Source organism: Amblyomma mixtum, chromosome 2 (genome assembly GCF_055824585.1).
Source record: "Amblyomma mixtum isolate Tamu chromosome 2, ASM5582458v1, whole genome shotgun sequence".
NCBI classification, from domain to species: Eukaryota; Metazoa; Arthropoda; class Arachnida; order Ixodida; family Ixodidae; genus Amblyomma; species Amblyomma mixtum.
The window spans coordinates 112,578,433-112,650,521 of NC_143013.1; the positions used below are offsets into that span (position 1 = coordinate 112,578,433).

Genomic DNA, 72,089 nt, shown 5'->3' on the forward strand with positions numbered 1-72,089 from the left:
GGGTGCTAGTATCGGACTTCTCGGTCGGGACTGGTTCAAGTCCTTGGGAATAAGTCTGAGTGGTGTTCACAGTGTGTACGAGCCGAGTCGAACTGGCAGTAGGGGAACAACAGCCTTGCTCAAGAAGTATTCTTCAGTCTTTGAGCCTGGACTTGGGACAAGTAAAGGGCCTCCTGTACGCGTAGAGGTGAACCCGGCAGCTCCGCCGCGATTTCTGAAGCCACGACAAGTACCGTTTGCATTGAGACCGAAGGTCGACGAAGCACTGGACAAGCTGTTGAGCCAAGGTATTTTCCAGCCTGTGCGGCACTCGAAGTGGGCAACACCTGTCGTTCCAGTTGTCAAAAAAGATGGATTAATAAGGATCTGCGGGGACTACAAGAGCACAGTCAATCGTGTAGTGCAGTGGGAAACGTATCCCCTGCCGACACCAGAGCAGCTGTGTGCCAGGCTGCCAGGTTGCTCGAAGTTTTCAAGGCTAGACCTCGGACAGGCGTTTCAACAGAAGACTGTTGATGAAGAAACAGCTGACTTGTTGACGGTTACAACACATTGGGGACTGTTCCGCGTAACCCGTCTTCAATTTGGCGTGGCAGTGGCTATTTTTCAGAGGTACATGGAAGAACTGTTGCATGGAATTGATGGTGTACTTGGATGACATCTTGATCGGTGGAAAGGATGAGGCGCAGCACAATGCTCGTTTACAAGAAGTGCTCAAAAGAATTCATGAAGACTGTCTGCGACTAAAGTTTGACAAATGTCAATTTTGTGTTGAGGAAGTGTGTTACTTGGGATTCCGTGTGCACTCTGCAGGTGTGCAGCTGACAGAAGACAAGGTGCGTGCTATTCACAAGGCCCCAGAGCCGACATGCAAAAAGGAACTTCAAGCCTTTTTAGGAGCTCTGAACTTTTACAACAAGTTTCTTAAAGGAGCAGCTCATGCTTTGGAGCCACTGTACCGGCTGTTGGACAAGGGTCGCGAGTGGCGTTGGATGGAAGCTTATGCAGAAGCATTTTGCCGGGCGAAAGATCTGCTGCAGTCATCACATGTTCTGTTGCACTATGATGTCAACAAGCCCCTAGTGCTGGCCTGTGACACATCCCCGTACGGACTGGGTGCTGTGTTGAGTCATGTGTGCGAAGATGGCAGCGAGAGACCGGTTGCTTATGCGTCGAGAACTATGAATGCGGCAGAACGGAATTATGCCCAGACAGACCGAGAAGCGCTCGCCATCGGCTTTGGCATAAAGAAGTATCATCAGTTTCTATATGGGAGACATTTCAAAATTGTGACAGACCACAAACCTCTCTTAGGACTGTTGCACCATGCCAAGCCCATTCCCCAGGTGCTATCACCACGGATGCTGCGTTGGACTCTCATGTTATCGGCTTATGACTATAAAATTGAGTATCGACCAGCGGAGAAGCTTTCCAATGCTGATGCATTCAGTCGTTTACCACTGAGAGCCAGTAGGGCAGAGGAAGAGGAGCAGCGTCTTTGAGGAGTAGGGATGCTGGAAATGGCGCCGGAAGTAGCATGGAACTCTAGGAAGGTGGCAAGATTCACGTCAAGGGATAAGCTGTTGGCTAGAGTCTGCAATTGGGTGCAGCATGGGTGGCCAGAGGGCAAGCTGCCAGAAGAGTTTGCAGCGTTTGTGAGCCGCAAGCATGAACTGTCGGTGTACCAAGGTTGTTTGCTGTGGGGCAGTCGTGTGGTCATTCCAGAGCCAGCTCGACCGTATGTCATGGACATTCTTCACACAGCTCATCCAGGGATTGTCAAGATGAAGGGGCTTGCCAGAGGAGCCGTGTGGTGGCCAGGAATCGACAGAGATGTTGAGCAGAAGGTGAGAGACTGTGCACGTTGTCAGGAATCCAGGTCTGCGCCAGCAGCTGCAAAGATTCACCCTTGGGAATTCATCAAGCGTCCTTGGACAAGACTACACATCGATTTTGCTGGGCCCTTCCAAGGCAAAGTCTTCCTCATTGTGGTGGACTGGCACTGAACTGGCAGCGGCCTGCGTTTCTGCCGAACGCGATGCACAACACAGTGTTTCATCCTCTTTGACTTCGCTAGAACTGGCACTGGCCTGCGTTTCTGCCGAACGCGATGCACAACACAGTGTTTCATCCTCTTTGACTTCGCTAGAACTGGCAGTGGCCTGCGTTTCTGCCGAACCCGATGCACAACACAGTGTTTCATCCTCTTTGACTTCGCTAGAACTGGCACTGGCCTGCGTTTCTGCCGAACGCGATGCACAACACAGTGTTTCATCCTCTTTGACTTCGCTAGAACTGGCAGTGGCCTGCGTTTCTGCCGAACCCGATGCACAACACAGTGTTTCATCCTCTTTGACTTCGCTAGAACTGGCACTGGCCTGCGTTTCTGCCGAACGCGATGCACAACACAGTGTTTCATCCTCTTTGACTTCGCTAGAACTGGCACTGGCCTGCGTTTCTGCCGAACGCGATGCACAACACAGTGTTTCATCCTCTTTGACTTCGCTAGAACTGGCACTGGCCTTTTCATTAATGTCCAGCCGAACATCCTCTCTGCCATTCCCTACAACTCCTGCTTTTGACACGCTAGGAGATCCAATTTCCTCCAACTCTGCTCCACTCTCAATGGGCAAGACGTCTGTAACTGCGTCGTCCGGTTGCGTCATCCGGTTTCAGCATTTCCCTGAGCTACATGTGTAGCTCGCTGCGTTGTTCTTAACTTAAGCTGAACCCTCTTTGTTAGCCTCCACGGTTCTGCCCCATAGGTGAGTACCGGTAGGATACAGCTGTTGTATACTTTTCTCTTCAGGGATATTGGTAAGCTACCATTCATGATCTGAGAGAACCTCCCATATGCGCTCCACCCCATTCTTATTCTTCTAGTTATTTCCCTCTCATGATCCGGATCTGCGGTCACTACCTGCCCTAAGTAGACATATTCTCTTACTACTTCCAGCACCTCGCTACCAATTGCGAACTGCTGTTCCCTTGCTAGGCTGTTGAACATTACTTTGGTTTTCTGCATGTTAATTCTTAGCCCCACCGTTCTGCTCTGCCTGTCTAACTGGTTGATCATGCTTTGCAGTTCTTGTCCTGAGTGGCTTAGCAAGGCAATGTCATCAGCGAATCGCAAATTACTCAGGTATTCTCCATTAACTCTTATCCCTAACTGTTCCCATTCCAATCCCCGGAATACCTCCTGTAAGCAGGCAGTGAAGAACAACGCAGCGAGCTATGGAAAGGAAAATGATAGGTGTAACGTTAAGAGATCGGAAGAGGGCGGAGTGGGTGAGGGAACAAACGCGGGTTAATGACATCTTAGTTGAAATCAAGAAGAAGAAATGGGCTTGGGCAGGGCATGTAATGCGAAGGCAAGATAACCGCTGGTCCTTAAGGGTAACGGAGTGGATTCCAAGAGAAAGCAAACGTAGCAGGGGACGGCAGAAAGTTAGGTGGGCGGATGAGATTAAGAAGTTTGCGGGGATACAGTGGCGGCAACTGACAAAGGACAGTATTAATTGGAGAGACATGGGAGAGGCCTTTGCCCTGCAGTGGGTGTAGTCAGGCTGATGATGATGATGACATGTGTAGCACCGAAATTACTGGGCCAGTTTCCAGAAGTATTCGGCAAGTGCAGCCCTGACATCTTGGCCTTCACCAATGCAAGTATCAGTGTTGTGCGAAGGCTGCTCGTACAAAGCATTGTAGTTGTGCACGTCCTGCACCCACTGCTCCTCCACATTATCTCTAAAGGCTTCACATATGTTGTGCAGAGTGCAGGACGCCCTAATAGCCTGCTTTGCGTTTAGCAGTTTACATTCCAACCGCTTCATGATGAATCTGAAGCGGGCCTTCACACGACCGAACCCATTCTCCACAATTCGCCTTGACCTTGACAGGTTATAGTTGAATATTGCCTGCTTGGTACCGCTCGGGGCATTAGGATACGGCTTGAGCAAATGCGGCGTCAGTGGGAATGCCTGGTCGCAGAGTATGAGTCGTGCCACTGGAGTGCCTTCAATCACTGACACAGGTGACTTGAAGCGGTCACTCTCCACAAAATTCTTCAGCCGTGACCGGCCGTAGACATGGGCGTCGTGGCACCTGCCCGGGCTCCCCACGTTCAGGTAGAGGAAACGGTAGCGGTGGTCGACGATTGCCAGCAGTATGATGCTGTACCTGCATGTAAGAAGAGGTTACCAGCACGACGAAGACACTGTCTGAAGTGAAATAAAAAATTGAAGCATTCTGTGAACATTGAGCTTAAAAATACGAACGGATTATATACAGAAATATTTCCACTTATACAGGATTCATAGGTCATGTTGTTGCCTAAAAAAAAAACACTGGTTAATGATGCTTTTTAAGTTGACTCTTTTGTGAGCATAATTTTAAACTGACACTTAAAATTGGGCACATAAGAAAATACCTACTGCACTAGTGTGCAGGAAGAAATATTAGGCACGGATGCTAGAACTTGCATGCTGTTCACTGTGCAAGAAAAGTTCTCGTGTGCCACTTAGCATGCACAGAGAAAACTAAACGCCCGCACTTGCCAATGAAAGTGCCGATACAACACCGTGCATTTTAGTGGCCAAGCTACATATGCCTCAATATCCCAAATCGCCACTTTTTTTGGATAAAGATTAATTCTGTTGCACCTGCTTTCATTAAGTCCTAGTTAATGATTTGTGCATAAAAGAATAACGCGCAGTTTTCGGTCATCTGCTGTTTTGTCATTGCCCTGCACTGCTACTCACAAATTTAAAAGCAACATAAAAGACCTACCATCCCTTGTAGTTGTAGTAGTCAGCTGCGTCTTTCTTGGGCGGTGAGATGGCGAAGTGGCAGCCGTCCAGTGCGCCGATGGCCTGCGGGAAACCAGTGACGGCGTAGAACGCGCGCATGTGCTCGGCCATCTCCGCCTCCCTCGGCATGTGTACCCAGGCGCCTTCGAGAACGTCGACGATCGCTCGGCAAAACTCCCGGTACACAATGTTCACAGTCGAGCGGCCGATGCCAAAAAGATGCGCTATTGTCCGGTCCTCGGCGCTGGAACACAGGCGATATAATCCAACGGCTACACGTTTTTCTAGGGAAATCGGCTTCCTCATGTTGGTCACCTGACGCTGCAAAACGCACTGCAGAGATTCTACAAGGTACCTGAACGTGGCAGGACTCACGCGGAACGCCTGCTTGAAATGGGATTCCCCGAGGTTAGGCAACGTGTCTTCGAACCAATTCTCCTTTCTTGGGAAGGCCCACCGCTCGCGGATAATACCTGACGAAGTGGACGCCCAAACAGCGGCCGACGTGAACGTATTCGCCAGCAGACGCAGCTCTAAATCTCTCGTCGTCTTGGCACGTTCTTGAATTGCAAGCTTCAGCCGCTGCAGCCGCTTCCGGCGCTTCATCCTTAATAGTTGCAGAAGGATTAATGCTCGCTTACATTGTTGCTCATTAGCGACTGTAAAAAATTCGGCACTGATGTCGCAGCCCTCCATAATGCCGACCATGAAGGAATGCCGGGCGGGAGGGACGATCGTGAGCGGCTTTGAGCCTGTCTTGCTTTGGATATTTCAGTGGATTGCTTGTTGACTATTGCTGTCGCATGGCGTTGCAACGAATTTTTAAACAGTCTATTCATGTTTAACAGTGTGCTACTAACAATAAACAGAACATATATATATGAAAACCATGACTTATAACGTTTTGTTGTCATAGCAGTTCTCCGATGGACATCGCCATCAATAGCAAATGCCATTTTGTGTACCCGTGTAGAACGGGAACGCCAGTTCTCAATGACATTCGGTGTGAATGTCATTTCCTGCGAATGACATGCAACGTCCCGTGTGACAGGGGTATAAGACGCTGCTACCATAAGTGAGCCCGAAGAACACACGGTGAGCTATCCCAGAAGGGACATCTGCTTTATGCAGGTGTTAGTGAGTTTCGACGCCACGATATTCCCGCGCATCCGCAGGGACATCCCCGCAGGTGGATCATGGTGAGCAGTGCATCACCACAGACCCGAGCACCCGCGCTTAGCCGTGCGTGGCATCGCCGTGCCCGGGGAAAACGGGATCCTGGTTGCTGAGCCCATGCCGAGTGTTTGGACCTTTAACGCTCCTTGGCGAGGGCAACACACCACTTTGGCCCCAGCTTCCTGTGTACGGCACCTCCGGCCTGACCCGACCGGGGAAAACCGGCAGTCGCTTTTTACTGTCCTCCTCTACAACTTTCAGTTTCCGATCTTCTTTCTCACAACACCCCTATCTCCTATTCATTTCTTGGTTTTTCGTTTTTTTCGGTTTTTCGTTCAGCGGAACATTTTTCTTTGATTTCTAGTTCAGCGCATTACCCAGAGTCATTTTTAAAGTACAAAAACACGGGTAAAAACAGACTTTAAACAAGTGGCAGTTGAATTGAGCTATCTAACAACTTAATTGCACTCGAATAAATCTACGCAGTACCGTCATCCTGTAAGAAGACAGCATCCGGCTCTGCTGAAATATATTGCCACGCGCCTAACGCTGAATCGAAGACGACGACGAAGCGGCGGTGGACTCTCGCGGCGCGCTTGTTCTGTTTGGTGTCGTGGAAGCTGGTTCTATAATTAAAAGAAGGCTTCCAGTCTTGGGTTCTTCCCGACGCCTACCTTCACGGCTCCTCTGGTCGTGACACTGGTGGAGGTGCGCGGTGTCGACCCCCGTACCTCTCGCCTTCTTCCCAGTCTTCGCCATCTTCAAACAGGTCACCGTGAAAAGGCTTAGGCGTGCGTGGAGTCTGAAGGGTGAGACAGGTGGGGCTGGCTGCAGGGACAGTCGTAGGCAGGGCGGGCAGTGGCGTCGCCATGAGTGGAATGGTAGTTGAAGGCGCGCTGACAACAGGGAGGGCCTCGGCGGACAGGCCTCGGATCCTCCGGCTGGCACGATGGACATGGGTGGTCACAAGAGGCGGGCGCGTCGAGTCGTCCTCAGGAGTAGGGAGCATCGGTCGCACCTCCACCAGTGTCAGCATTCTCGCTAGAGTTACCTGCGACGAGCCAAATAGGGGACTCCGGTTTGTCGAGCCTAATGTCTCCCTCGTACTCACTAAGGGGGTTGCGGTGGCACGGGGCCTTGGATCCCTTCATGACGGTTGTACAGAGGTTCTGGTCACCAACTTCTGCAATGAGCATCGACATCTGTTCCGTAGCACAGCCATCGCTTACGTCGACCATGTTCAGGAAGTGGCCGAATGCTTTGCTTGTGCGGAGGACACACCTGAAGCTGACGGCGAAGTGGTCACCAACGTAGACATATATCCAGGCCTTCCACCCACTGAAAAGAGGCAACTCCAGGACCTATTGCTGGAGTTTGGTGCGTGTTTCACGTCGTGGTCTAAAGTGCGCCAAACGTCGATAGTTAAACATCGCATTATCACGTATGAAGGAGCCCGACCTATCCATCAGCAGCCCTATCGTGTGTCCCCTCGTGAGCGAGATACTATTCAAACACAGGTCGAAGAGATGCTCACAGACGGCGTCATCCAACCGTCAAGCAGTCCGTGATCGTCTCCTGTCGTCCTCGTGAAAAAGAAAGACGGGACACTACGGTTCTGCGTCGACTACAGGAAGCTGAACAGTGTGACCAAGAAAGACGTGTACCCGCTCCCGCGTATCGACGACTCCCTCGACCAACTTCGTCAAGCCAAGTACTTCTCTTCGGTCGACCTCAGAAGTGGTTATTGGCAGATAGAAGTTGATGAGAGGGACCGTGAGAAAACCGCCTTCATCACACCGGACGGGCTGTATGAATTTCGTGTCCTCCCATTCGGGCTCTGCTGTGCTCCTGCCACGTTCCCAAGACTGATGGACACCGTTCTCACCGGTTTGAAATGGCAGACCTGTCTTGTTTATCTTGATGATGTCATCATTTTTTCCGCAACGTTCACGGAACATCTGCACCGCCTCAGGACTGTCCTCGAAGCCGTTCGATCCGCCAACCTCTCCCTCAAACCAGAAAAATGCCACTTTGGGTTCACCGAATTGAAGTTCCTCGGGCACGTCATTAGTGCTGACGGAATCCGCGCCGACCCAGAGAAGCTTGCTGCCGTTGCTGCCTTTCCGGTTCCCGCCCACAAAAAAACAGTCCGACGCTTCCTGGGCCTGTGCTCCTACTACCGCCGCTTCATTAGAAACTTCGCCCAGCTCGCCAGCCCCCTGACACTCCTAACCCGTGATGACACTTCATTTTCCTGGGGCAACGAACAGCAGACTGCCTTCGACGAGTTACGACGCCGACTCCAATCGCCGCCCATCTTGGCACATTTCGACGAAGGTGCTGACACGTAGGTGCACACGGATGCGAGCAACGTCGGTCTTGGCGCCGTTGTAGTACAGCGGCAAAATGGTGTCGACAAAGTAATTGCCTACGCCAGCCGCGCACTGTCGCGCGCTGAGTTGAACTACTCTACTACGGAAAAAAAATGTTTGGCGGCAGTCTGGGCCGCCGCTAAGTTCCGCCCATACCTGTATGGTAGACCGTTTTGTATCGTCACCGACCACCACTCGCTGTGCTGGTTGAAAAATTTTAAGGACCCTTGCGGCCGCCTAGCACGTTGGGCATTACGCCTGCAGGAATTCGATTGCACCGTCACCTACAAGTCAAGCCGGAAACACACCGACGCTGACAGCTTGTCACGCGCTCCCGTAGAACCTCCTCCAGAAGGCACCACCGATGATGATAGCTTTCTTGGAGCGGTCAGCACGTCTGAGCTCGTTTCCAGACAGCGTGCCGACGCCGAGCTGGGTCTGCTCATCGAACATCTCGAAGGCGGGCGCCCTGAAATACCACGATACCAAGCTCGTGGACTATCATCGTTCTGCCTGCGGAGAGGGGTGCTTTATAAAAAGAACTCTACTTCAAGTCCGACAACTTACCTGCTCGTCATACCGTCCGATCTCCGGGATGATGTCCTGCTTGCCTGCCATGATGAACCGACTTCCGGCCACCTTGGAGTAACACGCACCTTATCCCGAATCCGGAAGGAATATTACTGGCCCAACCTAACTTCAAGTGTCAAGCATTATGTCCGAACGTGCCGGCAATGCCAGCGGCGGAAAAAATCCGCGGTCAAGCCTCCTGGACTGCTTCAGTGCATCGAGCCACCACTAATACCATTCGACAAAGTCGGCATGGACCTTCTGGGGCCATTTTCTCTCTCGTCGTCCGGCCACAAGTGGATTGTAGTCGCCACAGACTACTTGACCCGCTACGCTGAAACAAAGGCCCTTGCTCGAGGTACTGACGCCGAAGTTGCCCACTGTTTTATGCACGACATCGTGCTTAGACACGGCGCCCCATCGGCCATCATTACTGACCGAGGCAAGGCGTTTACAGCCCGACTCCTACGAGACGTCTTAACGCTTAGCCATACTGCGCATCGACCAACAACAGCGTATCATCCCCAAACCAATGGTCTAACGGAACGGCTCAACAAAACATTGGCGGACATGATCTCGATGTACGTCGACGTTGAACACAAAACCTGGGATGAGGTCTTGCCGTACGTCACCTTCGCATATAATACCGCGACGCAGGAAACCACCCAGTTCACCCCGTTCCGTCTCGTGTATGGCAGAGGTCCGCATTGTTGGGACTGGGGCATCCCACCGTTGTCACCACTGTTGGGACTGGGTGTCCGAGCCAGGAAAGGGTCGAGGCGACGGTGAGTCAAATGAACTTTATGTACAGTATGTACAAGGGCTTTTACATGATACAAGGGCCAAGAGCACCACGGGCTAGCACAAAGAAGAAGGGCGGCCCCGGCGGCGAGCGTAGCTCCGGCGTGATGGCTCTTCTGCTGCCCGTCTGCTGCTCGGGTTCAGAGCGGCTCCGTTTTTATAGCCGCTGGTAACGGTTACGGCAGCCAGCCGTTCAAATCCTCCAATCACTGGTCACCGTTCAAACTAGACCAATGGTCGAGAGCCGGCGAGCGTCGAAGGAGTTCGCACCGACGGAGAGGAGGAGAGGAGGAAGGGTCCGTGTCGGCGCCGCGGCGGCGGGGTGAGTCGCGACTTGTCCGAGAGTCTGGGCTTGCTTTGAGCGCCGGCGGGCGCGCAGCGCTTGTTTTCAGAGAAGCTAGCCAGCGAAATGGGAGCTCCGGCACTACAGCACCACCGCCGCCAGACAATGCGCCACGAAGACGAGCTACTTCCGTGTGGCTCGGATGCGGGGCGCGCTCGTACGCCAGGCTCCTCCAAGTTTTCGTCCGGTGTTCAGACGCAGGAAGCTCCAGGCTCCTTTCCGAGAACGGGTCCCGCTCGTCAGGACAGGATCACTGCTCCGCAGCCTTGTCGCCCAGGTGACTGGATCAGCTTCGCTCGGTCCTTCGGAAGAGCTTGCTTCTCAGCATCGGTCGTTGATCGTTCTGCATGTTGCCAAGAACCGACCGACAACAGGCAACACCCAACACGAGCAAGTGCCCTCCGTCACCCGTCAAAACACCAGACTTCAAAGTAAAAAAACTCTGCTGGCTATATTTATGTCCCTTTTTGTTCCCTCTTCTACAAGAGACACATGTGGGATACAAGAACTCCAAATTAACTCAAACAAAGTGTCAAACACATGTAACACACGGAATAAAATGAATGCAAAGCAAATTCGCTCTCTTGAGATCACCCGGCCAGAAAACACTCAGCTGAGGCCACAAATGAGGATATCAATTTTTCCCCCGATCTGCGAGCGAATTTAACAGCTGTTCGCGAAGAGACAAAACGTAGGTCACGAGGAGGCGAAGCCAGCCTTGCTTAGAACACACGGCTTAGTGCGTCTACGTTCGCGTTTTCCTCGCTTCTAACGGACGGTAAACGACACCCGCTACAGCGGAAACTAGTGACTCTGCCTCTTTCGCTGTGCTGCGCTTTTCTCTCTCTCTCTCTACTACCGTGGTAGCTAACGTCTCTGCCTCTTTCGCGGTAGACGCGCTTTTCTTTCTCTCTCTACTACCGCGGTAGCTAATGTCTCTGCCTCTTTCGCGGTATACGCGCTTTTTTTTCTCTCTGTACTTGTCTTTCCAGTTTCTACGGGAGCTACAGTACGAGAGCGATTCGCTTTCATAGACTGGCAACTTGTCCCTTTCTTTGCGCTTCGCGCGCCAGTCGCGACGTCCCATAGCGAGTGCGCAACGCTTCCGATGGGACCGTTCTTTCTTTCTCACTGTTCGTGGGGGCAAGTCAGACCTTGCACGAGTCTTGACTTTCTCGCGCATCCGTTTGCCTTTCCGCTCGGTGTGTAGTTCGCCTCTACACGGCCTTTTGATTTTACGCCTACTAAGTGGCGTCATTTCGAATCGCGGCTTTCTATCGCGATAACTGTGCTTGGCTGAGCGCTTAGACGGTTTCTTCTTGGCAATTTTCTTGCCCCTGTCACTGCGGCCTCGTACAATCTTTCGTTCTTTGAGCCGTACACGCGCTTTCCTTCCTCGCGCGTGCCGCTCTCTGTGGGAGCGCGGTTTCTCCCGTGAATGCAGCGGAAAGCGAGAGCCCGCATGAGAGCACGTGCCTTTGCGCGTCTCGCTCTCTCTGTGCTGGCGGCAAGATTCACACTTGTCCCGCTCCTTAATTTTTCGCCTCCCGGGCAGCGCTCTCTTGTATCTCGGTTTCCCCCCAAGATACTCTTTCCCGCACAAATACTTGTGCGATTTCTTTTTGCAGTTTATTCGACTGCTCAGATCTATGTGCCTCGACACACTGATGCGTTTTGCTTTGCGCGATAGTAATGCCTCGCACATTTCTTTAGCTCTGGTTCTTCATTAACACTTCTTTTTGGGCAAGTTGGTTCATATTTGAAAACTTTAAAAGGGCGCAAACACAAACGACCACAAAGTACAAGAGACGAGACACAAGCTTGTGTCTCGTCTCTTGTACTTTGTGGTCGTTTGTGTTTGCGCCCTTTTAAAGTTTTCAGCTCTGGTTCTGACGCTAGTTTCAGGGCTGACAACGTGACTGACTTTACTGAAGCCATTTTGCCGGCGACGCTGGCGCTTCCGATGGTGGAAACCCGTTTTCGCGCGTTTGCCCTTTCTCTCTTTTCGGCGGCGCCTGTCTTTCTTATGCCTGCCTTTCATCTTTCGGCGCCACCACTCTTTCTTTTGCCTGCCTTCCATCGTCTTTCGGTGACAGCTCTCTCTCTTGAGCTTGCCTTTCCTCTCCTTTCGACGGCAGCACTGTTTCTCTTGTTTCGCTATCACCTTGTGGCGATAGCTCACATTCCTGAACTGGCGGTGCCTTTCCTTCCGGTTGCAGCTTTTTATCGTGAGCTTTCCTTTCACTTTCGCCTGTGAAAGCACATTCTGCTTCCGTCGCCTAAGTTTCTGCTCTCTGACAACGTCGCTTTGATTGTCAGCTGATTCATATGTGCTACCTAGATCAGGCCTGTCTTTGGCGCCTTCACCAAGTTCCTCAAAGCTGCGCTGTTCCTGCTCAGCGTCTCTGAGTGCGCATTCGGCCTCATCTTTCTCGGACGGGCTGACGTCTACCGCCCCTATGTCGTCTGGAACGTTCTGTTCTCCACTGTCGTCCAGCACCTTAGTTTCTTCAGGCGCAGACGAACCAGTGTTTTCTACTGACATTACTGCTGACACGCAGCTCTCGTCATGCTCCTGACGCGTTTCAGCCAATTTCGGTTGAGGGTCGGCTGTGCACTCAGTTGCGGTGTTCCCGCTACTGCAGCTGCTTTCTGGAAAGTCGCAAAGCTCAGAGCAGTGCGAAAGCACAGGACTCGTTTCGCATCGCTCGCTGCAAACACTAGCGCACAACTCAGCGTCCGCAAACTCAGCGTCCGCAAACTCTGTATGCGTCCGCATCCGTTGATCGGAAGTCTCAGGTTTCTGCATTTCTGTTGAATGCGATGCACAACACGGTGTGCCGTCCTCGTTTACTTCGCTTGCGTCGGCGCAGGCGTTTTCATTAATGTCCAGACGGACGTCCTCTCTGCCCTGTTCGGCAACTTCTCCTGCTTTTGACACGCTAGGAGGTCCGCTTTCCGGTAGCTCCGCGACAATCTCAATGGGCGAGACCTCCGTAACTGCATCGTCCGATGCTGTGACTACCTTATCCGATGGTATAGAGGTTTTCTCGGTTGGCGAATGCGGGGCAATTCCCACTGTTACAGCAGCAGTTACATCTGCCACGTACGGACTACGTTCCTCTGTGCCGCACTGGCAGGGCTGCTCTACAGTGACGTATTCTACCTCTGTGTCACGATCATCCGACCCTTCAGCATTTTCGAGCCACTCTAAAATGTCGGCTTTAAACTGGTACGGAAAATCGTTAAAGGATGGGGTGCTATTCTCTCGCAGGTACCTTTGGCGAAGGTCCAGCGGTGACACGTTATATCTCGCCAGTAAGAAGCTTTTCAGCTCATCGTAGTCTGCCAAGCCATCGTCCAACAGGCGCTTTACAACGTCATACGCTTCGCTAGAAAGCAGGGCTACCAACTTCTGTGCCCAACCATTCCGCTCAACGCGCTTTCCCTCGCAGACGCGCTCGAATTCCGCCAGATATTTCGCCATATCTTCGGCGATCACGAATGGCTTCGGCCTGTCTCTCAGCTGCTGACCGTTGGTCTCACGCAGAGCGAACAATGTCCTATCTCTCTCATAAAAGATCTCGTGTGCTTCAAACTCCAGGTCCATCAGTTTCTTTGCGCGAGCACGCCGTTTTTCTGCCTCTTCGCGCTCACGGCGTCTTTTGGCCTCCTCGCGTTCACGGCGTTCTTTGATCTCATCCAAGGCCTCATTGGCTTCCTCAGCCGTTACTTCTTCTGCCCGCATGATCTCAAGAATCGCATGCTTTCGTTTTGCGGGGCCCAAATCAATGCCCAACTCTTCACAAATTTCGATGAGTTCCTTCACTTTGAAGTTCTCCATCGCTCACAATAGCCTCTTGTAGCTTGCCCTTTAAGAATTCCCTTGCGGTTCACTACTATAGCGCTACTAGCATGACACGCGCAAGTAATTCTTTCCTAAACGCCTCGTTAACTCCCTCTGCACCAGCTTTCGTTTCAAAGCGCTCCGACTTGGCTCGAAACAGCAAAGCTCTCTCCAGTGCAACACACAGCCCTACTCTAAACTACAATCACGTGTGCCAGAGCAGTCTGGCGAATTGAGGGGAAAACATCAGGCACTCACCGCGCCGAGGTAGCTGACGCCGGTCGATCCCGCAGCTGCCATCCACTGTTGGGACTGGGGCATCCCACCGCTGCCACCACTGTTGGGACTGGGGCATCCCACCGTTGTCACCACTGTTGGGACTGGGTGTCCGAGCCAGGAAACGGTCGAGGCGACGGTGAGTCAAATGAACTTTATGTACAGTATGTACAAGGGCTTTTACATGATACAAGGGCCAAGAGCACCACGGGCTAGCACAAAGAAGAAGGGCGGCCCCGGCGGCGAGCGTAGCTCCGGCGTGATGGCTCTTCTGCTGCCCGTCTGCTGCTCGGGTTCAGCGCGGCTCCGTTTTTATAGCCGCTGGTAACGGTTACGGCAGCCAGCCGTTCAAATCCTCCAATCACTGGTCACCGTTCAAACTAGACCAATGGTCGAGAGCCGGCGAGCGTCGAAGGAGTTCGCACCGACGGAGAGGAGGAGAGGAGGAAGGGTCCGTGTCGGCGCCGCGGCGGCGGGGTGAGTCGCGACTTGTCCGAGAGTCTGGGCCTGCTTTGAGCGCCGGCGGGCGCGCAGCGCTTGTTTTCAGAGAAGCTAGCCAGCGAAATGGGAGCTCCGGCACTACAGCATGATGCTAGACGCCATGCTGCCGTATGGCGACGCAGAGCTCCTCCCTGAAGCAGGCCACTTCGTGGAACAAGCAGAGCAGGCCCGTCAGCTGGCCCGCTTGCACATCAAGGACCAGCAATCCGCCGATGCCCGACACTATAACCTTCGGCACAGGGACGTGCACTACGAGCCCGGCGACCACGTTTGGGTGTGGACACCCGTGCGCCGCAAGGGATTGTGCGAAAAGTTTATAAATAGGTATTTTGGCCCGTACAGAGTCCTGCGCCGCCTGAACAGCGTCAACTACGATGTTGTTCCCCATGGAACTGTGATCGTCGGCCCTCAGCGTCAACGGCCTGAAATTGTGCATGTAGTGCGCTTAAAGCCGTACTTTTCGCGTGACTGAGCGCTGTGTTTCTTACCTTTTTCCCCTTACCCCACGTGTGACCTTGACTCTCGCCACATCTCATCTAGCGCACATTGTATAGTTCACCTCACCCCTATTCTTGTTTTTGCTCCTCCTCCTCTCACTCTACATACCCCATTCCACATCGAGACGATGTTTGTTTTTGCGGGGGGGAATAATGCCAGCAGTGATAACGGTCGGAAGAATAGAGTCTGCCCCAATCACACTAGGAAGTAAAGGAACGCCACAGGGCTCCGTCCTGTCCCCTTTCCTTTTTAACCTCTCCCTCATCAAAATTCCCCTCAAACTGGCACAAATACCAGACCTACATCACACGTTCTATGCAGATGACATCACACTTTGGGTAACCAAAGGATGCGAAGGCTACACAGAAGACACACTCCAAGCAGCAGTGGACATCATTGAGGCATGCGCATGGGAATCCGGCCTCACTTGTTCTGAGCAAAAATCTGAACTCTTCGTGATCCGTCGTAAACAAAGAGGTAGGCGTACCACGACATCCCCCCCGCAAATAAACGTCTATGTTAATGGACGATCTGTCAAAGAGGTACAGACCATGAGAATACTGGGGTTGTATTTACAAACAAATGGAAAGAATACTGACACACTTACTAAGCTAAAACGCACGGTAGAAGCGACGGCGCGATTAATCCGCCGCATAGCTAACCGCAGACAAGGGGTGAGGGAAAGAGATTTATGCCGCCTAGTGCAGGCCTTTGCGCTAAGCAGGATACTCTATGCCACCCCTTATCTCAAATTTTCGAAAGCAGAAAAGGACAAATTGGATAGCATGATACGGCAGGCCTATAAGGCTGCGTTAGGACTCCCACTAAATGCCTCAACTGAAAGGCTTATGAGGTTAGGAATACATAACACCTACAATGAACTGAAAGAAGCCCATTTAATGGCTCAAACAGCGCGATTAGCCAATTCCAGAACTGGCAGGAGTATTCTTACCAGGCTCGGAATTAACTTTCAACCTACGAATAACGATGCTAAAGTAGACTTACCCCGCGACTATAGGATGGCCCTACTAATCAAACCACTCCCCAAAAACATGCACCCCTTACACCATGAGGATAGAAGACGAGCACGAGCCAAAGCCTTACATAAGAAATACAGACAGTGCGCTGCAACACTTTATGTAGATGCGGCAGAATACAAAAATACCAATGCCTTTGCAATTGTGGTTGTGAGCGAGAATGGTGACCACATCGTCGCGGCGACAATCAAAACGAAATCCTCTGAAACTGCAGAAGAGGCGGCTATAGCCCTCGCCCTAGCACATACCCAAGGGAGCATCATCCTCAGCGATTCCAAAATGGGTATCAATAATTTCGCTAAAGGGCGAATTATCAACACCTCCCTTAGAATTCTTAACGCAACCAAATTCTCACCAAATTATTCCGAATTGATATGGGTCCCAGCCCATTCGGGGAATCCGGGGAACGAGGCAGCCCACAATAAAGCCCGAGGTTTCGTCGACCGGGCAGTGGATGAGTCTGGCTCCCTGAATTTTACGAAGGACTCAATGATCACATATCATGATCTCACCAATCATTTTAAATTAGAGAGGAGAATTTTCCCCCCTCCAGACAAAAGACTTACTAAAGAACAAGAGGTTACGTGGCGTCGTCTACAGACGAGATCGATACGCACCCCATCACTCCTCGCGCACATTTATCCAGATCTTTACAACCCAAACTGCAAACACTGTGGCCAACGTGCTACCTTAGATCACATCCTGTAGGACTGCAAAATAGAGCCACCTTCGGGTGATCTAGTTACAGCTCCTTCTCTCGAGCGGTGGGAGACCGTGCTGGCTAGCTCTGACCCCAGAACGCAAGTTTTGGCGGTGGAGTGGGCTGACAAAGTCGTCGAGGGCTATGTACTCTCGACCACTTAACGCGACCTCTTGCCAAGCTCTTCCCGGCGAATAAAATGTTTTACAATCAATCACGCGCCTAACGCGCCGCGCGGCCTCCGCGCTGAATCGCAGACGACGACGAAGCGGCGGTGGACTCTCGCGGCGCGCTTGTTCTGTTTGGTGTCGTGGAAGCTGGTTCTATAATTAAAAGAAGGCTCCCAGTCTTGGGTTCTTCCCGACGCCTACCTTCACGGCTCCTCTGGTCGTGACAATATTACGAAATGCTGCCGCACCTTTCCAAAGCTTCAGTGGAAGCACTTTTACAATTCTTCAACAAAATATGGAAACTGAGGAAAATACCAGACGCTTGGAAAAAAGCAGTTCTTGTTCCATTCCTCAAACATGGAAAGCGCCCAACCTCTGTTCGTAGCTAAAGACCCATAGCCCTCCCAAGTTGCCTTGTAAAATCTTACGAAACTGTGTTGAATATAAGGTTGATGTTTATTCTCGAATATTGTGAACGTCTTGATGCCCACCAATGTGGCTTTAAAAAAGGAAGTTCAACAACTGACCGTGTCGTCCGTCTTGAAAATACAGTACGCGAAGCATTCATACATGAACTAGACTGTCTGGCAGTCTTCTTTGACATGGAAAGGCTTACGGCACTAAATGGAGGTTCGGGATTATCCGCGACCTAGCAGATCTCGGTATCCGTGGAAGGATGCTAAACTGCTTGAAAGATTTCCTGTCTAACCTTTCATGTCAAGTACGTCTAGGTTCAGAACCTTCCAAAAATTTCGTTCAAGAGAATGGGGTATTACAGGGAAGTACCTTAAGTTCTACGCGTTTTGTAGCAAACATGAGTTTTATAGCACAAATAAATCCAAAGACCGTGATGTACTCAGTACATGTAGAGGACCCTCAAATTGCATGCATATCATCGTTGACAACCTTTGAGCCACTGATTTAACTCTCATTAAACAAAACAGCAACTTTGCCAGACAGAAATGGGTTTTGAGTTCTCCCCACAAAAAAACAGTAGCAGCTCCTTTTTAGCTCAGAAGAGGCTTGTAGAATGACCCAATACTACACCTGAATGCAACACTGACACCAATAAAAGAAGAACATAAATTTTTAGGTGTAACATTCGATAAAAAACTCACATTCCTGCCCTGCATTAACAACCTGAAAAAGAAAGCGTCCCAATCTCTACACATACTCAAGGTTCTCTCTGTGAAGCATTGGGGCTCTGATTGAACATGTCTGTTGCACATCTATCGCTCTTTGGTACGCTCCTCATTAGATTATGGGTCCATTGTGTAAGGTCCAGCAGGACCATCATACCTTAAAAAATTAGACCCACTACACAACTCAGGCCTACGCCTCTCATGTGGCGCATACAGGACATCTCCCATAGCAAGCCTCCCTTTAAGGATTGCGTGAACTTAATACAGCGTAAATTAAGAGAAAAATGGCAGTCACCTTGGAACAATGAGGCAAATAACAAACTACCCCTGTTAAAGCCAGTTTTAGGAAAGCGGAAGTCATATGGGCACCAGGAACGTTTCAGAGAGGTGTGTGTAGCCGTCTCCGAATAGGCTACACACGCCTAACGCACAACTTCCTGCTAACCAAACAAGACAAACCTGTTTGCGAAAAATGCGAACATGAATTAACGATTAACCACCCCTTCCTTTCTTTCGTGAAACTTGAAAAACTAAGAAAAAGTACTTACTTAAATTTTATAACGAACATATTCTATTTCTCGAACACTGCTTTTAGGGTATAATGCGATCGTTGACATCCAACACTGCTTTTAGGGGATAATGCAATCGTTGACATGTCTTGAGTTTTTAGCTTTTTAAAAGAAGCAGGATTTCTGGAAAATCTCTAAATTATGACGAGCTGATTTGCTGGTATTTTGCTAGACCACAGCCACTTACTCATTCTTGAGAAGGTTGAGCTCTTTATTTGGACCGACAGCTTTGCGCAGCCAGGGAAAGCTGGTGAAGTTACCCAATCCTCTTTTAAGCTTTTACTAGTAGCCATTTAAAACATTTCTATTTTATGTGAGAACTAGGTAGTACCAACGTTATAGGCCCTCTACATCGCCGATGATTTTTCACATCTTTATATAATTCAGCACAGAAATTTTTCAACATACCTTGTGCTAGGCGCATGATGGCCTCAGTCGCCTATGTGCCATAAACACAACACACAACACATCGTGAGCTAGTTGGTTGCCCATCGCAATGGAAACAGCTCAAACCTCCCGAAGGATATAGTAAGGGTAGACGAGACACAGGCGATAGCGCTAGAAATAAGCCTGAAAAACACATCACGAGCTAGTTGGTTGTCCATCACAATGAACGCAGCACAAACATCACAAAGGATGCATAAAGGGAAGACGAGACACAGACGCTGCATACAAGACGAAAGAAAGGGTACTCGATGCCATAGAAATGAACCTGAACAACACATCATGAACTGGTTGGTTGTCCATCACAATGGAAACAGCGCAAAATTCCCGAAGAACGCAGAAAGGGTTGACAAGACACGGTGCCTGAAGAACATGTCATGAGTTAGTTTGTTGGCAATCACAATGAAAACAGCGGAAACTTTACGAAGGGACGCAGAAATGGAAGACGACACACAAACGCTGCATTTAAGCAGAAAGAAGGGATGCTCGAAGCACTTGAAATGAACCCGAACTACGCACCATGAGCTAGTTTGTTGTCCATTAGATAAGCACCGAAAACTTCCCGAAGGACGCAGAAACTGAAGAGGAGACACAGGCGCTCACACCAAAAACGCGCCTGAAGAACACATCATGAACTCGTTGGTGTTTCATTACAATGAAAGCAGCGCGAAATTCACGAAGGACAACCACCTGCCTCATGATGTGTTCTTCAGGTTTACCTGATGTTTTTTAACGTGCACTGACATCGCACAGTACACGGGCCCCTAGAATTGGGGAGAAAAACTTGAGTAAATGTCACACGTTGCGGTGGACGCCTCAGTCACGCCGTGGGTGGATTGAAGATGTAGGGAGTGCAATAATAACACCATTGCTGCGCTTAGCCAGGCTAACCCTGTTCTGTAAGCGAAAGCTTTGATATCTGGTTAAGCGCCGTTTTAGGTGTGGTTAGGCCTGGTTCCCTATGGTGAATTCGAATGTCGGGTTAGTTAAGCTAAGACGGAGCAATTTTTTTTTATTTCACTCCCTACTTCCTCAATCCACCCATGGCGCGATTAAGCCTTCCGCCTGTGGCTAGGCCTGGCTATACATGCAGATATATGCATAGGCGGGCTGTCGCCTGTCCTGTCAGGTAGAACTTAATGGTGGATCGGTAGAGGAAGCTCACCCAAGGCACGCTGCGGCCTTCTGCTGCAGTGCCGCGAGTCTGCCACAATTTTGTCACAGTTAACGCATGCAACGTACGCTCTCTATCACCACCACCATGTAACTCTACAACTGGCAATTTCTCACGGGTCGTGCCTTCCAATTCATGAAAAGGAACAAGGCGTAACCACAGCTAAAGCGAGGTTTAACCAGATGGTACCAAAGCTTTCGCTTGCATAACCAAGATTAACTGAGCTAGCACGCAGCAATATTTTTATTTTTTCACTCCCTACTTCCTCAATTCGCCCACGACGCGATTGAGGCGTCCACTGGAACGTGAGGCTTTTACTGAGACTTTTCTCTTCAATTCTGCGGGCCCGTGTACTGTGCAATTTCAATGACGTTAAACAACATCAGGTAAACCTGAACAACACATCATCCAGAGGCAGGTGGTTGTCGTTCATGAGGAACATGGACTCTATACTATCGGATCCGGGGGTACACCCCATGGTGCGGTGTTATCCCCCACCTTTTCAGCCTCGCAATGAAAGAACTTTCACAAAATTAAGCTCCATGCCCGGCATCCAACCTGCCCTATATGCGGATTGTATCTCGTATCTCGAAGTAGAGAGGCCAAGGTCCCAGTAGAGAGGCCTAAAAGAGAGGCATCCTCCGCCTCTATATTCGCCACCAACGCAGACCAAACACAAAACTTACGAAACTCCGCATGTATGGTGCCCATGAGGGCTGTATGGTCCGCCGGGTCTCTAACAAGCGTGCGGAGGTACGAATCAAAGATGGTTGCGGCAGGAACATGCCTTCGTAACGAGTAACATTCTCTACTCAAGCTCCTACCTTCGCATGCGGAAACACGACGAGGACCAACTCGAGGTCAAACACCGCAAACTCATCAAACCGGCTCTTGACCTTCCCATCACTGCAGCCAGACAGCATTTGCTGGACATGGGGTGGGACAGCACCTATTAGAAACTCCGAGACGCCCATCTCCTCAACCAAAACACGGGCCTATCACAAACACCATCCGCTAACCGCATTCTTGACCGACTCCGTATACAACACACCACCGCCTTTGAGGACCGGGTACGACTGCCAGAACCCTGGAGACGCGCCCTCAGGGTCCGACTAATTCCCCACAACATGTCACAGCCTGACCACAATGTCCGTCGCCAGGCGCCTGCGGCAGCACTGGTGTGACATTATGAACAACAACACGGGTAGTGCAAGGATATTGCCGGTCCCCACCGTCGGGTGTGGTTCACTACGGCAGTGGTCTCCAACACCAACACAGTGACACGACTTACTTTCGGCACCAACAGCACAACATATGCGGAGGAAACCGCGATTGTGCTCGCCCTCTACACCGTCCCTCCCGCCCTACAAGAGAAACGCATCATTACCGACTTGAAAGCGGCCTGTCGGAATTTTGAGCTGGGTTGGATACCTCCTCTCGCTTGGCGCATCGAAGGAAGGAAGGGAAAACTTTATTTACACTAATGGTTTTTCCTGCAGTTTGGGGGCATCTTCAGAGACGTCTTGGTTCTACCCCCAGGAGCCTTCTCTGTCGAAGTCGTCCGCCTCTAATCAGTGGTCGGTTGCCCTCAGTCCAGGGCTCCGCTGGCCACTGCCGCCCGTTGAGCTCGCTGTACCAGACCTTGTTGGTCTTCGCAGCGGTCGCTGGACAGCAGAGTCTCCCACTGCTCCGCACTCGGGTTTTGTATTTTGGGGACCACGTCTATGTTTTGGCAGGCCCATGTGATGTGGTATAGTGTAGGTATTTCGTCGCACCAGGGACATTTGTTCGTGTATATCGTAGGGTGCATTTTGTTTAGTATATGTAGGTTTGGGAAAGAGCCTGTTTGTAATTGTCTCCAAGTGACAGCTTCCTCTCTGCTGAGAGATTTGTGCGGTGGGGGATATCGCATTCTTCTGCCTCTATAGTTTTGTAGTATGGCCGATTATTCCCTGGGTGCTGGCGCGAGTTCCGCGGTCTCGTCGGAAGCTCGGAAAGTAATGTATCCTCGAGCTATCCTGTCGGCCTCTCGGTTCCCTGCCACCCCCGTGTGCCCCGGTACCCACACAATTTTGTGTCGGATCTTGTCGTTTTGTGCTTCCCGGTTTTTAATTCTGTCACTCGCTGCGAGGAGTATACGGAGCGCGTGACGACCTATCCTGCCATTCATGTAATTTCGGCAGGCTGTTTGAGAGTCCGTAAGTATTGTTAGTGACCGCCCGGTTCTATAGCCCTCCGCCAACGCTAGAGCAACGGCTACTTCCTCGGACTCTGCAGCTATGCAGCCTCGGAGAGACGCGCTGGTCATTTCGCGTAAAGACGAATCGACCACCGCCGCTACAGCGATTTTGGTATCTCCTCCTCTCCAAGACGCGTCTGTATACACGGTCGTGGCTTGAGGAGCGTATGTTTTCTCGATGAATTCGGCCCTCGCTTCTCTTCTGCCTCGATGGAGGTTGGGATCCATGTTTTTTGGTATTGGCGCTACCTTGAGGGTCTTGCGAAGCTCGTCGGGGATTGTTGCCGTCCTCGGCATTTCTCGCATCTGCTCGCGGTATCCGAGCCTCTGCAGGAGCGCTCTTCCTGTCGTTGTTTGCAACAACCTGAGTTTTTGCGACTCAAGCTGCGCCTCTCGTAGCTCCTCAAAGGTGTTGTGTAATCCCAGGACCATGAGTTTTTCTGTAGACGTGTTGCGTGGTAGTCGGAGCGCTGTCTTATACGCTTTGCGTAGCAGGGCATCCGCTTGTTGTATTTCATTTTTGTTGAGGCACTGGTAGGGTAGGCTGTACGTGATTCGACTAACTACTAGGCTTCTGACTAGTTTTAGTGTGTCTTCTTCACGCATGCCATGTCGCCTGTTGGTGATGCGGGTGATCATGCGTGCGACTTGTAGCGTTGTTGCTTTCAGTAGGGTAAAAGTGTGAGTACTGCGCTGGTTGGATTGAACCCACATGCCCAAAATTCTTATTGTTGTCTTTTCGGGTATGGGCGTCCCTTCTATGTAGACGTTGAGTTTTAGGTCCTCGTTGGTTGGGACGGTCCGGTTTTGCTTGCCTCTCCAGACTCTCAGCAGTTCCGATTTCTCGGTCGAGCATGAGAGTCCTCTTTCTGCGAGGTATTGCTCTACACAAGAGGCCGCTTGCTGTAGCCTTTCTTCCTTCTCTCCGAGACAGCCCGTGTTTGTCCAGACTGTTATATCGTCAGCATACATTGCATGCCTGATGCCTTCGATGTTTTCTAGTTTTCGAGCTAGGCCTATCATAGCGATGTTGAAGAGTAGGGGTGAGATAACTGACCCTTGGGGTGTTCCTTTGTTTGGAGTGCGAATTTTTTCCGATCGAAGGTCTCCTATGCCGATGGTGGCAGTTCTATCGGACAGGAAGGCTTTGACGAAGCCGTGGATTGGCGCATCGAAACAAAATTACTCACGGTGCAGCGAACCTCTAAATTGGAACCTCATCTCAGCTCTCGGCCACCACGGACTCCAGGGCAATGAATTAGCCGATCAGGCGGCCCGCGTGCTCTCTCCCCGGGCAGCCGCAATTGCACTGGATGCCTACACCGAGCCCACCCACTCTCTACTATCATTCGAAGACGTCACTACATAGTATGAGGACAGGCTTTCTGGAACCCTGTAAAGGTCGCCCGAGAGCACACGAGCCGCTCCTTCTCAAATTTTAGAGCTCAGCTCTTTGGCACCCGTTTCTGCGTTTCGCGGCGTCGCCGTTCCGTCGCCGTTGTCCGTTTTAACCAGTAGTGGACACCTTAGTCGCGCTTTAAGCTGCGAAACCAATGGAGCGGGAGCTTGGAAAGCAAAAAAAAAGGCGCATAGCTGCCCTCTTGAAACAGTGTACAGCTCAATCGTGATTTAAGCTACGTGGTGGTGGTGGTGGTGGTGAAAAACTTTAATCAAAGAGAGCTTGAGTGGCGGTACTGACAGATGTGCGCTGCATGCGTGGGCATTGACAACGTTGCGCCGTTTTAAGGAAAGTCCGCATAACTGGCTCCCTGTGTCAGTGGACGCTGAGAGAGGTGTGGGCTGCAGGTATTACAATGTTGTGCCAGAAACGCGGCGCTGAAGCCATAGGCCGTCGGCGTTCACTGTGTTTGTTGACGTTGGCATTGACAACGTTTTACACTCGGATAATTTGAATTCAAGGAAGAGCGCATAAATGACTTCCTGGGTCAGCGGACGCCTGAATCGCGCTTATAGGTACTTGGGGTGATAAGCGAGCGATATGGGCTGCAAGCATTAGCCCTGAGAACGCTCAGCATACTCTTGCGATCAGCCATTAACTCCCACCTGCCAGGAAACAGAAACTTCTTAGGGGGGTATGGGTATTTTTTACAGACGGCGTCGTCGTTTCAGGGGACGCGGTTGCTGAGACGAGCGTCTCTTCTTTCAAGCTTTCCTCACATCTTTCATTTCTCCTCTCTCTGCATGTGGCAGCGATTTTGGCACAGCTCGAGCCAGTGGGCAGAGAGACCCGTGCACTTTCCTTTCATCCTTTTATCAGTCGAAACAACAACAGTAACAATTTCTTGCCTACAATGCGGTAGATCATAACACCTCCCACGGCTATGACAACCTCGCGAAATACTTGCACACACCTCGTCTTTGAGAAGCCAGGCATTGGTGCAGCAAGTTGAGCATATATCCATCTATTTCTCCGACCACAATGCTTGCTTCATGACTGTCAGTAACTATTAGTATAGTGTTCCTTGAAGAACAAAAATGTTTGAAAAATAACAAGTTGTCTGTAAATGTATGTACATATACCGATGCGGTCTAATCTCATATTAGCATCTAATGTAATCGTCGGCAATTTTTTTTTTACAGATACAATGCTGTGTCCGTCTGAATATGATGGTGGCTGCAGCCTGTGTGGAGCAACTTTCTCAGACGTTTTCGACATGGTCCGGGCTTGCCTTTCCAATTCCTGTTCAGCCCAATCCTTCATTTCCCACCCTTCTAGGGAGGCATGGGAGGTGGCGGAGGTGGTGAAAACATTTATTAAGAAGGTGGTGAAAACATTTATTAAGAAGGGACAGAAGGTATTGTTACCTGGCGGCCAGCCGAAGAATGAGGCGTGATGAACGATGGATAAGAGATGATTCAATAGCCGCTGGCCTAGCGCGAGCGCACGGTCCCGCGCCGTTGCCAGCTTCGTCTTCCTCGTAACATTACCCGGGCCCACCGAGCGATCGTCCCGATCGTAAACTGAACACATGAACGAAGGGATGCGTGATTCAGCGATGGCTTCCAGGGCAGAAAAGTGGCAAGGTGATGAAGTGCTGGCCGCCACGGTGAATGAGGGGATCAAAGAATGAGTCCCGGTCCGCATGGGGACGGTGTCTTCACGTGTGGGTCTTGGGTCTTCGGTAAGTCTTCGGTCGGTGGGGTCACCAAGGTCGCGGCAACGTCGTCAGTTCATTTTGTCCTATGGTCCGGGCGGGGGACGGGGCTCGGGTGAGCGGCGAGGTCGGTTCAGGTCGGGCGGGCTGGGGCACGGCCGGGCGGCGCTGACCAGGTACTCACGGCCGACGTCCACGTGAGGCGCAGGACGCCGAAGCTCCGGGACCAGGATGGCGATGAAGGGACCCCAGCTCCTCACACTAAGTGTTACGTGGCGGCCAGCCCAAGAATGGCGCGTGATGATCGATGGATAAGAGCTGATTTAATGGCCGCTGGCCTAGCGCGAGCGCTCCAGCCCGCGCCACTGCCAGCTTCGTCTTTTTCGTAACAGTATGTTTCAATCGGCCCGTAAGGGACCGATCCTTACAAGTACTATGTGCAGGTTCCTAGTATGGGACTCCAGTGGCGGTGGCCGCCGCCCGGGCGCGCCCGACTAAGGCTCGTTGGGCCTGTAAGTCTTGGCAGCCGAGCAGGGTCGCCTCCCAGTCCTCTCGGGTTGTGTTGGGAATGGGGGGATTAGCCGGATTGGAGGGTCAGGCCCGCACCATGTGATAGGTGTCAGAAGAAACGGCACTACAGTTCGGGCAGCTGCCTTTAAAGGAGGGGTCATAATGTTTTAGTGCTGCCGGGCACAGAAATATATCGGTGAGAAGGCAGAGAAGGAGCCGCTTATCTGCCTTCTTCAGGCCTTTACATGGTCGAGGGTAAAGGCGATGACTGTCTTGATAGTTGGTTGTAGACATTTTGAAGGTGTAGATGGGAATAGGATCGGGTTCCTAATCAGGTGAGGAGTAGAAAACAGCCCGGTGAGAGAGCGCGCGGCAGGCTGCGTCTGCTGCCTCGCTTCCTGCCAACTTCTAATGAGCAGGGGCCCATATAAGGTAACGGTGTGCGGAATCCGTATCCCGTATGCAATTTTTGTAGATACGATAGGCTAGGACGTGCAGCCTTGTTCGACGTTCCGACAGGCCCCTCGCGAGTCGGTGATTATGTATTTTGAGTCGGAATGTGAGACCGCGAGAGCAATCGCGACCTCCTCTGCTTGTGTTGCGCTCCGGGCTCTGGCGATGAGGGCGTTAACTTTGTTGCTGTTGTGAAATACCGCGACCGTGTACCATCCACCGTGGTGAGGACCGGAGGCGTCCACGTAGTATGCACCTGTTTTGTTGCCATAATGTAGAGCTAGGACTTACGCTCGTGCCAGGCGCCGACCATTATGGTCTTCGTGTGACATGTTGGGTGGAACAGGCCGCACCTGGAGGGCACGCCTTCACAGTTCTGGGATGTGAAACCTTACTCCCATGGGAGTGGAGTGTTCGATATTGAGTCGAGCAAGAAGGCGGTGACCCGAATCCGTAACCGACAAGCTTGTGTACTGGTTTGTAAGGTGCGCCTCTGGGAGCTCCCGGAAAAGTGTTCACCACCCCAAGGGCCATAAGCCGGCTGTTTGAACTAGTGATGGGGAATTCAAGTGCACGCTCAATAATTTTGCGAAGGATGACCTCATGCACATCCTCCTCTTGTTTCCGTAGCTGGAGATAAGGAGTCGAATAGAGAATTCGACTGGTTACAAAGGCGTTTGCCAGCCGCACGGCATCCTTACTTCGTAACACCCCGCGTTTGTTGGAAACCGGGCGGACCATGCCGCCCACTTGGCCCCCCACCTTACGGAGTTCGGCCAATGTAGTGTCTGGCCGCCTGTGTTTGTGGATGCAGAGTCCGAGCACCCGTTTCTAGTCAGTTTCGCGTATCGGACCACTTTCAAGAGAAAGCGAGACTTTAGTTGTTCACTTTTGTGAGGGGCGGAGGTGCACAAATTTCGATTTTTGAGAGGAAGATTGCAGACCGCAGCCGCGGGCGTAGCGGTCTGCTATCGTCGCCGCTATTGGCACGCTGGTTTCAATGCCCCTGTGTTGCCTTGCGTGGCCCATAGGCTGATGTCTTCGGTGTAAAGGGCGTGCTGCACGCCGGCGACACAACCCAGCTGGCGCGGCAGGTGCATCATAGTCAGATTGAAGAGCAGCGGACAAAGTACCGCGCCGTGGGGTGTCCCCGCGTGTCGAGTAGGTAAGGACCATGCTCTCTATCCTGGATGCGGATGTAGGCTTGACGGTACATTAAAAATTGGCACATGTATCGGAATGTGTTGAGGCCACAGTCGGTCCGGCTTAGGTTAGTGAGTATGATCTCGTGGTTTACGTTGCCAAATGCCCCTTTAAGATCCAAGGCGAGTACTACCGGGTCATTATATGGGCATTCAAGGGAGTCAAGGACTTCACGATTGAGTTGCAGGAGGACATCTTGCGCGGATCTGTGTGGGTGAAATCCGAACATGGTGCTTGCATAGACATGCCGGTGTTCAAGATAGGCAGATAACTTATCCCGCGCCATCGTCTTCATTAGTTTGCCCACACAGGGGGTAAGAGAGATGGTGAGAAGGTTGTCTGTGGAAATTGGTTTGCCTGATTTAGGAAGTGACCAGAGCCGTTTTCCAGACGATTGGCAGGGGGGTGTCCGCGCACCAAATTTGATTGATGTAGTCGAGGAGGTACTGGTGTGCTAAGTCCGGCAGGTTCGTCAAAAGCTGGTCGGTGACCTTATCTCTTCCTGGCGCAGTGCCCCGTTTAATTTTGGCGAGAGCCGCCCGCAGATCATAGAGCTGGAAAGGTTGATCGAGCTCCGTGTTCTCTTTGCCTGCATAAGAGTATGCAGATCCACGGGGGGTCTTGGGCTGTGCACAGATACTGGCCCCAAAGTTTCTGTGCCAGTTGAGTTGTGTTGCGGCACTGCTCAGTTTCCATGACCTACAGTACAAGCGGACCTTGATCGCCAGGCCGCGAGCGGCGTTAGACACCATTGGGGCTCCGGAATAGGAGCTCCACCTAGATTTGTGAGGACCTGGGCCAATAGAGCCTTAGCCCAGATACCTTACACAGAGCTTAAAGTGCGACTGAGGTGTCCGCTGTTGCAGGGGGGATGAGGATAACGTAAACTTTATTGAAATAGAGGTATTAGGTGCGGGTTTGGGTGGTGTTCCCCTCCCCGCGGTGGGCTCCTCTTCTAGGCTGGATGCCACGTGGCCGATCGACGATGCCATTCGGCGACGTCTTCGGCCCGCTCCGTGACTCAGAGTTGAACCTCGGGGTCCGAGCTGACCTGCGCAGCCTCCCGCTTTGATTGGGCAGCTGCCACCAAAGGAGGGGTCAAAATGTTTTAGTGCTGCTGGCGCAGCAATGTATTGGTGAAAAGACGGAGAAGGAGCCGCTCATCCAGCTTCTTGAGGCCTTTACACGGCAGCAGCCCGCACTGTAGAGCGGTGTCTTCGAACACCTATTACATGGTGTGGGCCTCCCCTTCAATCTAGCTATTCCCCCCTTCCCGGCCAAACCCAGAAGGGCTGGGAGGCGATCCTACAGGTATATCGTTTATGGAGGTTTAACGTCCCAAAGCTACTCAAGCTGTGAGGGACGCAGTAGTAAAGGGCGCCGGAAATTTCGACCACCTGGGGTTGCTTAACGTGCACATAGCATCGCACAGTACTCGAGCTTGTAGCATTTCGCCTCCACCAAAACCAAACGCCGAGGAGGAATCCTTATTTACCAATGTTCCCATGTTCCCTTATAAAAATGGTCTATAGACTTTCTATAGACTTTTTATAGACTCTATAGCCATCCTATAGACTTTTCCTTTTGTCTATAGACAGTCTATAGAAAATCTATGTACTAAAGTCTATAGCTGCTTCAATTTCCTTTTCTATATAGACGGTCTATAGACTCTACAGACTAAGGTCTATAGCCGCCTCAATTTCCTTTCGTCTATAGACTGTCTATAGACCCTCTATAGACTAAGGTCTATAGCTGCCTCAATTTCCTTTCGTCTATAGAGTGTCTATAGACACTTTATAGACTAAAGTCTATAGCTGACTCAATTTCCTTTTGTCTATAGACGGTCTATAGACTCTCTATAGACTGAAGTCTATAACTGCCTCTATTTCCTTTTGTCTATAGACGGTCTATAGACTCGCTATAGCCTAGGGTCTATAGCTACCTCAATTTCCTTTTGTCTATAGACTGTCTATAGACTAAAGTCTATAACTGCTTCAATTTCCTTTCGTCTATAGACGGTCTATAGACTCGCTATAGACTAAGGTCTATAGCTGCCTCAATTTTGTTTTGTCAATAGACTCTCTATAGACTAAAGTGTATAACTGCTTCAATTTCCTTTCGTCTATAGACGGTCTATAGACTAAGGTCTATAGCTGCCACAATTTCCTTTCGTCTATAGACGGTCTATAGGCTCTCTATAGACTACGGTCTATAGCTGCTTCAATTTCTTTTCGTCTATAGACGGTCTATAGACTTTCTATAGACTACGGTCTATAGCTGCTTCAATTGTCTTTCGTCTATAGACAGTCTATAGACTCTCTACAGACTACAGTCTACAACTACCTCAATTTCCTTTCGTCTATAGACTGTACACTATAGATAGTCTACTGCCTATAGACCAGTCTATAACAATCGTAATTTTATCTAAGAATGTTCGATACACCGACCTTCGACTAAGTCCAGAACAATGTCAATTTCTTTTTGCACTGTATGTTGAGGGGACCTGCATCTAGTGACCGCAACTATGTCGGGATTCCCCCACCTCCTTCGCTATTACGGAAATTAAAATGTATTGCGTAAGGCCATTACAACACCCTCCTGTACACGGTGTAAGAAATATTTCAGGTGATCCAGCTCACCGCGCCGTCCACACGGCGGCCGGAGAAGAAATTGAGTACCCATTTCCCTCCCACGCCACCAGATGGCGTTAGGGCCGAGGGGGCTTACTCCTTACGCTGTGTTCGTAGCGTGCTGCTTTTGTGCTTGCTTTTCACGTTTGTCTCTTGCTTTGTTCGTGATGATTTCACTTGTGTGGTGGTGTTTGGTTGCCAAGGATTATCTCCTTCATGCGTGTAGTCAAGTCGTCTCTTTGAAGGCAAGAGAAATGGGGAAAAAGTGCTTTGTGTTAGCCCGTGTTTTCTGGTCACACTATTCATCACGCTATACGTTGCCGACACTAAGCATGAAGGCAAATTGAGGGTTTGTCCTAAACTCTCATACTCACATCTAAACCCAACAAATACTGAAAAGATGCGGGTGAAACTAGCAACACTGCTGTTCAGCCTCAGCGTTTCCAATGGGCTAGAGTTCTATTACAAAAGAGGTACGCCAGGTCTAGATAATGTCAAAGGCACTGTTGATTTTACTGTGAAAATGAGCAATTTATTCGATGCATTGAATCGGAAACATCAAAAGGGAGGGTTAAACTGCACAGTCAAGATTTTGTTGTTCTGGAATCTTTTCTGATTTGGCTCAATGAATGGGAAAGAAACGTGAAGGCAGAGATGTTCTGTCAAATTCAACTGCCGAGGGCTTAAGAGTGACTGTTCTCTCAAGCATGCAACTTTCGAAGTACCTGTTGGAGAAATGCAATTTCAAGTATGTTTTATCTGCGAAGTTTAACCAAGATGTGCTCGAAAAATTATTCGGTATTATCCGCCAAGCAGGTGGGCAAAATGAGCACCCGTGTCTACCAGCTTTCTTGCAGCTGTACAGCATGCTTTCTGTGTACAGCTTGTTGAAACCTCCAAGGTATGGTAACTGCCAGGTACCGTCTCTGTTCAAATTAACCAGGCTGCATGCTTTGCTTCTAGCTCGTACAGTGGAACCCTTACAGCTTCCCTGAAGGTCAAATGGCTGTTAAAAGAAAGGACTGGTGGTCTTCTTACCTTTCAACAACTTTTGCTCTTTAGGAAAGCCACAAGGGCTCAACTATACAAGCTAGACGCAAACCATAAAGCCTGGTTACTTTTGACAAAGACGGTGCATGACGATGAAGACTCGCGTCTAATAAACCTGTCCGACATGATGCTAGCCTTCAAAGAACCTTATGAGCCACGTATAAATGAGCTGAAGGCCAAACTTGACGGTCTTGTAGAGAGAGAATGAATGTGAGGACTTTATTCACAACGAACCCGACTCAGGTAGTGTAACCGATTGTATAATTTATTATGTGACCGGGTTTCTATGCAGGAAACTGCTGAAATGCATCGATATCTCAGCGTGCAAGGCTGGGCTAACGGCTTCTGCAAAAGTGACCAGGCCTGAAGTAGCCTTAGTTTTGCAGAAAACACGAGGCGGGCTGCTACATGCAAATGTTGCCATATTTTCTCTTAAACGAAATAGAAAAACAGTTTCAGAAGCATGCTTCTGATAAGAATGTCTACGACATAACTGTCGACTACATTCTAGAGAATCATAAGATGTCATTTCCATGCGGTGAGCATAAAGTCGACATAATGGCACAAGTCGTGCATTATTACGTAGCACTACGTATGCGTCAGTATTGCAAGCAGCTGAAATAGAATGCTGAAAACAAAACACAAAAGCTGCGCAAGCTATCGAAGCTAGTTTAAAACTGTTTTATCCTCGTTGAAATTTTGAAGTACTCTCTTTTCGTTGCATTGTCACAGAGTAAAGTATCGCCCACGGGGCCTGCTTGTTGTCGTCATAACCGTCGGCGTTTAACCCGAGCTCTACAAACACCTACCTGTAGTGAAAAGCCGTTTGTGTGCCACGAGAAAAAAATATACACACATACTACTTTTCAGTACTTTTGTGGGCTTCAGTATTGCATCCAATAGCTCTGGTTCTAAATTCCGTAGGAATGATGACCTGTTACCGAGCTATGTACACCAGTGTCTAGCTGTTCTACACACACATGGAAAGCAAAAGTGGCGATCAAAATAGCGGACGTTGGTAGACATGGCTAGCTGTGATATAATTGTTGCAGCTCGATTGTGCTTTTTATCTACACAATAACAGGCCATGTTAGGCGTTCGTTGCCTGAGGAAAAGCGGACGACACGCCAAAAATTATCGCGGTTTCAGATGCCATCGCATCTTTAAAGTAACATCAGGTCATAACCTGGAAATCTAGCTGACCAGTTTCGCTGAAAAGTACTATTAAAATCAAGTAAGTTCATTTCGCACAGGTGACGCATCACCGACAACGCTAGAATTGCTGATAGCACGCGTCAATATTTCTTACACCGTGGCACGCGTCGCGGCGCACATTGGAAAGCCTCCTGTACAGTAGCGCCATCTCACGGTGAAGCGTCGAAGTTGGTACGAGATTTCCGCGGCCGCGGAGGCGCTGTTACTACACCTGAAATATTTCTTACACCGTGCTCCTGTATATTGTTTTCAGGAGCCTTGACAAGCTCCTTTTCGTTATACCGTGACGTATATTGTCAATACAATTAAATATTTAATGCTAACAAGCAAGCCGAGGAAAAGCAGCCGTTCTTGAAGTAAGGGCGCCCGCAAACTGTACTACATCGAACGAATACGCTGTCCCTTAAAGGAATCGCTCGACACAATTCCATTCCATCTTTCGATCGTTACTGTCCAACGTGCTGGAATAAGAAACATTTCATCAACGGTTCTACATTTCTCTTTAAAACGTCCTGGAAATAAAGGGGGAAATACGGGTGTGAGAATTCAAGGAAGCGCCCATCCCTTAGAAACATCTTAGATTAATCTCAAAGAGCCTGGTCCTCTGTGCGATTAACATCTGCCATTTCTACCTTTGCAGTTTGTATTCACGTGAATAAGTGCTGCGACGAAACAATCACAAAGCCAGTATTTTTCGTTCCTACCCTTGCACCTGTTGCTTCGGAGCCGATGACACGCTGATGTGGCGCATATCAGTTTTCTAAACACGAACACACGCAAAAAAGACGTTATGCTATGCAACCTTATAATTATTATTTGAGAATTGTACCACATACTATTCGGTGGGAGATGCGGCGCGTATACCGACAAGAAGTTAGATTTCGGTTCTGTTTTCACGAAAACAATAAAATTTTTAGAGGGTAAGCGAAGAATTTAAGCTGATAAACCGATTGCCTTCTGTGGTCTTGGATATCAGATCAAGCTGCACAAGGCAAGAGTGCGAGCGATAAAGATACGACCGTGAAATGGGTTTCTGTTTCACGTTTTACTCATTTTACCGCGAGACGGCGGAAAATCAATCGGGCTGCAAACAACCCTGTGCGTGGCTGCATCAATGGCGTTGGCGTGTTTTTCGCAGATTACGTTTTCTTCAAAATCCAGCTTCATCGTCCGCTTACGGTAAGTCTACACGTTTACATTTTATTCATTTGGTCTCCTAAACCACTCTAAGCAGAGCTGTGTGTGCAGAACAGATTATGTGCGCAGTTACAAACGTCCTATCTTCGTTTCTAAGGCGGAAGCCATCGGGCTCTCGACTAATGCCGCTTATCTCTGTGCCGCTGTCTTTACTAACGCGCGGAAAGGCAGTCTGTGCGATGCCCTTGATGATAAGCCGCTCCTCGCGAGCTGTCTACTAGATTTTTCGTGTTTCAAGGTAGATGCACGGCCAGAAATGTCGTTTAGCCTGTGAATGACGGCCGAAATGGAACTGTGTGTTAGTTAGCGCCGTGTGAGCTCAATTTACTTTGCACCTCCGAAAACGTACTTACATACAGTCTCGTTCAGTGGTGGATTACATTTATTTTCTTATCTTTGTGTTATCGCCTGTCTGGACCATGGAGTGCTGTTCTTTTGGAGGTGTGCATTGCTTGCTACGTATGGACGCTCGCTCGGTGCTCGTCGTGGACGCCGACGTTTCAGCAAAGTTGTCTTGTAACGCTATAGACTGGAGCGGGAGACGTTTGTCAAAGTTGTAGTCAAGCGGCGCTGGAGGAATGCTTGTAGTGTGGTGGGTGAATAAAATTCGTTGCTGGCGCGAATGGCCGGCGTGCTCAAACACCGCGAAGAACCCACGAGCTCCATCCCATCTCCCCTTCGTTGCACACGTATGGATTCGTCCGTGTCTGTCATCAGAGACGTTGGCCGCCGCCGCTGGCTTGCGGGCACTTCATTTTGAAAGCTGGGTAAAGGTCGGCTCGACAAGAGGTGGCTTACATTTCATTCCGAGTGGTTCGTTCATGAATCCCGCTCGCGCGTGCACAGATTTCTCGAATGCCATTTGCGCTAGAGGCAAAGTATGTGTTTCTGATTTCAGACTGCTACGTTACGAAAGCGCCGATGTGAGTCGCCGCTTATTTGCGCCTAAAATTAAATTAAGCTCTCGTGTTATTATAGCTGCGCCTGTAATTGTTTCATTGAAATATTTCCTCCTTTGAGCACGTTCAATGCTTTCGCTGATTTTTCTAGCAGCGTTGGGTTAGGCTACCTCCATGCAAGAAACACACCTCTTACTGCGCTGTTGGGGCTGCACTTGAAGGAAAAACTAAGTGAATTTTCAGACGGTATTTTATCGTGACAGTAATTTGCTGTCTCAACCTCGCGACTGCTTTTGAAACGGCGCAGCTGCTGCCTCTGTGTGCTGTATTAGTATTCTGAATAATGAGCGCGGCATGGAAGCGCTGCAACCCGCTTGTTTCTAAGAGCGCGCGCAGATGTATGAGTATGCTGTTCTATCTTTGTGCTTCAAGTTATAGGCGCAAATCTGTGGTGAACTGGTTGCTTCTGCCTGCTGGTTTTGTATAGCTTGTGCCCGTTTGATTATTAGCTTACGTGCACTCGGCCAAATCTTTAACTGGCTCAGGTATTGCATCGCTAAATGCACCTTGTAAAAAGGTGCCTTTTGGCTACACTGCTGGCATATTCATGTTGTAATTTGACGCATGAGATGGCATTTCATAGTTTCTTTTTGTTAATATAATGTTTGAGTGGAGTACTTGCATGTTTAGATCAGAAGTTATCAGAAATATTCATCGTCTGCCGCTACGAAGAGCCGAAACAAGCGGAATACGAAGCAATGGTTCTGGTGGCGCATTTGCACTAATCTGGGTAAACGACTTGTCCGCCATGAAAGGAGTGGTACTTTACCCAGAGAATGAGGCCATATGGACCAGATCCATTTCTGCGTATGCCGCTTCTTTCAGCTGTTCGTAGTGGCAGACGAATGTTTCTGATAACGTTGATCTAAACACGCAAGTACTGCACTCAAACATTATATGAACAAAAAGGAACCACGAAATGACATTTCACTCGTTAAATTACAGCATGAATATGCCAGCAGTGTAGCCGAAAGGCACCTTTTTTACAAGGTGCATTTAGCGATGCAACAACCGAGCCAGTTAAAAATTTGGCCGGGTGTACCAGGCTTCACGCAGGGTATTTTGAAGCGCTTCTTCTATAGCGGTTATAAGAATAAATGCTGCAATATTCTCCTTTTTTGGATCCCTGTGTAAGGTGCACTGAATCTGTATTTTATGGAGGTGGCATTCTTAACAGCTCCTTGCGTGTCAATGCAGATATGTGGCACAATTGTTCGAAGTCTTCTGTTACAAATAATGTAAAAGGATTGCCATAAAGAGGTCAGTATTGGCTGTAACATTATTGCCATACAGAAATCAGTATCAGTACTGGATTTAGAGTAGAGTGCTCCAGGGATTAGGGGTCTTTGTTACAATGTTTTATGACGACGCATATAATCTTTCGTGTATTTGCTGATATGATTGATCCGGCGTGATAGCTCAGTGGCTATCATGTTCGTATGGCGACCTGAAAGATGCAGGTTCGATTCCGGCCTAGGCGGTCGCATTTTAATAGAGGCAAAATGCTAGAGGCCTGTGTACTCTGCACAGGTGGTCGAAATTATTCCCCGGCCTTTCACTTCAGCGTCTCGTAGCCTGTGTCGCCTTGGGTCTTTGAACCCCATAAAACCAAACCAAAAGATCAAGATTGCCTTTCTAGAATGGCATAGCCAGGATATGCCTTGCATTGTAAAGCACATGTGTAGAGATGGAATGGGAATTTTTTTTTCAGTTCCTCTTATATTATTTTTTTCCTTTGTGCTGTACAGGTAAACATGCCCGGATGATTTACTGCAGACAACAGGCCACAAGAATGCTTCTGAGGAAACTAGCCGGACTGTTACTTTCAACTTTTATGTTACTGTGGTGCATTCTTATGGTGCATGTATTGCATGTTCCCAGCCTGGATAGCTTGGAAATAAACTAAATTTGTAAGTATATTGATTGTTTCATGTGTGAACTCTGTCTGGTGACCTTTCTCAGGGATTGTAGACAGTCTATAGGCAGTCTATAGATAATGGTCTACTAATAGTTTAGTAGACAGAGGTCTATAGACTCTCTATAGACAAAGGTCTATAGCACTGCCAGGCCACACACCTATGGAATGTCTATAGACAGTCTATAGACATATGTCTACTGGACCAGTAGACTTTTGTCTGTAGACTGTCTATAGACGGTAATCTACAGGAAGTCTATGGCCATAAGTCTATAGGTCGTCTATAGTCCGTCTATAGACAAGTGTCTATAGACGGTCTATAGACAGCCTATAGGAAATGTATGACCATAAGTCTATAGATCGTCTATAGACTGTCTATAGACCTGTGTCTATAGACTTCCTATAGACTTTCAGTAGACATTTGTCTATAGACTGTCTATAGACAAAAGTCTACTAAAAGTGTATGGCCATAAATCTATAGACTGTCTATAGACCAGTCTAAAGGATTTGTCTATAGACAGTCTATAGACTTCATAGACTAAAGTCTATAGACAGTCTATGGACTGTCTATAGAAATTTTTATAAGGGTTTTTGTCACATAAGTAATGAAAGCAAAATGCGCTTAATAGTAAGAAAAATATTTTCCGCGTTCTTTGACAGTCAAAACCTCTCACGCATTTAGTTTACAGCGCACTTTCTTGAAGTCAGGAAAATGTCCGCTCAGATCTGACAACAAAGGAAGAACTGTTCGCTGAATTGCGGGGCTTGGCAATCCAGAATTCGAGGTAGGTTTTACTTATTACTGAACAAGACATATCGTGAATAACTGAGGCTGGCCCATTGTGTCCGGTGTGGGAACGGTTACTGATAATATTTCACGTTATGTCGATTCCTTGATTGTATTCTTCCTCCTAAGTTCTCTTGTTTTGGTAACAGACACCACTCACTTCCTTTCTGATGTCAATGACATTAATATTCCACCAGGCGCACTGCTAGGAACCTTAGATGTGGCTTCACTCTTTATAAGTATACCTCACACGGATGGTGTTCATTCCGCAATGACCGCCTGTGATGAGCACTACCGTCAAAAATCGGTACATAACTACACTTTAGGCACAATTTTGAGACTTATACTTCAGCGTGACAATTTTTAAATTAACGGAGCCCATTACATTCAGGTTAGTGCAACTTCAATGGGCACCAGGATAGGATATAGTTATGCTAATATCTTCATGGGCTGCCTCGTAACCACATTTCTTGAGAGCCGTTGAGAGGTAGTTGTTAGAAAAAGAAACAATGTTTGATTCTTTCCTGTTGTTGGCGCCTTTTGAAATGGCGTATGCCCGCGGAAGGGCTTAGTACAGGGCTTGTTGCAGGCCAAAACAAGAGGCGAAATAGCAACTCTCTGCTGTTTGCTCTCGACTACCTTTGGGAGGGGTTTGGGACCGACGCTTGTCTTCTACCGCTTCCTGAGTGTTGAAGGCCAGTCTTCTCTGCTTCAACCGGAATAGTTATTTCCTAATGCACACACATACAGCGAAGTCACACGGCACGGTAAATATGCTCACCTTTCTAAAGTGTACGATGTTGCGAAAAAATAGGCACACTATAAAGTACTGTTGCAAGAGGAAGTTATCTGCTGCGCAAATGGGCTCACAAAACTGTTAGTTTTCTTCTTTATTTTTACTCTGGCGAGCAGCATATGTGAATGACTTTTCTACTCTGTTTGAAAGCATAGAGATAAAAGGTAGAAATTAGTAGGACTGTTAAACATGGCCAGAAGTAGGGCTAGAACCCGAAATAAACAAACAACAATAATAATCCACCCCCTGCGAGCGTGCGTGCTGTCGCAGAAAGACTGTAGCTTCGTTCGAAACATACCCAGAGTGTAATTTATAGCGTCTGTGCAAGATATGATCGGCTCCAATTGAGGGAATCAAAGTTTTCATTCTGCCGTTAGTGACGGACAGTCGTTACCATTCATTGACAGTCCAAAAAGTTTCCGATTTCTCATCAGCAGGGGGGGTACCACAGCTTGTCATTTTTAATCTTTAGTCCCCAAAGACGAAGATTCGTGTGGTCACACTGGTTAACCAGGGCAGGGAATACGCACAAAAACAGACTTTCGAATGCCAGGCTGATTTTTTGGCTTTATTCGTGAGAAAATACACTCGCACTTTGATTTAAATGGATGTGATCCGAAGGCATCGGATGTCAGTGGGTCGCTATTTTATTTGCAGGTATCACTCTTGTACAGCACCACGCCACCGCCGCACTTCTCGTTGAAAGCAGCGCTGCATCCTTCGGAAACATCGTTCACTGTTTCTGGTGTCACCCACTGCACACATACTGAGGAAAAGAAATAAGAAGGATTTCAGTAAGATGTCGCTTTAGTACGTCCCTCTATGGTCACTTTTTTAGGATTAACATTTTTAAGATAGTGATGACTGAAGTTTGGAGGCAGAAGGGAAACGAGAACAGCCCTGATTTTCCTCTCGGAGACATGTGCACATTTTGTATCGATCTCATTATGAGCTGCTTACAAAGAAAACGTTCCTTCATCATGGTGCTTCACAGTCCTAAAAACTGTTTTGCAACAAAATCAAGTCCGCAGTTTTTGTTGTGCGTCGTATCTTAGGACGACATAAGAAGCCCTTATACAGGGCACCTACCGTTTGCCAAGTTCCGGCGTTCCAGTAAATACCGACCACGGTCACGTCGCGCGTAAAGCTGCTCCGGACAAAATGACCATAGGAGACGGATCTCCCTAGATTAGGAGCGTCATTACGACACTTCCTGGAAATTGTGCCGTTTCCCGAAGCACCTCATTTGAGCGGTTCTTCTGGTACGGTAGTAGCCCGCATTGTCTTGCAAAATGTCAAGTAAAGATCCTATGGAAACCTAACGAGCCGCTGTATACCAATGACGTACTTTATGCATATTTCACAGCTTGAGTTTGAGAGCCATTAAAAGTGGTTGCTATAGGTGCGGCTTCATTTATCATAAGGCTGATGCGTAACACACTATTTTAGCGCGTAAATTATAAGGTAGACTGAAATAAAGCGGAAGTGCTGCAAAAAATCGGCCGTCTGGTGTATCAATCTTCCGAAGAGGTAAAATGTTTTGCTCATAAGACATCTATTTTAGCGCCTATATTGTCAGGTCAACTGAAATAAGGGGAAGCGCTACCAAAAAATTGACCGTCCACTTTACCAACCTTTCCCGAAAGCACCTTGTTCTACTCATAACTTGGCCAATATCCGAAGTTTCAGAGCGTAGCAAAATGTTCTCTTGTCGACTGTTTCCCAATAAACGCAAGCACTCCGTGCCGTGGCATTGTCCTCTCATCGTGGTCTTCCTCGCCGAACTCATCCAGTGGTTCTGACCATGGTAAAATCCTGTTTTGTCGATAGTATGTTCGGGAAGCGCGAGCCCTCCGTCTCGCGCTCATCGTCGTCTACTGCGTAGCCCAAATCCGTCTCTAGTCGACTGTATGCAATTTGCAATACAGGTAGTCCCGCCTGGTTATGGTCAATCCCCCTTGCGGGTACGCGCCATTTTATGCGACCAACAACGAGAACAATAAATCAATGTTTTCGCACTGATTTCAGAGAGAGGAAAATGTTTTATGCACAAAGTGGTTGAGTAGGCCCTCATTCCAGGAGCCTATTGGTTTTTTTGGCCGCTCTTGTCAGGTTTACCAGCGAAAGCTGGACTTCGAATGTGACCTGAACAGCGCCGCCGCCCAGTCTTCAGATGCTCGGTTATTGATTCTTTGTATAGCTCGGTTTTTCTGCCTTGACCATATCACATGGTATAAGTCAGCCCCTTCACCGCAGAAGGCGCAATGCGGATCGTACTAATTTGGAACCATATAGCGAAATTTGACAGGATTTATGTAAGTATTCGATATCAAGTTACTTAAAGGTGCACTGAAGAGGAATCTGAACTCGCCTTTTTGCCGCGGGAACTCGATCTACATCTTCCGAGCATTCTTAGAAACTTCGACTTATTGCCCTGTGTGGCCGATTTCTCTAATTAAATCGAATTAACGTCCGGCTCCCGCCTTTATTTTTGAATTCTCCCTCGTACGGTGGGCGGAGTCGACCAACGCATGGAGTGCCTTTCAGCCAGCTCCGTGGAGGCTTTGCTTTCGCTTTATGTTGTTTTTTAGGTTTCTGTGAATAAATAGTTTCATTCGCAGATAATATAGCCGCAAAATAAGCCCGCAGAAATAAAAATACGCGCGGACTATTTATTTCTGCGGATTACTACGTATTACTCCGCCGATGGCAGAGCGGCAAGCCGCCACGGGACTGGGTGAAAGGCACTCCGCACGTTGGTCGACTCCGTCCACCGTACGAGGGAGAATGCAAAAAAAAAGGCGGGAGCTAGACATTAATTCAATTTAATAAGGGAAATCGGCCACACAGGTCAATAAATCGAGGTTTCTAAGAATGCTCAGAGCGTGTAGATTGAGTTTCCGCGGAAAAAAGACGAGTTCAGATTCCTCTTCAGTGCACCTTTAATATTACCCGTTCCGCCCTGTTTAGATCTTTGCTTGGTTCGGCGGATTGTTTCTTCATTAATCTCAAACGCTGTAGCAAATCTTTATAACTTAAAAGCAGTTCAGAATAATTATGTTGCTGCGAATGTTGGGACACCCGGGGTAATAGCGCGCGTGCAGTGGCGGGAGCGCCTTCATTTCCAACATCCGCAGAGTGTCCTGCAGTCAGGATGGCTGTGGATATAAAGTGTCTACCTTCTTTACTTCTGAGTATATTGTTATCGTGCTTACCAATCCTTCCTTTTGTATAGTAACGGCATGCAGTCAGAAAACACGAGACCTTCCCGCAAACCATCGCCCTGGCATTGAATTAATGTCCGATTAACTAATTTTCCGTGCGCATCCATGCATGCTATTGTTGATATCCCGTACACCGATCCTGCCGCGTCCACGTAAACTGCCTTTTCCATTGCGCCCCATGTTCTCCTGATGGGGTTTGCCTTATCCTTTCCTCTTTCCTTATGATATTCGGTGCGCATATTTCTCGGAGTGGGCTGCACCTCAACCTTGCTTCCAAGCTGATCTCCCAACTCCTCTATTTCCTCCGTAGAGCAAATGCAGGGGGGGGGGGGGGGGCGTAGTCTCTCGAGTACGTCCCTTCCTGTCCTGCTTCCTGACAGCAGTATCCTCTGCGATACCGAATGTCCTTCATTAATTCTGCCAAGAGTATTGTGAGTCCCCATGTGTAGTAACCTTTTTGTTCCCGCGTTGACCGGGACACCATGTGCTCTTTTATAGACTTTGCGTATTATGATGTCCAGTTTGTTCTCACTTTTCTTCCATTTCAGGTATGGTGCTGTGTAAGCTATCGTCGTCAAAATAAAAGCCTGGATTAACTCCATGGTTTCTTTTCCTTAAAGCCCATGCTCCTGGTTTGATACCGTACTAATCATTCTCGCAACTTGCTCAGTTGTTCCCTGCAATCGCCTAATGACTTCCGCGTTGTTGCCCTTGGCGTCTTTTAACAGACCTAAGATATTTGCATGTGACACTTCTTCAATTTGCGCTCCCCCTACAAATACTATCAACAGGATCAGAATTTTCTTTCTTCTGAAATATTGGTAACAACAAGTTGTTGGGTGCGCACTGTAGGTCGCAGCTATTAGCATATCGTTGCGCGGTATCCGGAGCACATTGTAGCCTTTCCTGCATGCTCCCAGTTGACCCTCCGGAGGTCCAAATCGTAACGTGGTCAGCATATAATACGTGCTTCACACCCTGTATGCTGTCTAGCCTACTCGGTAGCCCTAATAGGGCAATGTTACCAGGAAAGGGGAGAGCACTGCCCCCCGCGGTGGGATTTTTCTTCTCCGACATTGAGCCTAACTCTTCGGTACGAGAGATATTCTTCGATATAATTATACGTCCTTGCACCACAATTCCAGTCCTGAAACCTTTTGAGCTTGATATCATGTTTAATATTATAAAATGCATCTTTGAGCTCTAATGCTAGGACTGCCCGCGTCTGATAGCCTCTAGGTTTGCCGATGATTCCTTCTTTTACCAGTAAAAGTACTTCTTCAGTAGAAAGGTTTGGTCCGAACCCGAACATTGTAATTGGGAAGAGGCCACTTTTATCTAAATGTCTGTGAAGTATTTTATATATAACTTCTTCCATAAGATTTCTGGTGCACGATGATAGCGATATTGGCCTCAAATTCTCAATATTGATCTTTTTTTTCCGGGTTTCGGCATAAACAGGACTTCGGCCTTCTTCCATTCTTTAGGAATTTTATCATCGTAACTGCGTTTGCTAAAGGATTCTGTAATGGCCTTGAGCGACATGCCGCCCAAGTTGCCTAGCATTTTGATGGTAACCCCATTCTACCAGGACAGGTATCCCTCCTCATGTCCAAGAGTGCGGCATGCACCTCCCAAGTTGTCATCTCCTTGTCCATTTCCTCATTCTGTGTGCCCGTGTATTCTTCCATCTCCACACAGACATCCTACGATTGTATGTATAATCCTTTAAGTTCTGCAATGAGCTCCCTTTCGTTCCCCTTGAAGTTGTGTATGGCCTTCAACAGGCTTGCTTTGTGCTATGTTTTGCTGTTTCCTAGGTCCATCAGGCATCTTTATATGGACCACGTTATCTTCAAGTTGCTAATGAAAGTGTCGCAGACCTTGTGCCAGTTAGCCTTGGCCAAATTCGAGGCATACTGCTCCGCGTGCTCTGCAAGCTCTGCTGTTGTATTCTTTATTTTCCTGTTTAGCTTCTGCCTCCTCCACCTCTTTGTGGGACCTCTCGTCGCTTCCCATAGCTGCAATAAACGCGGGTCAATGGCCGGGAAGTCTTCCGATATCTTAATCTTTTTGGTCTTAGTTGCCACGGCCTCCAAAACCGTTTTCGCCCATGCCACATAACCTTCAATGCTGTGCTCCTCCTTTTCGCTCCCTCTTCGTGCTGCTCTTTTTACACTTCACTGCAGTCTGCAGGATAAAGTGATCGCTTCCCAAGTTCCCCTTCAAATTCTGCCGGGATGCATGTCTTAGATTTTTACCTCGGGGTTGATTTCAGACTAGTGTCCGTAGAGACAGTACTCCCCACTCGAGCAGGCTCGCTTCAGTCTGTTAGAATCGTTACCACTTCATTCCTGATTGCATCTGCTAAGTGTTTTCCCTTCACAATATCATACGAGTAGCCACATAAGTATCTTGCGGCTTTTAAGTCCCCTGCACTTTGCAGTAGACCGCCATTAGCCGCACTGGTTCGAATGTAGTAAGTATTCTGTGTACATTTTTTGCAAGGGCGCTGCGGCACCTTCCTTCATGTCGCGACACAATTGGGCACGTGGTGTAAAGCCTTTTTTCACACCTCAGTCACTTTAGATGAGCATTATATACATTCTTTGCCACTTAAGTACGTGCCTCTCAGACAATAGTCTTGGTTGTTTTTTCGCTGTTCGCTCCAAAACACGGATAGTATGAGCCAGGGGAGTAGAGGAAAAAAACCGCATGATACCTTTTCGGGTCCGTGCGCGTGAGCATACATATACTACTGCAATCATAGTTGTCCCCGCTGCATACTACTATCCCATCTTCTTGGTTTTTATTTGAGACAAAAGAAGTATTATCGCGAATGGACGTCAGCAATGTTAATTGCTAAGAATGCCGCCTGATGGCTGTGCAGTGCAGATATCAAGCTCGTTGCGATAGAACGGGGGCGCAAATGGATGTCGGCACAAGAATGAGAAAAAACATCCGCGCATTAACTGTTTGTTCTACAGAGATTAGACATATATACACACAAAACTGAACCATGTATCAAACCACTTCCATTCTCAGCTCTGTAGTGGCAAAATGTACCACCTCCGCTAGCAGGAGAAGCCACTAGAAAGAACACGTGGGTGGAATTTGCAACCACACTGCTAACAATGCAGTTGTGAGCCAGTGCTAAGTGATATTGGGATTAATGGCAGGTGTAACAATCAGGTGGCTCGCGGAATGCTTGAGGCATTTTTATATCAAGAAAAGGCAGCATAGTTGTTAGCGAAACTTGTGCGGCTCCTCCAAGAAATAGCATTCTCTTTCTAGCTAATTTACTTGATGACATGATTTGTCCTGATGTCATCGTTTGCTCTAATCAAGTTTGCGGGGCAGAAAAAATGGGTGTTATTTGTTGCTGCTGTTGTATTTGCTATTATTGCAATTATTTCTATTATTGCAAAGATTTCAGACTGCTACTGCTTCATTTCTGTGAAAGTGGTATTGCTATAAATGATTCACTCTGTTTTTTCGATGTGTCCCATCGCTTCAATAAAGGGGCTTTGATAGGAGCCGTAATAAAGTTTCGGTATGCGTGGGATGTTAAAGCACGCCGCTTCAAAAATATTGTCCAGCAAGATTTTTTTTAATGCTCTTTGTAGAGGCTGAGTTATCTGCACGAAAAATTTAAGTTACAGCATCTGCTCGTCTTCCTCTCTCCTCTTGTCGCTTTCTACACGCTGGAGCATTGGCGCTCCTTCACCGACCCGGCCTCAGCGAGCGGAGCTCCCTGAAACGCCGGAGCTACGCGGCATATTGGCCACGGCCGTGGTAGCTGCGTGACGTCTGAAAGAATCTAACCAGTCGCAATCTCTCAACTTGCATGCGCAGGTGCGAGCCACGGAGGAGGGTGCGAACTTGAAAATGTCGCCGGGAAGGTCGTTAACTTTCGTGCGCTATTGTGCGTTCTCTGCTGCATGTAGAAGTGTATTATTTGACTCAGATTTTAATGACAACATATTGAAGTGGCTGAGGGAGTTGATTTCCTCTCATCAGAATGTGTTTCAGAGCCCCATTAAACGGCAATAGTAGTATCAACATAGAGCAACGGGCGAGTTAATATTGCATCTTGAAAGAAAGAGCGCAAATAAAACCAATGACCAGGAAAAGGAAAGACACATAGAACCGCCAACTTTACAACCGGTTGCTTGATCGCAAAAACATGAGTAATTACCTAACCGCCGCGAGACAAGCTCATATCACCTTCAAAAAACATTAAAATGAAAAGTCATTGCAGGATTCGTAAGCACCTGCAGGTGTCCGTCACGTCCAGATAGTTTTATCTCTCGCTTAGACAGGGCGGCTATAGGGCTCCTGACCCACGAGTTTGCTTCTTGGAAGATATGACCTGCTTCTACAACAACATAACAACACAGCAAAACAACAAAACAGTGGCGTCAAAATACGGACTGCATTGGCAGGTTTTGCAATGTGTGACCAGTTTCGAAGAGCGGGAGCTTCCCGACAAATCTACGGTTCTGACAGGCATTCCATCTGGCTATTGGTCCCACCTAGAAATGGCAATGCAAGAATGGGATCCGGTATATTACGCTGATCTTTCACTGCCTTCCTTCGTTTTAATTGCTCTGTTTCGCTCTTTCAGGAAACAAGAGCTGTGCATTACAAGCGGAAGATAGGACGAATGGTGTAATACTGTGGGTTCAAAATCTTTCTGGTTGTTGGCTGGGTTTCGACCAATAATACGATGTGTCACATGATTGAGTTTGGTGTGTATATATGCCCCATCGCTGTCGAATAAACAGCTGGTAGTGTGCGCATGCGTGCCACTTGGTCCGTCGTCGTGCTGAGACGTTTTCTAACATGAACCAAGTCGCTGAGCAGTGTGTTATTGTGAATATCTACCACATGGGGCTTTGAACACACAAAAATACCTTTCCTAGATTCCAGGGGTCCTGTTCATCATTAAGATTTAAATTATTTCCCCATGGGCACAGCTGTAGTATCCTTAAAGTGTTAAGAAAGGTCTGCACATTCATGCTAATGGCTGCGCTAAGACTAAGTTCGAAGTATTTCGGTTGTATTCAGAGTGACGACTCCATTAATTGCACAGAGTTCCAGGAATTCTCTCCCGAGTTTCGAACCACGCTGGCTCGCGCCGAATGTCGCCGCTAAAAGAGTGGAGAGAACCTGTTTTTCAAAATCACATACGATTAACCTGTTTTTAAAATTCAAAGCCGAAACACTCACCTTCCTGCGATTCGACAACCATCGTCTCAATCAAGCAAGTCGCATAATCACTGTAAACTGCCTGCGCCGGTATAGGGTTTGAAGTATCTGAAAAAGAGAGGAAAGGTAGGATATCCACGTTGATGCAACGCAGCGCGTCGGTAAGCAATTACTCTCGTTCCAAACCATGCCTATTTTGTGTACCTGACTATAATTTTTCCTGGAAATAGTGTCTTCGTCTATTCTTACACCAAAAAAAGTTGAAAACTGTGGCCTTTGCTGCTAATTTCCTCTAGCGACGCAACAAGGACAAGACAAAAAACACAGGACGGGCTCTGACTACGAACTCTTCATTGTTTCATAAACCAGCATTATAAATTCCAGTCGGCTTTAGCACGTGATACGGTTGGCCAACCGACAGTACGAAAGACTGCCCCAAAACGCTCGACGATCTTTATAAAGCGATAGAAAGCAACAACAAACCCCGTGCCCGTGTGATAAGAGCCCAAACAGCCAACCCACTGTAAATACAAGCATTTCTTGTGTGCTGATGACCTTTGATCGTCGACCGTTTCGAGGCCATCTTTCACACTGTCCACTGGTCTACTATATCCCGTAGTTTTGAGTCACTGGTACATATCGTGGTGGTTTATGAATCGAAAAAGAATTGGTAGTAAGCGCCCGTTCTGTATTGTGTGTTTTCTCGTTTCCTAGCTTTTTTCGTCGCGCTCGATTAATCTTTTGCAACAATGAACCAGCTAGCGAAGATACAGTTCTTGATTTGTAGAGTCGAGAACACACAGTACGTTATGGACTGCACAAAGAAATGCTCTTTTACTTGAGAAAATTTCTGAAGCAATCAGAAAGTTAATAATTTCGCTGATTTCTTGTAGAGTAAGCACAGGATGTCGGCAAAGCGTATGCCAGAAAACAGGGTATGGTAGAACAAAAGATCATTTGAACAGAATTTAGTTATCTCCACCTGAGTGTAATTTGCATGGTCATGTAATGCTAGACATCTTTCTTCGCATTCAACGCAGTTAAAATTCTGCTGTCCTGTTAGTCAGCCAGGGTAGGAAACGAAAAAAGCGTCGCACGTAGCTTACATGAAAGAATTGTCTGGAAGCGTATTTGTACCTAATAGCGTACTGGCATCTGTTTTGGAACTGTAGTTTTTTTCTTTCATGGGAACTTGACTGGTTTAAAGGAAAAGTTGGCCCGTGCGGCCTGCTGGCAAAAATTTACAAAAACCGATGCCATCCCTCAAAATTTAACCTCGAAAACACTTTCCCAAGGTAGGATTTAAAATTATAGCGTCTAGCATTGAAAAGTAATGCATGAGCTTGAGGAACACTGTGGTGCAGGGTTCCGGAATAATTTAGATAGTCTGAAATTCTTTACTGAAATCGCACAGGACGAGGGTGTTTTTGAATTTCACTCCTACGGCTGGATCGAACCAGTGACCTTTGAATCAGCAGCCGAGCGAAAACTCCACTTTTTTCCCGTGACGGGCCTAACCCATCTGGGGTCCAACCCGACGGGCCCCAGAATCCTACTGGCAGTTTGAACTGGAAGAACTGAGTGGGAAGCCAGAAAAAATGGTAGGTGGTCTAGAACGGTGCATAGCATTGTGGTTCCGTTTCCGGTACTTTTAGTAGCCTGCAGGCCGGAGTTTCATTTACTATAATGAAAAGATGATTGAACGTCGCCATCAACGAGCAGCTTTACAAAACTTTCTCGCACTTGCCGTTCCTGAACTTAAATAGTTGCGGATGACGCACTACTTAAGCTCTTACGAACTCCTGAAAAGCACTGCTGTCATTTTTATTCGTGTTTTCCTTAACCTCCCCGATAAACACACACTCCAGATTGGTGTGTACTTCGCAAAGCTCAAATAAGGCCTAAAATACAAAAGTTTTTACTAAATTTCTATACAGACTGTACTTAGAAGCGCCTTATCTAGAACTGGAATGTAGTGATAAAGAAATTACGGTATATTCTGCACCAATAGAGAGTGCAGAAAGCCCAAACTTTATAGCGTGCTAGTTGGTATAGCATGCTGGTATAGCATGGGCTAGTTATATATAGCATGTCAAATTTTGAAAGCACACGCACAGACAAACAACAGGAGAAGAAATGGGACAAGCGCTGCTCCGAACTGGTTTTATTCAGACACTTATGCAGCGAACAACCCGCCTTTGCAGTCACAGCCTGTATCGACTGGCAGAACGCGATCGCACTAGGGAGAACAGACGAAGCGGATACCTTGCTACCATAGAGTCAAATAAATGATGGTACATGTCTACATCAATTATTATGGTAATGAAGTGCGTGTACGAACCACCAAAACGTGCTCACACATTTGCATCAACTCTCTTCGAAGCACATGACCGGATCTTTCGCGCAAGCCTTATGCCCCAAGCATAAATAAGTTACAACGGCTGCATTTTGTTTTCAAGCCGTTCTTTACCTCTTCTATGATTACACTCTTCCCTATTGCACAGGAGCAGCCGCGGAAGTTCCTACAATGGAGTGGGATATTAGTTCTGCTTTTTGCCTCGTACAGAGCATGCCTGTTCTCTGAGGCGGTCATTTGTACGCTAGGAACTTTGCACCATGCACGCTGTGCACAGCTCAGCGGGGCATCCGATATCCGAAATCTGTGCAGCAGAGAACATACGCGTTTGGGTGCTTGTTATGGCAGCCAGCACAACGACGGGACCTTTTCGAAAATTCTGCATAGCTGCGACAGCTTACACGGCGCAGGGAACACCAGCATTGCGCCATATTGAGAGGGAACTCTCTCCCGGTTATGCGAGTTCGTGCTACTAAGACAATCAGTTTTCTGAACCAGCGCTTTCAAAATTTTGCAGGCTTTTTAATGTCTTACCGAAACTTCGCAAAACAGACACTTTGGCAAAAAGGCCGATCTGTGAATGATCGCTGGAATGAGCACGCTGTATCTATGGGGTGATCGCCGCCATAAAGAAACCTCACCCTTAAGTGCCAACACCGCCAACATTGCCAACAGGGCAAATGCGAGCCAAACCTTCATGAATGCAGAGTCTGGAGAAACATCGGGAACAGTTCTCGCTAGAAATTCTTGAAGCCTTTGCAACCAGTAAAAATAGCGCCGATCGCCTCTCTGTTAGTTTGCTGGCAAGGTCGCTAGCCAAGATAATTACCTTAACCATGAGTTTTCTACTCCTTTTCTGTTCCGCTGTCTGATATCGTCTCCTTTGTTCTTTGAGTGTGTTCTTAATGGTTTCTACTTGTACTATTTCTTCTCCTCAAAACCTAGTTTTCCAATTTTCAGTGGCGACGTTACAACAAGCGTGCTCGGCTGTCGTCCAATAGAATGGCCGTGCTCAATTTAAAGCTGATCGCGAACTTACGAGATACGGCTTGCAAAGTTACCAGAATTCCGGGACCACTTAAAATCGCCTCCGCCTAGATGCGATCAATCGAGATAAATATGGTCGCGTCTTGCATTGCACACAAAGCGATAAAGCCGGGCACCGGCTGCTTTGAAGAATTAAAAAAAAATAAGTACAAAGATTCGCCGCGCCAATACTGCTTACCTGAATTTATAAAGCCCACAGCCATGTCAGGTGCGTCTTTGCCGAAGACGTACTCAACGGGGAAGACTTCGCTGTAAAAGAAAAGTACTTTAGCAGCTTGTTCGCATTTTGCATAGATTTTAGCCATTAGAACTGTCTACGTCAAATCTGTTACGTACATCGCGTTATATTTGAACGCTCTAAAGAATCCTCGACACGTAGTCACCATAATGTTTGTTTCCACATCTTTTGTAATAACAGTGACCTCGTTTTTAATAAACCAAATGAAATGCAATGAAAAGACTTGACTCGATTCCGGCGTGAATCATCAGGTTCTAGTTGAGCAGCGCCAGTGTGTCTTGTCCAACACGCTGCAACTAGTCAAGCATGTAAATTATCAAACTACTTAGCCGAGAATACTGTGCAGCACTTTTCCTGCCTTCCGACAGCAAGCTAAAACTCCGGCTTGCTGCAGCAAACTAGTACTAAATCAATTTTAAACTTCATTATGACTGCGGAAACCTGAAAGGAGGCAGGGAACACTCACAATGCTGCAATGTTTTTAATAATTTGTTAAAATACATGCAATTAATATTATGGCCGCCGCAGTAGCTTATTGGTTAGGATGCTCGGCTGCTGACCCGAAGGACGCGGGGTCGATCCAGGCCACTGCGGGATCGGGAGACATTAACGGGGATCGGGAAGGTGGAGAAATTAACGACGCTACATCAGCACTGATTACTGTCTGATGAGGCGACAAAATATTCATTATTCGAACAAAGAACGCATAGATCAATTGCGCGTCATGGTAGCGCACATTCGCTCTTCGTTCAAGTTCCTGGGACATTCTTTCTCTAGCCTAAGTGTCTGACTGGTTCAAATCTGCGTAGAAATATAAACTTACTCCGGCTCCCCATCCTGTCCTTTGACATGCCATGTGTAGGTTAGTGTCCTAGCAGAGGCATTTATTGCTGTGAGTTCGCCCGTCACACACTCGAGCAATGGTAAATCGGCTGTCGCTGCAAGTAGTACTAGATTGGGCAGCGATTCACAAGCCTGCAAGAGGGAAGAAAATCTTCAGGGCTCTGAAAGAAGTACTCTTCTGCTTGCGAGCACTTAAAAAGAAAAGTTGAAATAGCTGTTCCTGAATTGTCTCTACGGTGATTAGAAGGCTGGGCCTCTTTTTGCTAGGAAAATACATGCATGAAATGATATTGCACGAAATATTAGGATAACATTTAAATCGGGTCACAAGAGAAAGCTGAAGATGTGCAAAGAATTAACGGCACAAAGATTATCCCTGAGCACAAAAAAAAACGAATAGAGCCCTTTGTACCAGTGCGTCTTCTCCAGGTAGTTGTGCACTAGCTCCCGCCATGGTTACCCCCCGCCCCCCTCCTCCCCTCAACTTGCAAAGCCTGCTAGCCGTGCAAAGAACAGATTTTGTCTCATGCCGCTGCATAACACAACCACAATGGGGAGCATGCGTCAACGATGTGTAGAACGCTACATCGACGCAGTTCCCTGCCTCGAAGTCGACTTCTCATAGCAGCCTCTGCTATTTAAAGGCACCGCTTGTGACTGAAATAGAGTCACATAGACTTGCCAGCAAAGTGAGTACGAGCGCCTTGCTAGAAAACGGTTGCGTACACTCTAAGAACTGCTACTCCTGCATTAAGAGTAAAAGAGCCTCGCTACTCCTGCAGGCCTCAATCTACTCTCTCTACAAACGAGAAAGAGTGAAAGGTCCTGTTCACTCCTCTTGACAAAAGAGTAAAATGGCATTTCCACTCCTGCATACCCCTAGGGAGTCCAGTGCTTGTTTTACTCATCCGCCCTTACGGCCATACAATCGTAAGGGCGCGCTAGCTTCTCGGGGCCGGCCTGCCAGCCTGGATGCCGGCGTCAGAAAAATGCACTGGTATTGTTTGTTCACGACCAAAGCTCTGGGATAGAGTATCATTAGCCAATGTCGAGTTGTTGGTAGAAGCGATAACAGCCATACAAATTTCCTCCCATAGCCGCTTTGCTGCTGCTCTGGAGTTCGCCTGGCCTCTGCTATAGCTCCGCTCCTGAAGGGGTCGCGGAAACCGAGCATATATTTATTTCCCTATGACGCGGGGTTCAGAGTAAAACGGTGCCGAGGGTAGCACCTAAGTGCTGGCCAGTTTCTAAGCGCATTCAGCTACAGCATCTATGTGAAATCGGCTAGGTTTAGCGACGACAAGGGCAGCCAGCGAGCAGCGCACAGTTCGTCGCCCGGCGCGATCGCGGGCGCCGTCGTTGCCGAAAGCTCGGCTCGCTCAATGATTCGCTCCGTAGCTTGCGAATCGCGCACGCAAGGCTGGAAAATCGAGCAGCGACTGGCCTGCGATTGAGCGAGCCTTTATGCCCACGTTTGCAGCACAGGTGAACAAATTTAGCACACATGTATGCATGGAATATCGGCGGCGTTGCGGCGATTCTTAAGCTCGTCCTCGACGCCATCATCACCGTTCGGGTGGACCCGAACATATCTTTATTTCACTACGAGACATAGTTCACAATAAAACGTACTTACAATGCAAAGAGTAGCACCTCAGCGCTAGCCAGTTTCAAAGCGCTCTCAGCTCTGGCATCGAAGTGAAACCTCCTAGGCTTAGCTACGAATACGGCAGCCAGGGAGCAGGCCGAAGCTCGTCGCGCGGCGCGCTCGCGAGCAGCGTCATAGCTGAAAGCTCGGCTCGCTCAAAGATTGGCTCAGAAACTTGCGAATTGTACTCGCAAGGCTGGCAAATCGAGCAGCTAGCGGCTGGCCTGCGACTGAGCGCACGTTCGCAGTACAGGTGAACAACAATTAGCGCACGAATGCTTGGGATACCGGCTGCGTTGCGGCCACGTTAAGCCGATTCTTAAGCTCGTCCTCGACGCCATCGTCACCGTACGTGACACACAGGCTGAGAACTTGAATTCGAGTACGTGCTAAAGTAAGCTGCTCGTATTTCTCGGAACAATCTGAACTCGAAAAGACAGTTGCTTCTGTCGGCTTCCATGCATGTGGGCTCTTGCTAGTGAAAGTACACTCGAACAGGATGCGGCGAGTGCGGGCCGCTGTTGCATATAAGCTAAAGTGTGAAGCAAGTATCGTCGTAGTTCCGTAACGCAGTTGATATCACAGTAATCCGCTTGTACGGGTCACATTTAAGCTCTGTTTCATGTAGATCTCCGTCGACCATGCCAGTGTCGCGTAGAGTAATGCATCGCAGCTGCTCTTTGTCCTACCGCTCGCGTTGAACATATCCTTGATATGGACCAGTTTGCGATACGGTGCGTTTCTTTGCCTTTTTTGTCGCATTTAAGGGATTTTCGCTGCCATCAATCGAAATTGCATTCCGTCAACAGCGTCGTCTGCGCCGTCGTCTGCTAGGACACCCGGGGATGGGATCACAGGATCGCAGCTTCTACAAACGACATGTCAGCAAAAGTATCTAAAAGCGCTTTGGTATTCGCATTTAATAAAGAAATAAAATGAAAAAATATAATTTGTTTTTGTTGCGAACACAATTCAAATATTAGTAATAAAAAAAGCGCATTTGTAGGTTTTTTCAACGAAGCAAAACTGCAGCCGTCGTCACGTTTTGTGTTATTTGGGTTTTCGTAGCATTGTTTGAGTGCTCGTGCGGTGGACGTGTATGAAGAACACAAGTGTGTTTTGGAAACCAACGACGAGAATTACGCCCTGTCAACACTGGTGATTTTGAACGGGTAAAGCCCTGAAGAAAGGTAGCGCTACGACTTCTTGTCATCTGGAGAGGCAACGAAGAAGAATGTGCGGTTTTGCTAAGCCTTGATGAGCCGTCTGAACGGTGAGTCCCGTGTACGTTTCTTTACTTCTGATCTCTATTCGCACGCGTTATTAGTGTGCGCCTATATAGGGATGGCAGTGCAGGCAGTCTGCGTGCGGTTGCCTCAGCTATAATGCGTTAAGGCCGATTCACACGACGGTCCGTTCGCCCGCGGCCCGCGCACTACGTATTCATGCGTCACCACATTGAGAGGCGCGCTGTCGGCCGCGGCAGCGGGCGAACGGAAAATCGTGTGAATCGGCCTTTACCAGAAAAGAACGGGCGTATAGGCCGCATGGCAACTGTTGCTCCATAGTCTCTATCTGCGTTTAGTACTCGGGTGCCGCGGTAAATAAAAATGCCACCAGTTATCACAACAGAGTTATGCGGTCGCTTGCTAGCGCTGCGAAAAACAACAGACAATGTTTACTACATTCCAATAGCATAGATTTGTGCTACATAGGAGAGGATGATGAGCGTGCAGTGCCACGTTAGAGAGCGCTCTTGCTAGGCCAGCTGCGGACCGAGAAGGGAACTGACAACGGTCGAGTTGCCTCGCGGCTGGTGCCCGTCGGATTGATTTGTGCTACTTAGAAGATGACGATGAGCGGCAGTGCCGCGCGACAGAGCACTCGCGCTAGGCCAGCTGCCAACAGACAGTGCTCAGTGTGTGTACTCGTGGGATTAGTGCTTACGCCTTAATATTTGTCATACAATTTTTTCGGGGACAATGATCGCGTGTAAAAGGCTGGGGCATATCCCTTGCCTAGTCATTTGTAAATTTTTATCTGTGCTTCCCCATGGAACAGAATTTGACACAGTATTATGTCAAAGTTAGATCGTTCTTGCGTCTGCGCTGAGGTGTAGGTGTCGATGCTTCCTCGCCTTCAGATTTTGAGAACTGTTTGGGATGCAACTGCGCACTTATTTAGGATTTCAAGCTTTTTGCTATATCCCTCGTTTGTGCGGCCCGCTTTCAAGTCGTTCGCTATATCGGTGATGGTTTGTTATTGATTTTCACTTTCTCTTATTTATTCTTGGTTGACTGCCACCAGCTGTGCTGCCGGCGATTCTCCGCGCTCGGAACTATTCCCAGGCACGAGACCCTACCCACAGACCTCCCTGCACCACACTGACCAGTTTTCTTCGGTATTTTTTTCCCTTGCTCTTACTTGCATTGCCACTAGGCAGTTTTTATTTCTGTGCAGATTTGTTAAATGCAATACCAATTTTCGTTTCATGCTGTGATGTGAGATATCGTGCTTCTTGCTAATGAATGCATGCCTTTTCCATCCTCTCATCATTTGTGCAAAGCAGACGGGTCTACTGGTCGCTACGTTCAATTTAAAAATACCTTCGGTGCTGCTGCAAAGCACCCTAGTAGTAATAAAATCCTGTGCATGCTATATTCGAATAGTTACGCTCTTTTCATCATGCGTAAAAATAGTGGTATTCCAGCCTGCTCATCTTTCTATGCGGGTGTGACAGTCATGTAAATCTACTGAAAAAATGTATATCGGTGCATCACATACAATCTGTTCATTTCTTTTGTCATGGGCCCTCTCATTGCTTTTTGTGTTGCTATGTTACTACCTTATTCTAAATTATGAAGCAGTAGACAATTTCTTCTCTTGTCATTCTTGACATTGTTACGGCCACTGACAACAGTTGCTCTGACATATTTATTTGCAGTTGCCAGCTGCCAGTATCTACTGGGCCATTCGTGCTTCCAGCTTTTGGCTGTGCTATCTCTCCTCAGCTGTTAGTGGTAGGTATTGTTTTCCAGTGATGCATACCTTACCTGCCTATTTAGAAAAATTTCGTAGACATAGGCTCACAGCCGGGTTTAGAAATGCATGCAGAGCTCTACGTGCACTTAGCAGCAGTACCTCCCTGTATAATCACATGAATCTGATCCTGAATTACATGAATGTAATTACATGATCTGTATGAAATAGTCGCTCATGAAGCTTTTGACTGCTGCTGTTAACATAATGGAATTTACACTGCTTCAGGTGCAGAGACTATTTCACACATGTTGCCTCTTATGCATATGTGCCCTCTGAAAGGGCGAATATATTCCTTTATCCCTTTAAAAAACATTGTGTTCTATCATGATGCTTTACCGGTATTTCTGGTGTATAGACCAAAATGTCACTCAGTATTGTAACATGAAGCGGGAACTTAGTTTGTCCAATGTTTTAGAGGTAACATGAAGCGGGAACTGTGTTTGTCCAATGTTTTAGGGGTCCTAAAACATTGGACCAACACAGTTCCCACTCGAGTTATTGATCACTTCGCTCTCGCCCTACCATAAGCTTGCCGTCCAGGTTGGACAAATTGATAGAGCGACTGCTCCAGTGAAGTGGTGGTTCTGAGTTCGAACACCGGACCAGGACGAATCTTTCTTTAACTACGAAGTTTCTATGAAAGTTGTATAGCTTTCCTTTGTAGCCATTTGGCTGTGCTCGAGTGGATGTCAATGAGTAATTACTCCTTATTACAGATCTTTTGTCAACGCCAAACTGATTCAGTAGCAACAAATAGTAGAAGGGTAAAAGCATGCTGCTCCCAAAAATTCGTTAAGCATGTTATAAAATGTATGCTGTATTGTTTTAACTGCTGCAAAGAAATAACGGTGATATTAGATGCCCAGCCCCTATTAGGTAAACATAGCTCGCAATTAACACAGTGGATGGAAAAGAAATATGGACTTCAACCCTCACGACGACCCTCACCCCAGTGGATGGATGATAATGGCTTTACCCTTTGTACCGGGCGGTAGCTTTCGCCACCTAGCCTATACTTCCCCCATTGTTAATTTAATTTTCTTTTCCCTTTCGCTCTTACAATATCTAATCTGTCTATCCTTTTACCCTCGAAATTCACGCCTCCCTTGATTTCCGCCACCAATCCTCCAACCTCCCCTTCGTCAATGTCACGCTTTTCCCATCCACTCGCCCGTCCTCCCCAGTAAATCCCAGCGCTATCTCTATGGTCGTTGCTGTCCCCTCTGTGAGGGCTGGGCGGAGTTCTGCGCACCTCAGAACCAAGTGTTCTATGGTCTCCGTTTCCGTTTTACATGCAGAGCACAAAATATCCACTTCTTCAAATTTGGACCTATATCTTTTTGTTCTCAGAGTCCCTGTCCTAGCCTCAAAAAGCAGTGAACTGCCCCGCGAATTATCGAATAATCGCTCGTTTTTGATGTCCTGTTTTCGTGTCCTATATATGCCTAGTGCCGATTTTTCCTGCATTCTGTCTTTCCACATCTTTCTTTCCGACTCCTTTACCTCCACTTTCACGTTAGTCTTTTGTTGCGTCCCATCCCTCACCCGTAAATACTTCGTTCTTAGCTTTCGGGTTCTATTAGTCCATTTTGTGTTAATACTTTTCATGTACAGATACTTGTACACCTTTTTTGCCCACCTTGTTTTCTCCATTTGAGTTAGTCTCTGATCATATTTCAGTTTGCTGATGGCCTCCCGAACCTCGAACGACGCCCAACCCATATCTCCCTGGACTCCCTCATTCGGAGTGTTCCCATGGGCTCCCAAGGCTAGCCTTCCTACACTTCTTTGTCTTACCTCTAGCCCTGACTGTACTTCTGATTTCATGCACAGGACTGCATTTCCAAATGTGAGGCCCGGTACCATGATTCCCTTCCATACCCCTCTAACCACCTCATACCTATTATAGTTCCATAGTGCTCTATGCTTCATAATGTCTGAATTCCTTTTTCCTTTATCCTTCAGAATCCTCTCATGCTCTTCCAGATATTTTTTTCCTTCACTTAGCCATACACCTAGATACTTATACGTACTCACATGGTCTATCATAGTGTCTTGTATTTCTAGTGGGTCTCCCTTCTCATCATTATAGACCATTATCCCTGACTTCTCTCTACTGAACTGGAGTCCTAGCTTGTTGCCCTCCTCACCACAGATTTTAACTAGTTCCTGCAGCTTATCTCGCTTGTCTGCTAGTAGAACAATGTCATCCGCATACATTAGTCCAGCCAACACTTGGTTTACCCTCTGACCATCCTGCATATAACTCACATCAACTCCTACCCTACACTCTTCCAACCTCTTTTCCATTTGGCTCACATATACCGTGAAAAGTAGAGGTGACAGTGGGCAGCCCTGCCTTAACCCTCTCTTAATTTTAGCTGGTTTTGTGGTTTCTCCCTCCCAGGTTACCACGACCTCATTGTCTGAATATATACGTTGTAGATATTCAACCAGATTTCTATCAGCGCCATATCCCTTCAATTGGTCCCAAAGTTTTTCCTGATTCACATTGTCATATGCCCCCTTAATGTCTAAAAATGCCATCCATAGAGGCCTCCGACTTGCCTCAGCTATCTCTATACACTGCGTTATGACAAATAGATTGTCCTCCAACCGTCTGTCCCTTCGGAAACCGTTCTGCAACTCTCCCAAGATCTCCTCACGCTCTGCCCATTCTTCCATTCTCATTTTCACCATCTGCATTGCTAGCCTGTAAATAACTGATGTGACCGTAATTGGTCGGTAGGATTTAATGTTGTCCCTGTTTCCCTTGCCTTTGTATATTAGTCTCATCCTGCTCACTTTCCAGTCTTTTGGAACGTCTCCTCCCTCTACCACTTTTTCAATGATCTGTCGTAATTTCAGTTTGCTTTTTTTGCCTAGTATGGTAATTAATCTCATAGGTCTGCCGTCTGGTCCTGTCGCTGTTCCGATGGGAACCTTGCCTTCTATTCTGTCCCAGTCCCCTGCTGTTCTCTCCCTAGGCTCTTCCTCCTCTGCCCCATTGCTGTCCCTGCTCTCCCCTAGACCATCCGCCACAGGCTCTGCAAATGCTGCTTCAATTGTTTGTCTGATAAATTCCTGTGCTTCCTCTCCCTCTACCCTTTTTCCATCCTGTGTGGTCAGAGTGTGTTGGATGCCCTCTGTTCTCTTCCCTTGTAGCCTTATGTGCTCCCAAAACCTCTTTGCAGCATTCCTATCTTTCTTATTTACCTCCATCATCCACTGGACTCCTGCCTTTCCTATTTTCCTGATTTCCTATTTTCAGTAAAACAAAAAGTGCCAGTGTTGCCATACTTGAGAGCTTTGCTCTTTAAAATTGCAGTAGACTGCTACTCAAAGTTGACAAAAAAATGCGTCTCGTTTTCTGCATGTGCATTCCACAGTGCTGGTGCCATTTTCACTGGCCATTGACATTCAGTCGCATGATGTGCACCCCGCTCCTCGAGTTGATTTTGTTTGTCTTGTGAACCTGCCGTCAAAATCAGTGCAGGATAATGCTTCCCCAGTTGATCTGCAGTTAACCTTGTCCTTTGCCAGCTGCTGTCACCCTTTCTCCACAGAGAAGGGCTGTGGGAGTCCAAGCCAGGTGGAGTTGAAATATTTGACTAGTAGTGGACAGGGATCCTGCGGTTTGTTGAGTACACAGGCAAATTGGAGACTTATGGAAGAATTTTTTTACCAGCCAAAAAAGACGCATACACAAGAGAGAACCGCACAGGACAAGGGCTGGTAAAAGCCGTAGTCCTCTGTGGTTCTTCTTGTGTATGCGTGTTCCTTGGCGGGTAAAAAAATTCCTCCGTAAGTCTCCAATTTGCCGGTGTCCTCCACAGATTGGAGGATCCCTGTCTGTTACTAGTCAAATTTCACTACTCCACCTGGATTGGACTCCCACTGCCCTTCTCAAACTTTTGAAATCCTGTTGCCCTAGCAGATCATCAGCTGTCGGTTGTATTACTTTCGCTTCAGTGAAATTTGACATGTAGCGGACAGGGATCCTAGAATTTGTGGAGTACACAGGCAAACTGGAGACTTATAGAATTTTTTTACCAGCCAAGGAAGACTCATACACAAGATTCGTTGTCTGTGTTTCACAACTGAAAGTTCTAAATGCGTGCAAAAGTGTATCGTGCATTCGCACGTATTTTGCAAACTCAATTTTTGCAGCATTAGGTTTTCGGAATTGGAGCTGTAGCATTGCCGCCACAGAATCCCGCTCGTTAACAAAGCGCACACTTATTTGCTAGGTATATATTCGGTATACCGCAACCAGTACACGTCACTGTTTGGAAGGTTCTGTCGTGAAATTTCTGATTGTGCAAGGTAGCTTTTCTTTTAAATTCAAGCGCTCTCTATTTGCTTTTTCCTGTGCATATTCATCGGTCGTTTCAATTCGGAAGCGTTGGTGCTGCAAGACGTGCATACGGAAGCTACGTTTGTGCACAAAGCTCCTGAATTTTTGAAAGCGCAGCTGACAGTTCTCGTTGTCATAAATAAGTACAAAGCAGCCTAATCTTTTTGGACACACCATTTCATGCTCTTAGCTGTTTCTGAGAAACAGGCTGCCTTTTTTTCTGTTTTTGGTGTGAAACATTCCTAACAACTTCTTTCTTTCTCCATGCACAGATAGCCTAGGCATACACGGGCAGCTTGATTGCAATATTTAGGGCAATATTTATAACAGGTGCAGTGAGCCTTGGTGCATGTGGACAGAAATTAAGCTAGGGTGGGGTGGGGTATTTTCGCACAGGGTAATGTTATGCGGAGGGTTTGGCGTAGTGAAACCGAGTCTTTCTGAGCTCTTATTAGACGTCCCAGCACCAGGACAGTAGTTGAGGCTTTTCTTCTTTGTTGTCTAGTTAATGGTTTCCATCACATAAAATAGCCTTAATTCTAGCTATCCCGTGGCCGTCTAACAGAACAATGCAGATATACTGAAGTGATCACTGTTGCATAAAAGTAGTGAGAACATTGCAAATGCAAGACAACTTCATTGGTTTGCAGTGCACTAACGTGTCAGTCATAGAGAATTACACATTACATTTGCAAATCTAAATTGTGCATAATAGTATGGACTGGCACATAATGTGCGAAGTAATCACAGTTATCTCGTTCATGCCAAATGCTAGTGTCAAACATTGTCAGTATTGCATATTTATAAAGAGCAGGCATGCTGCGCCTAACTTGTCGTTGGATAGATTTTATTACTATGAAATTAAAAAGTTTACACATGGCTGTCGTGTTCTTGCGTGAAAAGTAGTATTACCTTAAATGAGTCTAAACACCAAATTTTTGGTTATGTGTGTTCTTTGTAGTGACGTGCTGGGCATTCGTATACATAGAATTGTTGCATAGTATTCGTCTCCAATCGCTAAATAATTACAACCAGATTTCTTTTCTTCCCTGTTTCAATAGCATAGCAATTGCTATGACATCAATGTTCAGTATAGGTTATGGAAGGCACAAAAAAGCTACGATATCGCTACTTCATCGTTTTAATTAGTTACAATGCTAAAGCCAGCCTGCCTTAAGAGTCGGAATCACAATGAATGACGAAGCCGCAATTATATTGCAGTTTTCCTCATGCCTCCCCTGGCTTATACTGACCTTTGATGCCATTGCCATTAGTTTTTAAAAGTGAAGCAGGAGAAAGAAGATATTTAATTACAAATTATTTAGCAGTCATAGGCGAATACTGTGTGGTTATCCGTGCATAGTAATGCCTTATGCATCATTAAAAACAACAAAAAAATGTGCAACTGAAATTTGCTCGGCTGCTGACCCAAAAGACGCGGGTTCGATCCCGGCCGCGGCGGCTGGAATTTCTTTGGAGGAGAAATTCTAGAGGCCCGTGTACTGTGCGATGTCAGTGCACGTTAAAGAACCCCAGGTGGTCGGAATTTCCGGAGCCCTTCACTACGGCGTCTCTCATAGCCTGGGTCGCTTTGGGACGTTAAACCCCAAAAACCAACCCAAACCAAACTGAAATTTGTTGTCTGCCTCTTTGAGATGAAAAATTTTGAATTTTTCCTTCACTATTTTAGAGCATGAAATTCAGTTAATGGTATCTGAGAAACAGGAATTGCAACAGCCATTTCTCTTCAGCAAGAAAACTGTCATTGGTTTAAGTGTTTTCCCGATTCAAGGTTACCCTATATTTTAAACTGCACAATGTATTATGTGACAAGAAATCGTCAAACACAATAGGTGTGGTTTTAGAAATGACTGCAAGTGATAAGGGAATACATTTACTTAGAGCAGGTAGTGACCGCTGATCCGGATCATGAAGAGTAATAACTAGAGGAATATGAATGGGGTGGAGTGCATACGGCAGGTTCTCTCAGATCATGAATGGCAGTTTTTCAATACCCCTCAAGAGAAAAGTATACAACAGCTGTATCCTACCGGTATTCACCTATGGGGCAGAAACGTGGAGGCTAACGAAGAGGGTTCAGCTTAAGTTGAGGACAACGCAACGAGCTATGGAAATAGAAATGATAGGCGTAACGTTAAGAGATCGGAAGCGGGCGGAGTGGGTAAGGGAACAAACGCGGGTTGAAGACATCCTAGTCGAAATCAGGAGAAAGAAGGGTGCTTGGGCAGGGCATGTAAGACGAAGGCAAGATAATCGCTGGTCCTTAAGGGTAACGGAGTGGATTCCAATAGAAGGCAGGCGTAGCAGGAAGCAGCGAAATGTTCCATGGGCGAAGGTTTGCAGGAACACGGTGGACATAGCTGGCGAAGGACAGGGTTAATTGGAGAACATGGGAGAGGCCTTTGGCTTGCAGTGGGCGTAGTCAGGCTGATCATGATACTTGCAGAAGAGCTTGCTCATGTTAAAATTTTCATTTGGTAAATATGTGCTTGTTTTACATGCACACAGCTTTTGAAAGGACTAGCATAGTGATAATTGTATTGGGCTTCATAAAATTGTAGCTCTGAATGAAGGTTTGCAATGAAAGGTGTCTGCACTTGGTCACAATATAGGTACACACTAGTGGCGACATGACACACACGATCAGTACATTCTAGTTGTATTCTTTCTTTTTTTTCATGGGGTTATATGCAGGATAGTATGAAAAGGGCATTGGAATTGACTCTTACTTGCATTATTTTCATTCATGTTTGCAGGCACCCGGTGAAATGCACTCATAGCCAAAGCTCCTTCACTCAGCCGAGCAAGCTACGGCATCATCCAGCATCTTAGTTTCTTTTGAGCGCTTACAGCTCACTGCGGTGGATTTGGTAGATGGGTTTACTTTGCTTTTGGCAGTGTTCTTGGCATTTAATGTCAAGTACACCCCAAAAACAAAGCGGGCTTGTCTGCTGCTTGAGACACTAATGGGGCTTGATCCTAGCGAGCGCCTCCCGAGCGTGTTTTGGGCAGCCACAGCAATCACAGCAGTGACTTGAGAAATAAAAGTTATCAGTGTTGTACATTTCTGTCATTATTTCTTGAACCATTGTTATTCCCAACGCAGACAGAGCACCATACTAATGTGCAAACTGTAGTGTAGCCATAAAGTAGTTGTATGAGCAAAAATTATTCTACTCAAAGATTATAATCCCTTTTGCTCATTACTCTTTTGTAGATGTAGCGCAGGTGGATCCTGCAAAACATATGACCAACTTGCTCTGAAGAATATGTGAAATAAGAAAATTAGTACGATACATTGAAAACACGTGAAACTCCTTTTGAAGGAGTAAAATAAGATCTGGGCTGATACTCCTTGAAGGAGTATAGTCACTCTAACAAACGGAGTCCTGGAACTCTACCTGAAAGAGTAGTAGGATGCTGTTTCAATGTGGTAGCTTTACTCCCTCGGAGGAGTGCCTGTACTCTATTGCAGGAGTAGTACAGTACTCCTTGAGTAGGTGTTGGATCACTCTTTGTCCAGAGGGAGTAATTTTATTCTGGAAAAAGGAGTGGAATATGGGACAAGCGAATACTCCTTCAAAGTGTGTTCTGGGCACTCCTCTGCACTCCTTTAGTTCTAAGAGTGTACTTTCTAATTCCCGTTTTTATTGCATACTGAGAAATTCTCCAGCGCTCTACACAGGGGTGGCGCTGACTGTGCGTGGTTCCTGGCACACCATTTTTCCATCAATAGCCAAAAAATAGGGCTCTCAGAAAATCTTCTCGCTTGTCGTGAGAGAACGTATTAATAAAAACGTGTCCCTTGTTCACGATTACCGGATTATTATCACTTTATAGCAGTAAGCGTTCTACAGTGCTCTAATCTCGTAACTGAAAGTGCAAATGCGGACGTGTACTGCTAAGAAGTGACTGTACTTATAGCTTGAGATAAAGTTAGTGCATAAAAGCTGTGGCTGCAGGGGCTCCGAAACAAATACGTGCGAACCATACAAACATGTTTTGTTTCGATGTTTTTACCAGTTCGCTGTTGCGAGCGGTGGTGGTGTGTTACTAAAGAGAACCATGCATACTAGACATGTAGTGACATCGTTTTAAGATTGGAATTTTATTTTACAAATTATGTATAAGAACTTGAAAAGTAGGTGTCAGATCTTAAGGAGTAATCCAAGTGAGCAGCTGCCAGGGAGCCTCCTGGTTTATGTACAACTAAAAGCAGTCAGTACGCGGCAAATAATAAAAATTAATCTTGAGCCATCCACTAAAAACAGCGGGAACAAAAGGAAAACAGCATATAACTTTAAGATGATTACAAAAAGCTCGTACAACAAGGTTTTAGTTCTGGATCCATTTTTTAAATCAAAACAAGCAAAAAATATTCTGCTCAGAATTTGCATATAATGTACGCGACATGCAACTACGAGTCAATAGCAAATCTCATGAAACCACATGAAAGGTCTTTCCTGACGAAAATAACTCATCGACGCCTGTACAGTTCTCGTGATAAATAATTGCTATCCATTTCTTTCATTACAACTTCTTTTTTATCGGTATTAACAGATTTGCGGCATGGATCATGCTGAACTAAAAGCAGAGCACAGCGTCAGGTACGCAAAGTGTAGAGCTTGCGATTATATTCAGGGAGTAAACACTCACTGAAATAGGAAGCACTGGACAGTCTAGAACGCAGACAGATCGACAAAACAGTTAATATGATGTAAACAGTAAAAAGGTTGACACAGGGCGCAGCTTATTACTAAGCCTTTAAAGTTATTATATTTTCTACCTTAAATTCATATATTTCCTTTCGTAGGACACTATCGTATGTTTTGTTCCTTGTTTGAAGTACAAACCCTACGCAATTTTTCACAATATTGAGTGTTTTCCTACTGGCCATCAATGATACCTTTAACCGTTCTGTTTTCTTCTTTAAGAGGGCAGCATTTCTTGCTGTTAACTAATCTCCTCACTTAAAGTTATTATTGACTGAAAATGAAGCTGTGAACCCGGCTCGGTGGCTAAGGCGCTTGTCTAGCGAGCCGGAGCACCCTGGTTCGAACCCGACTGCAGCGGCAGCATTTCGCTGGAGGCGAAACGCAAATGGCGCCCGTGTGCTGTGCGTCGTCAGTGCACGTTAAAGATCCCCATGTGGTCGAAATTATTCTGGAGACCTCCACCAGGGCACCTACTTATTTTCTTTTTCTTTTACCCCATCCTTTACCCTACTCTTACGGCGTGATTCGGTTGTCCACCGAGATATGTCAGACACTTACTACGTCATTTGCTTTCTCAAAAACCAATTTTGACCTCATGTAACTCGTATTTCACTTCCATCAACGTAAGTCTTATACCCTAGCTTACCGAGAAACCAAGACTGTTCGCTGCTTGCACTTAATGCAATGAATCTCACCAAATGGATTTGATTCCAGTGCACACCACCCTAAATTACTGATTGGTGGTTTTACACATCATAAAATTTTCGTCCATAGTTCACGTTAGATACTAAGAAAAAGAAATCGTTGGAAGGTATTTGCTTCTTCTCTCAGGAATACACCGCCTAACACTTCAAACAAACAGAGATAGCGGCTCAAGGACTCAAAACGAGAAGACCTTTCTGGAACCAAAAGGGAAATACAAAATTTCATAAGCCTAGCCAAAAAATATTTTAGAATGAGCACAGTTCCTGTAAACGCCTTCTCCGTTCTCATCATAACAATTAATGAGTTATAGATAGATTTCTTACCTTGAAGGCGTCCACTGGTTCGTCGCTATTCCCTGCATTTCCGGAAGAGGATGGAAGAGCTAGTGCTCCCGATAGCCAGAGCAGTATCATCAAGTTCATCTTGTCCAGCCAGCCTTTGTGCAAGACTTGTCCCACCGTTCCTCCATATAACCGCGGAGAACTGCAGACATGCAGAGTAGTAGTGTGTTTCGTAAATTAGCGAAGCGTTATAAAACTTACTATTTTTTTCAGGCTAGTTTCCGGACACAAGGCCTACAATACGCTGAAAATAGCGGAAATTCAGGCTTAAGGGCCTCTATCGGATATAAGCTGATTCGACTGTAGAAAATAACACCAAGCTTAACTAAACCGAGCTCCAGGACGTTTTGAGAACGTGCGTGGTTGAACGGCTAATTATAACAAATTGTCGAGGCATCAAACGGACCCGGTACATAAAATACGCCAGGATTTCCGGGAGAGGGCAAGCGCCGCGGGGGGTGGCAGGAAGTTAGGAAGGTTGAATGGATTAAGGTTTGCAGGGATGGTATGGCCGGAGCAGGCACAGGGTATGGTCAGTTGGAGAGATATTGGAGAGGTCTTTTTCCTGCAGTGCGCGTAGTCGGAATAATGATGGTGATGGTGAACATAATGTTGTGGTCTAATGACGTGTCCTGTCATGTCGCATCTATTAGCGTCAGAGCACTGACAGTTAGCCATGTGATCTTCTTCAGGATAATTTCTCACGTGAAAGCGCACGCATTGTCTAAAGGGAACCTGAATTCAAACGGTGAATTTTATATTCGCCTAAAATGATACAGTGCTACTCGCGTGATTATTGAAAACCAGTGCTGCAAAAGAAGCATTTGGTAATTAACTGGCTCGATTATTGCGTACTTAAAAATACGTATAGAATGCTCCTTTCGTGCTTGATTCCAATATAAACTAGCTGCCGATTTGATATCAAAAACAGTGTTTGTGTATTTTTTGGGAGCAAAATTATTCACGGCATTCTTGATTGCATCTGCGAGTATAGGGATGCAAGAGACAACACCAATGAAATTTACCCATTATTTTTCTGTCGTTGTGGCCTGTGCAGGTTTGGCGGTTTCGACCCATTCCATCATCGACAATCGCTTGTTTCTGCGTGTACCTCATGCACAGAATTGTGCGTTAATGGACGAAGACACCAGTGTGGCAGGTCACCAGAAAACGAAAGATCAACGAGATGAAATTGAAAATTTTTAATGTTGGGGTGGATGCTGCCACAGGAACACAGCCATTATAAAATGAGTAAGAAAAGCACCATGGTTTTACACCTCCAAAGTGAGCTTGAAAACAGTTCCAAACTTGACCAATACGCCGTAAACTGCGAAAACCAGCCTGTAGGTCTCAGGCTCCGTCTATTGATGTAACAACTGCGAACGAGAGTCCACAGAGAAACTAGGACGGTAACGCTATGTGCGAAATTTGTCTCTCCTGGCCAGCAAGGTTTACCTCATCTATTATATTGTACATCATGCGCCTGCCATTGAGGACAGATGTAAAAATAAACAACAGTGCTGTTGACTTAAGAAGAAAAGCTCTATTTCATTTCCTCACAAAAGAAAACAACAGAAATAGGAGGTTGCGTTGAATGAAAGATAGTTTTCACACGGCAAGGAAGCGCAGCGAAACTGGAGAGGCCACGATTTTTAACAGTGGAAATCTGTGAGCGGTCTCCAACGATAACATTATGGTGGATTAGGAGCTTTAGGTCACTACCTAAAGCCTGCGTAAAAAATATACCATCGTGTGGGTTTCCTTATGTTCCATGGAGTGCGTCTATTTTTCAATTTTCATCGTTCCAGACCTCCCGAGAGTGTTAGAGGTAATAAGGGTACGACTGTGCACATCAAGTGAGAACAAAGCAAAGCGAAATCTGTTCAATACTCAGCCCACACATGGAGTACTTAGGCCTGCAAACCAAAAATTTTCATTGAAGTAACATTTTTTATCCTTTTAAACAAAAAATAGTGGCTATGCGCGTGTGTCTGTCGGCGGGAATTAGAAGTGGCCAGCAAGCCCCTTTCTTTTTGCTGCTTGTAGTGTACAGCGCACGTGGAAGCAAAAAACAAATTTCAGTGATCAGACAAGCCAGTTAGATTTCACGCACTTGAACGGCTCCGCCATGATATTGCAGTCTATCCTCTTTTTGTCGCCGGAAATTAGAACTGGCAGCTGTGTGCACGGCATGTGCCATTTTATACAAAACAGATACAGAAAAGCATATAGCGAATTTTTTGGCTTCCTTTTATCGACTGCATGCGCTGTGTCACCTGCCATCAAGTAATCGCAAGGCCCGAATTACCGGCTGAAGTCCGAGAGTTTCATTTCCTTTTTGAGAGACAAATGAATGTTCATTTACTGGCGCCGCACACTTTTTATAACACGCAAAACTTGTGAATCTCGTGGACGCGAGTCTTCTTTATTAAAGCATACAGATGTTGTCTGGCGTGCTGTCTGAATACCTGGAATATTAACGGCATGCAACAAATTGCATTTCCCCAATATCGTGCGCAAACCAAACAACTGCCACTGCCTTCGCATTACGGGGCACAAAAGGTGACAAGTACGCCGTTATCTTTTCCTCGCCTTTATGAATAGGCACAATCCGAAACCACTCTGCACTATACTGAAAAATGAATGAATGCCCATCAAAATACATGGACCCCGTATTCGATGCGACTGCGGCACCCATCCAATAAACTGTGATAAAATAGAACGCTGGTCGAGTTAGAATCTGGTCATAACGTTTTGTGGGAGCAAACTTTACAGGGATGAAGGCAGAAGATACAGACATGCGCTGTTCTCACAACTGCTTTCTTGAAAGGAAACAAATGCTTAAGTGCGATACAAGAACTACAAAAACAAGAGTATCACTTATGAATTCAAGCTCATGTAGAAAACAAGAGTACAATCTCTAAAGATAGCCCACTTATTTCCACAGAAATTGCAGCCTATCTTCAGAAAAACTGAACTTTTGTTTCCTCATCCACAACAGTACACCAGGCAGGTGGTGGAAAGATTTATACATCGTTGGAAGAAAATTGTGTCTTGTCAGCAAGCCATCTCTCTCGCTCTCAGAGTAAGAAATAGGCTACCATCGAAGATACTAATTTTGCTTTGTTTTTTTTGTGTTGAACTGATGCATGATAATTCTTGATGTTGTCGTTATTGTATCGTTTTCAAGAATTTGTTTGCTCACTGATAAACTAAGCGCGAGAATGGCACGTGTAGTTTGTATTCTTTCGTCGTTTTCGTAAGGCTTGCGTCCAAAACCATCATAAAATTATGTTAGGGCCACGCGTAATCTTGGAAGCCTCTCGTACAAGCTCACTGAGACGTGGACACATTCCAAAAAATTTATGTCTGAGGTTTACGTGTGAAAATTACATTTAGAAATGTGTAAAAAATTAGTTTTTGCGTAAGCACATTTCCTGCAACTTGATTTCCACAGAACAGAGGTAGTTCACTTTTATTCAATGCTTCCGACGATTTTAAAAGAAGGTTAGTCCTCGGAACCGTTTGGGCTACAAAAAATCGTAGAAAATTTGCACGTTTCGTTTGTTCTTGTCGTGTCCGGTCGCTGTGTTGAATGCAGCGAAAGACGCACACGGTACTTTTAGACTTCGTTTATTTAAAGCTGAAGAGGGTGCGACCAGCGTCGACCGAGGCAGGAGCCGAACTGGCCGCCCGAAGAAAGGAGGGAGTGGAGAAGCGTCCACGGGAGGGAGTGGCTTCCCAGAACAGGAGGAGGGTGCGGGGGCGCACCGTGGGGGGGCATCCGGCGACAGCGTGCGACGAGGGGCAAGCGGTCGTTAGGAGGAGGATGCGAGTGGTCGTTAGGAGGAGGATTGAGTGGTCGTTAGGAGGAGGATGCGAACTGTCGTTAGGAGGAGGATGCGAACTGTCGTTAGGAGGAGGACGCGGGGGCGCACACACACAAAAGCAACAAGGGGACACAACACTTCCTTCCCCCTTAGAAAGTTGCCTGGTATCGTGCAGGGGGTCGGCGCTCACGCGTGGAGGCGCGCTGGCTTTGTGCGCTCGGGGGAGAAACACTTGTAGGCTGGCTGTTGTTCGCTGTGTCTCCTGGGTCTGTCCTGGGCGAAGTCTCTTCTTCCGGGAAGAGGTGCCAGGCTATGTGGGAAAATGGTGCACGTGTTCTCTCCGCTGGCGGACAGCTCTCAGACGGCGTCGTAAATCTACGCAGCTGGTTGAGATGTCGGCGTGCTACTGTGCCATGTATGTTGACGAGCCAAGAGCGCAGGCCTATGCGTCTGACAATTGTAGCTTCCTCCCAGCGTGGCTTTTTCAGAAACTGTCGGGCGAGGACGCGCTGCCCCTCATTAAGCGTGCCGCAGCGCGGAATTGCTTTTTCTTCCCGGAACGTCTCTGCCTTTGGCTCGGGGAGGATGGCTGTGAGCTGGGTTCGCATTTCACGCTCGAACATCATTTTCGAGGGGGTCTCGCCTGTTGTGCTCTGAACCGTCGTGTGCTGCTTGAAGAGAAAGCGCGCAAGGCGGCGCTGCAGCGAGCCTGTCTGATCTCTTTCAAGGGCGCGTTTTAGCTCGGCTACGTAGCGCTCGGCTTGTCCGTTTGTCGCTGGGTGGTAGGGGGCCGATGTAACTGATGAGATCCCGTTGTCGCGATAAAACTTGAGGATCTCCGCAGACACAAACGGTGTTCCGTTGTCCGACACTACCTTGCGCGGCAGGCCGAACGTTGCAAATAGTGATCGGAGGTTGTCAATGACTGCTGCCGAAGTCGTCTGTCCCATTTGCCTTATCTCAAGCCACTTTGTGTAGGCATCTACGACCACAAGGAAAGTGCAGCCCTCAATTGGTCCTGCAAAATCAATGTGCAGTGTGTGCCATGGTGTGTCTGGCTTTTCCCATTCTGGGACAGGAGCTTTCGGCGGGGCGCTCCGGCTGCTCTGGCAAGGCTTGCATTCTCGCACCACTGTTTCGATGTCGTTGTCAATGCCAGGCCACCACATGTAGCTTCTGGCACACTTTTTCATTGCAACGATGCCCCGATGTCCGGCGTGGATGAGAGACATAGCTTGTGCGCGTAGTTCTCTCGGCATCACAACTCGGGACCCAAATATGATGCAGCCGCGATGGGTGCTCAACTCTGTAGCTCGCCTGCGGTAAGCGTCGAAGTTGTCCCCTTTGAGTTTATGCACGTTGCCTTGTTGAACAGCTGTGTAAACTAGCCGGAGAGCTGCGCACTTCTGCGTAGATGCTGCAACTGTGCCTGCTGTAAGCGGAGGTTCTGGCAGTGCTTCGAACATCAGAACGTCTCCTGGTGGAAATGGTTCGTCAACAGTTGCGTCTAGTGGCAGACGGCTTAGCGCATCGGCGTTTTGATGTTTACTCCCATTGCGGTAGACCAGAGTGTAGTCGTACGCTGAGAGTTTGATGCACCAACGTGTCATTCGCGGAGACAAAGTTGGTGGCATAGGCCTTTGTGGTCCCAGAATGCCCAATAGCGGTCGGTGATCGGTTATAAAGGTCACCTTCCGGCCGGCAATGTACTGGTGAAAATGTGTCGCCGCGTAGACGATGGCTAGCCCTTCTTTGTCAAGTTGCGCGTAGTTGCGTTCTGCTTGCGACAACGTACGTGAGGCGAAGGCGATGGGAGCTTCCCTTCCTTGCTCGTCAGTTTGCGATAGAACCGCGCCGACTCCGTACGGTGATGCGTCGCAAGCCAAAAGCAGAGGCTTCCTTTCGTCGTAGTGGCGGAGGACTGTACATCTTCGAATCAGGTCTTTCAGGGCATCGAATGACTGCTGATGGCGTGGCGACCATGTCCATGTCACATCTTTCCGAAGGAGTTGG

The 72,089-nt window shown here is 47.5% G+C and overlaps 1 protein-coding gene across 1 annotated transcript; it reads right to left on the bottom strand.

Annotated features, from left to right (window-relative positions):
• Positions 1 to 39,145: 39,145 nt before the first annotated feature.
• On the bottom strand, positions 39,146 to 51,871 carry LOC149360601 (uncharacterized). The gene is made up of 5 exons (XM_089567881.1): positions 51,830 to 51,871; positions 51,398 to 51,549; positions 50,515 to 50,585; positions 46,955 to 47,041; positions 39,146 to 39,264 (listed from the first exon to the last, which is right to left on the bottom strand). The coding sequence occupies exons 1-5, from the start codon at positions 51,869 to 51,871 to the stop codon at positions 39,146 to 39,148; spliced, it is 471 nt and encodes a 156-aa protein (XP_089424007.1).
• Positions 51,872 to 72,089: the final 20,218 nt, after the last annotated feature.

What these genes read in the sequence shown, in the direction of transcription:
- LOC149360601 (XM_089567881.1), bottom strand. Translation starts at nt 51,871, where the DNA reads ATGGCGGGAGCTAGTGCACAACTACCTGGAGAAGACGCACTG. An exon ending in TACCTGGAGAAGACGCACTG is followed by an intron (nt 51,550 to 51,829) that starts GTACAAAGGGCT and finishes TCCCTCTTGCAG; the next exon opens with GCTTGTGAATCGCTGCCCAA. An exon ending in GGACAGGATGGGGAGCCGGA is followed by an intron (nt 50,586 to 51,397) that starts GTAAGTTTATAT and finishes TTTCTTTTACAG; the next exon opens with CGAAGTCTTCCCCGTTGAGT.